The sequence below is a fragment of the Lactuca saligna genome, chromosome 5 (genome assembly GCF_052625555.1).
Source record: "Lactuca saligna cultivar CGN05327 chromosome 5, ASM5262555v1, whole genome shotgun sequence".
Lineage (NCBI taxonomy): Eukaryota > Viridiplantae > Streptophyta > Magnoliopsida > Asterales > Asteraceae > Lactuca > Lactuca saligna.
The window spans coordinates 318,429,102-318,501,190 of NC_136421.1; the positions used below are offsets into that span (position 1 = coordinate 318,429,102).

The 72,089-nt window shown below is 35.6% G+C and overlaps 3 protein-coding genes, 1 non-coding gene and 1 pseudogene across 6 annotated transcripts; 1 reads left to right on the forward strand and 4 right to left on the reverse strand.

Annotated features, from left to right (window-relative positions):
- Positions 1 to 3,895: 3,895 nt before the first annotated feature.
- On the reverse strand, positions 3,896 to 4,001 carry LOC144999207 (small nucleolar RNA R71). The gene has a single exon (XR_013660726.1). It is a non-coding gene; the product is annotated as a small nucleolar RNA R71 (small nucleolar RNA).
- A 12,811-nt stretch (positions 4,002 to 16,812) lies between these two features.
- Positions 16,813 to 20,177, reverse strand: LOC145048751 (serine/arginine-rich-splicing factor SR34-like). Of its 2 annotated transcripts, XM_078997340.1 has the most exons (14): positions 20,043 to 20,177; positions 19,610 to 19,698; positions 19,283 to 19,348; positions 19,107 to 19,181; positions 18,927 to 19,038; positions 18,795 to 18,841; positions 18,669 to 18,726; positions 18,547 to 18,596; positions 18,407 to 18,463; positions 18,183 to 18,268; positions 17,973 to 18,074; positions 17,346 to 17,379; positions 17,106 to 17,209; positions 16,813 to 17,032 (listed from the first exon to the last, which is right to left on the reverse strand). In XM_078997340.1, exons 2-14 carry the CDS (start codon positions 19,691 to 19,693, stop codon positions 17,029 to 17,031), a joined length of 879 nt encoding a protein of 292 aa, XP_078853466.1. In that variant the 5' UTR covers positions 19,694 to 19,698; positions 20,043 to 20,177; the 3' UTR covers positions 16,813 to 17,028. The 2 variants fall into 2 exon arrangements, with proteins under 2 accessions (XP_078853466.1, XP_078853467.1); XM_078997341.1 differs by lacking the exons at positions 16,813 to 17,032; positions 17,106 to 17,209; positions 17,346 to 17,379 and adding an exon at positions 17,449 to 17,667.
- Positions 20,178 to 39,783: 19,606 nt separating this feature from the next.
- LOC145048752 (caffeoylshikimate esterase-like) lies at positions 39,784 to 42,450 on the reverse strand. 2 transcript variants are annotated; one of them, XM_078997343.1, is made up of 8 exons: positions 42,210 to 42,450; positions 42,043 to 42,133; positions 41,927 to 41,959; positions 40,898 to 41,044; positions 40,583 to 40,713; positions 40,363 to 40,500; positions 40,180 to 40,278; positions 39,784 to 40,130 (listed from the first exon to the last, which is right to left on the reverse strand). In XM_078997343.1, the coding sequence occupies exons 1-8, from the start codon at positions 42,228 to 42,230 to the stop codon at positions 40,029 to 40,031; spliced, it is 762 nt and encodes a 253-aa protein (XP_078853469.1). In that variant the 5' UTR covers positions 42,231 to 42,450; the 3' UTR covers positions 39,784 to 40,028. The 2 variants fall into 2 exon arrangements, with proteins under 2 accessions (XP_078853469.1, XP_078853468.1); XM_078997342.1 differs by having other exon boundaries at positions 39,784 to 40,108; positions 42,210 to 42,448.
- Positions 42,451 to 44,466: 2,016 nt separating this feature from the next.
- On the reverse strand, positions 44,467 to 45,992 carry ATOEP16-4 (Mitochondrial import inner membrane translocase subunit Tim17/Tim22/Tim23 family protein). The gene is made up of 6 exons (XM_078997344.1): positions 45,807 to 45,992; positions 45,667 to 45,718; positions 45,414 to 45,445; positions 45,117 to 45,150; positions 44,963 to 45,030; positions 44,467 to 44,883 (listed from the first exon to the last, which is right to left on the reverse strand). The coding sequence occupies exons 1-6, from the start codon at positions 45,876 to 45,878 to the stop codon at positions 44,746 to 44,748; spliced, it is 396 nt and encodes a 131-aa protein (XP_078853470.1). The 5' UTR covers positions 45,879 to 45,992; the 3' UTR covers positions 44,467 to 44,745.
- Positions 45,993 to 51,545: 5,553 nt separating this feature from the next.
- LOC145047115 (large ribosomal subunit protein eL22z pseudogene) lies at positions 51,546 to 52,857 on the forward strand (annotated as a pseudogene).
- Positions 52,858 to 72,089: the final 19,232 nt, after the last annotated feature.

The following is a 72,089-nucleotide window of genomic DNA, read 5'->3' on the forward strand; positions in this document are numbered from 1 at the left end:
TATTGTCTCAAAATATCGGGTTGTCACAATATGGTTATGTATTTATGTGTTTTTGCAAAACTCACTAAGTGTGTGCTTACAATTTTGTTAGGTATTTCAGGTACTTCTGGTTCTAAGGGCAAGGGACTGGCTTGATGGTGTAGCACTCCCCAGTATTTTTGCAGTTAGTGTTTGAATACTCTGATCTTTTAAACAATGTAGTTATGTAATGGGATTTTTGGAAACAAATGTGGTTGATATTATTAATTATTTAAATTTTCCTATGAATTTTGGGCTATTACAAGTTGGTATCAAGCCTTGGTTTGAGGGATTCGGGCACACTCTTAGGTGTGTTAGAACTGAAGTAAGTGTTCCCAATGTACTAGCCATGTTATAGTGGTAGTTGAAATTGATGTTGAATTGATTAATTGCCATGTGTATGCTTTACAAGTTATATATGTCTAGGATTGCATAACCCTGGAATGATGAATTATGCCTCATTCTTGTTCCTTGTTTGGTTGTGGTTTAGGGTAGAAGCCTATTTGACAGTCTATGTGGTTTTATTTGTATATAACTTGCACACATAGGGCAACCTGCTATGATTGGTTTAAGTTTCAAGTTCGGTAGGAATTGGGAAATCCTAGAATAGTCTAGGATCTGAGTTGGTGTTGTGTTTTGTGGGTCATGATGTGTGGTCGGGTGAGTTAAGGGTATCCGGTATAGCTTTGGGGAAGGTACAGGTATGTGTGGAAATTAGTATTTGGCCTGTACTATTGAAATCATAGGACATGTACCCAAAACAATGTCAGGCCTGGAAGCTCTAAGGAGTCCAATGATGTGGAATCCCTTTTGAATTCCTTATCTTTTTTTTTTATCATGTGGGATTTTTTTTTTCAGTTGAAGATGGTGATGATCACGCAGGGTTCGGGTTTAGGATCAGGATCAGGTTCAGGCTCTAGTGTAGACCCATTGATGAGAGGTTGCACAATCTTATCGCGACCGAGGTTACCCGTGACATACTTGACGCTACCCCGGTGATCTTTGGTACCGTCAAGGAGGGCATCATGGAGATAATGGAGGAGCGGCTCATGTCTTTCCGAGTCGAGATTACTACAAGCCAATTTTGGGGCCCGAGCTTCCTCATTCAGGGAGTTTAAGGTATGTGCAACGCCTGAGTTCTTTGGTGTCAGGGATCACATCACTAGTCGATGTTGGGTGGCATACATGGAGAATGCTCAGCGCACAAGCTTTTGCCCCAAAGCGGCACAGGTGGGATTTGCATCTTGTATGATGAGGGATTGAGCACGAGACTGGTGGGAGGAAGTTACCTGCAATGTGGGATCAGCGGGTGTGGATGAGATGACTTGGGAGGAGTTTGTGAGGAGGTTTGATAAGGAGTTTGTACCGTCCATCGAGGTGCAACATTTGGTGAGAGAGTTTCAGGATCTACAGCTGACTATAGAGACTGTGGCAGAGATCACTGACAAGTTTCGGGAGAGAGCATTGTTGGTTCCGTAGTACGATGCGGGTGATGAGAAGAAGAAGACGAGGTGTCATTCCATGTTGAGGGATGATATCCGGGAGTTTGTGAGCTTTTTGGGGTGCAAGACCCTAAATGACATGGTGGAGAAGGCTCGGGAACGGGAAATTGAGTTGGAGCTTGTTATTTCCATATTTATACACATTTTAGGCAATATTTTAATACATTTTGATTAATATTTTGCTTATTTGCAAAAATAAATGGAACTTATGAGACTAAATTGTATTTTGCAACCAAAATGAGCAATCTTGAAGAATAAGGACCAAAAGCGACAAGAAGTGAAACTTTGGAGGATTGAAGAATTAAAGAAAAGAAAATCCCAGCAAAAAGCTAAATTCACAACGTGGATATCACTTCCACGACGTGGAGTGCAAAAATCACAAAAACTATATATATATCATTGGTATTTACGAATTTAGGGAGGTGTTGGAGATTTGGAGGTTTTAGAATATGATTTCTGAAGTCTAACAAGTAAGATAAGTCAAGTTTTAGCACTCATGGAAGAAGAAGAAGGAGATGAAGATCATAACTTCCACTTTTAATTTGATACAATTGACTACGTTTTTAATCAATGAATTTGTGTGTTTGAATTCAGCCATGAGTAGATGAATGTAACTGCTTCTGTTTAGCTAGATGAAACTTCAACTCATGGTTTGGTTTATTAGTTATGGATCTTACTAGTTGGTTAAATGCTTGTGTTTGATTGTTAATACCTAGCATGCGAATATTTGATACTTAAATTGATTGAATTCATGTTCTGTGTAGCTTAGTAAATATTAAATTGCATGAACTTGACGTAATTTAGTGACCACTAGATTACTAAAGCTAATATCGAACCAATCTTAGATAAGTAATTAAAGTTATTAAATTTGGTTGTGCTGGAGAACATATATTGTGACTATAATTGTGTTTGTTTAATCAATCTTACATAGCTCCATTCAATATTTATAAGTGAGTGTGTGTTAAATTATGTGTGACCATGCATACTTCTACATGAATTAGTTAAACATTAGTATATTTGGACTTAAATTGCTAATAATATAATAATTGGTGACCAACATGAATTATCCATAATTAGTAGCTAACCATTGAGGAGAAGTGGATTCAAACTAAACATAAGTGTTTTTAGTAATTGATTGAGTTTGATAATTAGGAGATTAAGTTTGTCTGAACTTATAAAATCATATAAAAACCAAATTACTTTTACTTGTTTTAGGTTAACTTTTTGTGGGTAAATTAGTCAACTGAATCTGTTCTCTGAAATCGATACGCGACTGTTTGTGCGATACTATTTGCAAAAAGGTACACTGCCTTTAGTCAAATAGCTAGTTAGATGGTAGGTAAAATTAGGTGTAGTAATATTTCGACCACATCAAGTTTTTGGCGCCATTTTCGAGGAACGGCTATTTAGCTTAAATTTTATTTACTTTAAGTTACTAGATCCTTTTTGTGGCATAAAACTTGCAAAAGGTTAAATTTAAAGTTTTTTTTTTACTAAAGTCACGACGTGGGCCTTAAGCTCACGATGTGAATTTGGTTATTTCACGTTTGTTCGCGTTTTTCATATTTGTTTAAATTTTTTGCGATAACACAACGTGGTAGCCCTTGTCACGTCGTGGTAAACAGTCAATAGGCATTTTTAAGTAGTTTTTGTTTGTTTTTACATTTTTATTTTTGTTTTTGTTGCAGTAGTTCATGACCCGTGGATCCAACACACCTTTGATACCACCACTTGAAGATCCAGAGTTAGCCATTCACAAAAAGACGGATCAAAACATAGGAGAAACCAACCCACCAAAGAAGTCACATTTCAAAGACCTTAAATTAGTTTTCGAAAAGAAGAAGGGGAAGAACGTGGGGGAATCAAGCAATTTTGCGAAGAACGAAAGCAAGTTAGAAAGCTTTAAGCAAAATCCGAATCTTCACGAATCCGATTCCCAAACAGGAACCGATAAAGAAGGAAGTGAAAATGAAGACGAGCCGAAAAACGAGATGGAAAACATTGCGGATATGTCTATGGAGACATATAAGAAGAGAATCTGTGAGGACACCAGTATCGGTCGAGTGCAACCTGCAATTCCAGCTGCAGCAACATTCGAGCTGAAGGGACACATTCTGTCCGCGCTTAAGGAAGTTCCATTTTCCGGGAAAGATCATGAGGATGCTTACAAACACCTTGATGAAGTCAATGACATTGCTGATTACTTCAACATCCCAAATGTCCCACGTACTACAGTTTTACTTAGAATGCTACCCGTCACTTTTAAAGGAGCTGCTAAAGATTGGTTGCAGACACTTCCACTCGGTGCAGTTACTACTTGGGCGCAATTGCATGAGAAATTTTTAGAACACTTTTTCCCACCTTCAAAAGTTGCTAAACTCAAGAAATCCATAGCAAATTTCAAGCAACAACCGGGTGAGTCATTTTACGAAACATGGGAACGCTACAAGGGATTGATAAGAAATTGCCCCAAAATGATTTAAATGAGCAACAAGAAGTATCAACCTTTTATGATAGGGTTAATGTCATGATAAGGCAACTCCTTGATTCTCAAGGACCGCAAACTAAGAAAAATCCAGCATAAATCAAGGAATTATTTGAAGAGTTTTCCATGCATTCGCGTAAATATCACAATCCTAGACATGATTGAGCGAAAGAAATTGGGGGTGGCACTTCTGAAGATATGGTTGTCGTTCTAGCTATGCTAAACACTATGGACCAAAGGATGACAAATATGGACCGATCCATCCATGCGATTCAAGTTGGTTGTGAAAGATGAAATGGTCCTAATTTAACCAAATATTGCCACTTGGATGAGAATGGGAATAAGAAGGTTCAAGTTTGTTACGAGGGTGGTGGTGAACACGGGTGGAGGATTTGTGTGACATCCCCAAAATCTCGGCCAGAAAAGACCGATTTTCATTTATGCTTTTAAAATAATTTCAGAGTAAATCCTTTTGATTTGAAAGAGTTGCGGAATTTGTTCCCAAAAACAAAACGTTATAAAACAATGTTTACCAAAGCATTTCATAAAAGAAATGTATTTTCATTATATAATCAAAACTCGGGATGTCATGTTCCGATATAGACCATAAAGCATAAACGATAACATTACAAGTCATTCAACAAATATATACATATACAGACTTGTAAACAAAACAACTTGATGGTTCCTCCATCTTATGCCCTTGCGCCACTTCCTGTAATACAAATAAAATTGAGTGGGTCAGGCTTGGGAGCCTGGTGAGCATATAGGGTTTTCAACTCACAATAAATAATTAAATTAATTATTATCAACCAACAATAACCCAGTTACCCATTCCTGTTATTCTCACTTTATGTCCCTAAAATAACTAACACAAGGGACCTAATCTAAGAATATTTTCATCGGGGTGACAACACATGCTGCGGGGGTTCCTCAGCAATATAAGTTAAATAAGGCAACCATGAGGGGGATGGAATACAGCGAATGAACACCCAAGTTCATTAACACCTATAGGTTATGAGCCTGCTAGCGTTCCACTGGACTATCTAGAAAAGTCTGTGGTCATCATCTAAATTCCACTAGATGACTGGATCAAAACAACATCGAGGCCTCTCATCTGTTTATTACACACCAACTATCTACCCATGTTCTACCCAACATATTAGTAGATAAAACATACATTTTTATACATAGTTTCAAAACTTGTATAGCATGCTAAATCAATACATTTCCACATAACAGATGAGGCACACACACATAACACGTATTTCATATAGAAATAATCAGATCTGTAAGATAGAAGAAAGTGAATATACATTCACACACATAACAACAAAATATACACATAACATGTATCTCGTATAAAATACTTCATAATTATGCGTTAGAAGAAAGTAACAACACATTCACACATATAAACAACAATATACTTAATACACTCAAATCATACTTGTATTATTATCGTGTTTATGAAAGGTAGTATACACTCACTTGATCAGAAGATGATCGGACAGCACTACGACTTGCAAAAGTAGTAATCCTCAGAAGATCTGGAAGATCTCTACAAAAATCGAACTTCTCGCGGGCAGAGCTTCGGCTCGGAAACCGCACTTCTCGGGATCTTCGGGATCTCGGGACTTGCTTCGGGACTCGGGAATATTACCGGGGCTTCGAGGTATTTCTGGAACGCAGATCAAGGCAAAATGGGAGAGAGAATGGAGAAAAATAGCAAAGAAGCCGGTTGCCCTCGCATCCTATTTATAGGAGGCTGGGAGCCTCAATTACGCGGGGCGTACGCCTGTACGCGGGGCGGACGGGCGTCCGAAATAATCATTGCATGCGTCATCCGAAGTGTCGACACTCTTCGTTGTACGCGGGGCGTACTCGAGTACGCGAGGCGTACTCCGGATAAGCCCGGTGACTCGCCTTCGGATAAGGCCGGATTTAATAATTAAATTTAATTATTAATTATTTAATAAACTTCGGAAATTCATATCTTCTTCATATGAACTCCGTTTTCGACGTTCTTTATATCCACGCGAAGGTGAGACTACGCTCTACAACTTTCGTTTAGACTCCGTCGGCTAATTTTGACTTTATTTTTATTATTTATTTTTAATAGGCCGGGACAGAAAATTTCGTTATAAATTCATAACTTCTTCGTTTGACGTCCGTTCTCGCCTAACTTTTTATCGCTTTGATACTAACAACGAGATCTTTGATTATAGTTTAGATCACTAAGGCTAAATATCGCTCTAACGTAAATTTCACTTTTTACGTCATTCAGCGTTGCCGGTTCTGTCGCGAAAATTCAACAGGTCATAACTTCCTCGTTATAACTCGGATTTCGGCATTCTTTATATCTTTGGAAACCTTGTTTCAACTACTACAACATTATCTAAAGATATCAAGTTTATTTTACACTTAAATTTTGACGCTTATTTTTATTCTTAATTAATCAAACCACATAATTAAGAAATTAAGCACAAAACACATAATACTCAAATAATACACTTCTATTATTTCAAAACGGGTTACAAAGGTTAACCTAGACTATTACATTGCTAAAAATGGCAAGCCCAGAAACACAGGCGTTACAATTTGTGATACCCGCGGAAGATGTTGAGCAACTCGTTGGTCAAAAAGAAGAGCAATCGCATCCAAGGGGAAGGAGGAACGCTCGGGGGCATGGCGATAGAGGACATCCAGTTCATCAGAATGCACCAATGGGAGCTGCTACTTTTGTCAAGGATACTATGGTTGGTTATTTTGATCAAATGACCTTGAGCACGAATTGGATTGGAGGGACAATGGAGAACATGATACGACACTTCAATGTTACACAACCACCATATTTTGGAGATCACAATTCGGTTTGTCAGACATGGAGTGAGTATAGGACAAGACAAGGGGACGGAGCAGGAACAAGTGGAACGCAAGGAGACGAGGATGATTATTAGTTCTATCTTTTAGTTTTTTTTTGCTTTTTAAGTTTGGCTTGTTTTTATTTTCTTTGTTTTGAACTTGTAAACCAAATATTGGATGGTTGTTTTCTTCTTTCCATTATTATTTGTTTTGTTACAACTTTTGTGTATTTTCGTGAGCTGGATGATGAGAGATTAGAGATAGGAGCGTTCAGGTGAAGTTGTGTCGTTTAGAGTCAAGATTTGAGACCCAAAATTGTTAATAAGTGTGGGGTTGCTTTCATAAGTCACTTAAGAGATAGAGAGAGTCAAAGAATTCATAAAATTTTGGAAGAGTCAAAAAGCATTCATATGTTTAGTTGCACTGGTTTTGCATCGAAGAATTAACATGCAATTATGTTTAGTGATGCTCAGTTTACACAACGTGGACTATAACTCCACGTCATGACCTTAGAACCCATCGTGATTTCAAACATGAGTTTCAATCAAAACCACGTCGTGGGCATGAACACCACGACGTGGTTTGAAAAATTGGATATTCTCCTTCTCAACCATGAAATGTCGTGTATGCTTTCCCACATTGATCAATTATGCTTTGAAGATTTTATACACTACATTGGTTGAAGATGCAAGTCTCGGATTCACATTTTGTTGGTGCATTCACATATCTCTAAGGATCCAAGTTCCAACCTCCATATTTGAAGATGTCCATATTCAAGATGTTCGAAGTTATCCACACGTGAAGAAATTGACCTCACCGCTATTATCCCAGGGGAGTCTATTTATTTTTCTCCCTTTTCGTGTTTTTAATTTACTGTATGCATACAATGAGGACATTGTATGTAATAAGTGTGGAGTATGGGGTCGAAAAAGTAAATTGCTAGAAATCTTTTAAAATTTAAAATTTAAAAATTTAGAAATAGATTTGAAATGGTAATCTAAAAATTAAATCTAGTAATAGTTTAAAACTTAATTTACCAGTGTTATATGGGATGATCCAATGCGAGCTCAAATATTTAATTGTGCCAACATATGTTATAGTATATTTGTGGTTTCTCAAGTCTTAGTGAAAAACAATGAGATATGAAAGTTAATTTTGTAGTTTATATAACATAATATGTTTTGCAGCCTGTACTTGAAATCTATCCAGAAGAGCTTAAGTAGTCATTGCACTTAGACTAATGCCTCTAACCAATAAATGTTGAAGTTAATCTCCCTTGCTTAAGCATGTAGGAATCGAGCGAAAAAAGTGAGATATTATTAAAAAAAGAGAGAGAAATTACCAAAAAGTTGTTGTAAGATTTTTGGAGCAATCAAAGTATTAAGATCAAAAGATCAAAAATTATGAAGAATTAAAAGTTGAAGATACCAAAAATCAAACAAAAAGGTGTGATTCAAAGGAATCAAAGATCAAATATATCAAAGAAGTGAATAATTCCAAGAGCTCCATGGTGGTATTAAAAGTTGTAATTTTTATAGATTATTTATGCTTGGGCAACTTAACAAAAATAATTTGAGGTTAAGAAAGATTTCTGAGGATTGACTCAGAGGGTTACAGAAATGAGTGTCGTATAAACTAATGGGTGAATGTTCATAAGGATTGTGAGTATTTAGGATTGGGAAGTTATTAGAAATTTTAGACACAAATATGCGCATTGTGGTCTTGGTATAATGGTTGAGTTCAAAATGGATTGTCTTATGTGATATTGGCAATGAGAGTTTAACTTAAAAATTAATTAGTTTTGCTTGAGGGCAAGAAAAAGATAAGTGTGGGGTATTTGATATTGCCAGATTTATACACATCTTTAGGTAATATTTTAATATATTTTGATTAATATGTTGGTTATTTGCAAAGATAAATGGTACTTATGATATTGAATTGTATTTTGTAACCATAATGAGCAATCTTGAAGAATAAGGATCAAAAGCGAAAAGAAGCGGAACTTTGGAGGATTTAAGAATTAAAGAAAAGAAAATCCCAGCAAAAGGCTAAATTCACGACATAGATATCACTTCCATGTGACATCCTCATTTTCACGGCCAAAAAAGACCGATTTGTTTATGCTTTATTTTGAAAATCAGAGTAACCTTTTAAAGAAAAGTGTTGCAGAATTTGTTCCCAGGAAAACATGATAAATACTTTATCAAATCATTCATGAGTAAATGTATTTTATTCATTTTAAAACATTGGGATGTCATTGCCAATACAGAAACATAAGCATAAACAGAACTTACATTCATTTACACTAGTGATCTACATCTCTTTAATCTCTCGGTGTAGTGTAGCTTTATATCGACACCCGTGATACAAATAAATTGAGTGGCTTGGGTTGGGAAACCTGGTGAATAGATTGGGTTTTCAACCCTCAATAATTATGTTCCATCATCAAACAATCAACCCAATTACTCATTCACATTATCTTCTTTACTCTTAAGGGTCTACCCTAAGAAACATCTATCATGCATTCGTTCATTCTGAAGTCCATTGCTTCCAGGGTTTATATGACAGGCACTAAGTCCATAGCTGTCAATGTTCGTTCGTAAAGCACTGATTCCATAGCTGCTAAAGTTCATTCATCGAGTACTAAATCCATAACTACCAGTAGGGATGAGATTTAGAACCGAAAAAACCGGACTGGAACCGTTAGAACCAGAATATGTTAAACCGGTCCGGGTCCTGGGTTTAAAGAAAGGCTCTATCCCGGTTTCGGGTCTGAGTAAACTGGGTTTAAGACTCGGAACCGTGTTAGGAACCGGAACCAGTGTTAGGGGTTGGAACCGGTTTCTTTGTAAAGTTTAAAACATGCATATCTCATTCGTTTGAAGTTGGATTGGCATGAGATTTTTGCATAGTGTTGTTTATATTTTGTAAATGATTTTAGAGTACACTTTTGTCATTTTTGGGTTTATATTCATTAACTTATAGTCTCTCAAAGTAGAGATATCAAAGCTGGAAGTTTTATGTTTTCATTTTTTTTGTATTTTGTGATAGTTTTAAAATATGCATATCTCATTCGTTTCCAGTCGGATTGACATGATGTTTTTTCCAAAGTGTAGTTTACAGTTTGTACATGATTTTAGACTATAAGTTTGTCATTTTGGGTTTATATTCATTGACTTATAGTCTCTCAAAGTCGGGATATCAAAATTGGAAATTTTATGTTTTTCAGCTTTTGTTGTATTATGTGATAGTTTTAAAACACGCATATCTAATTCATTTGAAGTCGGAATAGCATGCGGTTTTTTCCAAAGTGTAGTACAGAGTTTGTACATTATTTTAGACTATAATTTTGTAATTTTTGGTTTCATATTCTTTGATTTATAGTCTCCCAAAGTCGGGATATCAAAGTTGGGATTTTTTTCAGCTTTATTTTTATATTTTGTGAAATTTTAAAACATGCATATCTAATTCGTTTGAAGTCGAATTATCAGGAGGTTTTTTGCAACGTGTAGTTTAGAGTTTGTACATGACTTTAGACTATAATGTTGTCATTTTTTATTTAATATTCAATGACTCACAGTCCCCCGAAGTTGGGATATCAAAGTTGAAAATTTTCAAAGTTCAACCACTAAATAATTACCAAAAAATTCCGGTTTTCCCAGGTTTTTCGGTTCTAGACCCAATTTATCCGGTTTCATCCGACCCACTTTGATATTTTCGAGTTTTCCGGTTCTAAACCCACTTTACCCGGAACCGAACCGAAACCAATTCCTATATACCGGTTCAGTTTCCGGTTCTACAAAATATTATTAACCGGTTCTCAGGTTTTCCGGGTCCGGTTCTATCGGCCCGGGTTTGGACCAACTCTCATCCCTAGCTACCAGTGTTTATCTAATAGGTACTAAGTGCATAGCTATCAACGTTTATCTAATAGGTATTAAATCCATAGCTACCAACGTTTATCCAATAGGCACTAACTCCATAGTTGCCGATGTTATTTATTAGGCACTAAGCCTATAGATGGCAATGTTCACTTATATCATCTTTCATCTCTCATCATTCATCTACCGGCCATGTTTTATCCAAAATATTTGTAGATATAAAATACATATACGGTTTAAATTATTTAAAACATGTATAAAATCATTCATCCAGCATAGATAGCAAGTATAGAGTCTATATGCACACATATATAGCACGTAATTTATATAAAATACTTCATATCTATGTGTAAGATGAAAGTAACTACACTCACTTGTTAAAGTGATGATTCCAAACTCGGGCAGTGCTTTGCTTCTAACGATTCTATTTTCCTTCAACGAAACCTAGCATTATTATCGCTAAGTTTTAGTCTAATCTTTATTACGACAAATTATTAGTCTAGATTCATCATTAACTCAAAGTCTACTTCATGATCTATTAAGTAAGGAACAACCATGTAGGATGATATCGGAGGTAGGGTCTGTTTGGTATACGACGTATACTATTTGGAAATCACACTTTAAACACATCACTAAATCACAGTTCACAGCCTAGACATCATCCCCGTAAGTAGATCAATCAGTATAATGACTTGGAATCACTGATAAATCTTGTTTATAAGTTCATAAGAACGATAATGAACTTAAACATAAGTTATACTTAAAGTAGGGTAAGCATAACTCACTTATATTGGAGTTTAGCGAAGAACCGGGCTCTGCGCGGGCAGAACTTCTAAGCCGAAAGCTCTTCTTCTCGGGGCCTTTTGGCTCTCCAGGACTCACTACTAACTCCTAAGAAAGGATAGAGAAAAGCCTTGAGGCTATGGGGGTATTTGGGAGAGAAGTTGAGAAAATGTGTGAAGAAAATGAGGAAAAACGCCTCTATTTATAAGCTATCAGCATCGGATACACTAAACGTACTCAAGAATTACGCTGAGCGTAATGGGTTTATAAGGGTTATGCTAAGCATATACAAAATTACATTGGGCGTAATGTGCCACATGTCGCGATCTCATGCAAAGCCGTAGGGAAGAAGGTACGACTCAGATTGCGCCACATGTCACTCACTGTTACTCTAAAAACTAATTATCTTCTAAAATCCATAACTTTTGCATATGAGCTCTATATTTGAGGTTCTTTATATCCACGCATAGGTAGAACCGTAATCAACAACTTTCTCTTAGAATCCGTTGGCTAATCTTGAATTTATTTTTAAAGTTATATTTTTAACAGACCGGGACAGGAAAAGTCAGTTAAAAATTCATAACTTCTTCATCCGACGTCCATTTGCGTCTGTCTTTTTACCATTGAGATACTATTAACGAGACATTCGATTCTCGTTTAGATTATGTTGGCTAAAAATCGGTCGATCTAATATTCGAATTTCGGGTTGTATATTGCTATGCGAAATCTTAGAAAAATCATAACTTTCTCATACGAAGTCAGATTTTGACGTTCTTTTTATGCACACTCTCAGTTTAACATATACTACAACTTTCATTTAGATATTTAAGGCTAAAAAGTAGTTTATCAAAAAATCACTTTTTACGACTCCCGGTGCGATGTCGGTTTTGTCGTAAAACTTCGACAGGTCATAACTTCTTCGTTATAACTTGGATTTCGGCATTCTTTATATGTACGAAACCTTTGTGACATATACTATAACTTGGTTAAGATTATTTATTCTAAATAATCTTCTATCAAAAAGTCATTTTCGATGCTCATTGTCTTAAATTGACTAGCCCGAATCTACGGGGGTTACAATTATCTCCCCCTTAGGATGATTACGTCTCGGAATCATCAACAAAATAGGGATTGTATAATGACTCCATATGTTATCTCTTAATTCTAGGTAATAATCGTAACTTCTATGTTCCTTCGAATGAATATCTATCTCTTGGACTTCTTATTACATATGGTACTCGGTCTTGCACCCGCTCTCTATCTCATGTTGGACTTTCAATCGTGACCTTTAAGTCACAATCTCGATCCTTATTGGAGACTCCTTCTTCTTCTTAACAAACTTAAGATAACTTCTTTCCTTCGATTACCATAATAGACCAATGGCTCATGTTCTAATGGTCTCTCATCGTATGATGCAACGCTTAGACTTTATGTCTTTTAGAATCAAATTCCAGACTTGAAAACAACTTCCTTCATGCTCTAATGTGATATAATGGAATTCTAACATGTAGCACTTCTAGCTACAAGCTCTTACAACGATCATGATACTTCTATTGATCATTTCGATTATCTTTCACTTCAACTGTCTGACTTTAGTCAGGTGATACATCAAACTTGGTTCTCTGAACCAGGTAACATACTTATCTTAGTCGGACTCAATTTCACAAGATCACTAGGTTTGGAATAACAATCATCTTCTTAGTCATTACCGAAACAATGGTAACGACATATACGAACAAAACGGAATCAATTACTAGCTTCTTGATAACCTTGTGACTTTACTTGATCCAAGTGCGAGTCTTGTGCGTTTGGTAGTATAGGCATCTACTACCTTTCACACCTACTCATACTCGTCCCAAGTACTATCTCACAATTCTCCAAGTCATTATCACAAAATTAATTTTAACATATACAAATGTGTCCAAACAATCATATAATTTTCCCTAGACTCTACTAGGACTTCTTCCATGCGTATCTTCAATCATCAATTATGCTTCAACTTGGTTTGTGATGGAAATGTCAGACGATGGGATAACTTTATGGATTATACCAAAAATCTTTCTCTCTGCTAATCGAAAGTATACTTCTCCCGTACTAGACGTATTATTTATTAAACGCATTCTAAAGGCAAGATATCACTCTTACAATATCTTCCGATAGGTACCATTCAGTATCGTAAGCCTTCTCATTTCCTACATTTACTTAATTCACTATGAGTCTTCATCATGATGTTCTGCACACCAAATCAGTCGTTTGATGTATTCAGACGAGAATATAGATAGTGCATCGAGTCGTTGACATTCATGGTGCAAATAAATACATACAACTTCGAGAGGACTTTGCGGATTATATCTTCCATGGTAACAATAACAATAACGAATAGCGTTTAGTGTTTTTTTTTTAAATGTTTTTTTAACGAAAAGCGTTGTATTTTTTATTTTTTTATTATTATTATTATTATTTGAATTTGGATGTTATGTGTTATTTTTTTCTATGTTATTTTTAAATTTTAGAAGTTGTTTTTATTCTTTGTTATTCATAATTTTTAAACATTATGTTTTATTTATTATGTTATATTTAAAATATATTTCTTTAAATTAAAAAAATCGAAAAAAAAAATTATAAAGTGGAAAAAAGTTGGTGTTATAGCAAGATGTAACATGATGACCATTTTCCCACTTTGTGTTATAATATCATTAGTGATGTAGCATGTGAGGTGGTACCAAAATGATGTTATGACTAATTGTTCACACTCAATGCTCTTATTATCTGCTACAAATCTATATCACGTTATCTTTTTCGTTGGTACCTCTTCACACCCCCATTGCATATGAATTTTTCTTATAAAATGTATTTGTACAACCCAATATTATTCAAATTTCAACAACTATCGTTCTATACCTTTATATCATTATAATAGGCTTGCATATGAATTTTTCATTGGGACCCCTTCACACCCGATTGCATATGAAAATGATACAAAGTGATATAAGGACCTTTAGAACATCAAAATAATCGAAAACAATAAAAAAAACCATGAAAACCACACATACAAATTTGAACGTTTGAGTCATTTGAACGATAGTGCATCACTATTATTCTTGTGAATAAACGAATAAGATTTGGAAATGTTCATTACATTTCCAAATCCCAAATCCAAACTCAACAGTTCATTACATAGTTTATTGTCAAGACATACATCAGTCCGAGATGCAGCATTTTGAACAATATGATCACTTTTTACAATACCTAAAACATTAGTCATAAAGAGATATATCACCCTTCCGATATTCTCGAATATCACCCTTTCTGATAATGGTCATTTTTATGAATATCCCAAAAAGAGATCAATTTTAAGATATAAATATTCATATCATACTACACCATCCGCAAAGATTAATAGATTTATCGTGACCAACACAAATTTTGTTAATTAATTTCAATCGTTAGTTGATAAACCATTTTGAAATTTGGATAACCAACCAGCACTTAGGGTGCGTTTAGTAGAAGAAAAATGAGACGTTTTCTGGAAAAAAAATTCAAGAAAAATGAGAATTTTGAAAACGCGTTTAACTCGTCTATTTTTCTAAATTTTTCACAGAAAATAAAATTTTTCTGTTTTTTAAAATTACAAAAAAGTCGGAAATTTTTGAAAAACCGATAATCATTTTTTTCTATATTTTTCTAATTCCAAAATTTTTCTAAAATATGAACGCATACCCACTCTCACCCCATCTACCTCTATCTACTCTCACCTTAATACTCACAACCCACCACACCCCTACCTACCTACACTCACTCGCAAACTCACCCCCACCCCCACAAACATACATACACACACCAACCCCCACAAACACACTCACAAACACACACACACACACAAACTCACGCCATGACCACCACCGTCGCCATCATCGACACCACCACTGCCGACCACCGTCTCCATACCCACCCTAACACCGCTACCGTTTTCTAAAAATAAAAACCGATAGAAAAATACACATCTAAACATGTTTTCTAATTCTTTAAAACTGAAAATGAAAAATGAATAAATTGTAAATAAACGTGTTTTTTAAATTTTCCAATGAAAACCGAAAACGGAAAAGAAAAACTAAAAAGAAAAAACAGAAAATAAAACTTTTTTTCCGTAGCAAAACGCAACCTTAGATTTTGATAATAATTCCATTATGGGTTGTTTGGGATTGCGTTTGAAAAATGTTTGTTTGCTTATTGGCTTTTTGAAAATAAATTTAAAAAAATGTTTGACAAACTCAAAAATACTTTTTAAAATAACTTTTTCATAAACTTCAATAAACACTTTTTAATAAACATGTAAACTTGGTTTTTTGAAACTACTTATGATTTTTCATCCAAAATAACTTCAAAAAAACAATTTTTAAACCAAACACTTTTTAACTTATTAACTTTTTCACTATAAAACCTTATCCAAACACTTTTTTAAAAACTTCTTTTACCACCACTATAAGTAAATAAACATTTTAGATCTCGTTCAAAAAGCATTCCCAAACACCTTCTATGATTAAGAGGGTGTTTGGCTTAGCTTTTGTGAGGCAAAAATCCTTTTTGTAAAAGAACTTTTTGTAAAAGTTGTTTTTTAAAATGTGTTTAACTTTTACATGTAAAATAACTAAAAATGATTAAAAATGATATGGTTTAACTTTTAGATGGGGTTATAAATGTAATTTAATGTTTTAGCTGGTGATTTTGTGACTTTTCAAAAAACTGGAATTTACACTATAGCAAAAGTTGATTAAAAAGTCATTTTCATTTTACCCAAACATCTTTTTAGACTTTTTGCAAAAGATAAAGTTAAAAATCGATTTAAAAGCCAATACAAACACCCCCTAATTACTTGAACCAAATAATGAATCTCGTACAACATTTACAGGCCGTATGACATAGCACACAAAGTAAAATAAATTGGAACTCGATTCTTCCAACCTAAAAAAAACAACACTAGACTGCTTAATTGATCTTTGAAATCCATCCAAAAGAATTTCAAGCACTTTACTTTTAACAAGATGAGACAGACAGGTGTGGAATAGAAAAATTATAGAATCAGATTTTTCCAATTCATGGACGTCAATAAGATCATTGGCTAGCATTGTAGCCAAGCCTACCATGCTTCTTTGCTTCTTTGCGTGCAAGTATAAGCGAAAATGACAAAATTCATCATTCGTAATTGTGCCTTGCAATCAGGGTCAGACATCCTTGCCAAGTAGGCAATCAATCCTAAATTAAAATTTGATGAAATAGCTTAAGCGAATCAATATGGCTTTATATTGGGATCCGAATAAAATTAATCAACAATACACATTGGAGTACAACAAAGTTGAGCAAATTTGTGAAGCAAATATAAATAGTCCAATATTGAGCTTGGCTCCCCATATCCTTTTTTATCACAAGAAATGTTAAATATATGTGAATTTAGAGTAGAGTTGTTTGGGCAAGCAACCATTTTTCTGCTACTCCATCACCTGCCAAAAAAATCCTGCAAATTTAAAAACCTAATTGTGTAAATGAACAAGGGAAGGCATCTATCACCTATACCTTGATAAACTCTTGCTCCTGCTCCTGCTTCTGCTTCTGCTTGGACTCTTACTCCTGCTCTTGCCTTTTGGACTTTTACTGGTAGCAGCAGCAGGCTTTGGGCGCTAGTACAAAAACACACGACATAACACAACACACACAATAATAAATATATCAAGGTGGGTAATACATATAGATATTAGGTATCTAGAAGAAGCAGAACATTATAGATTAGATGCACTCAACCAAGCAATGACTTACAGACGGTGGGGGGGATCTGGATCTTGAAGGAGATCTGCAAAAGTTCCAGAAACAAGCGAGTTTAATAATATCCATCCATCCAACCAAATGTATGTTCCTCTTATCCAATAGTAGTAGCCTTCTCATTCATGAATCATGCCAATATGTTTAAACAAATTATCTCGTGTATATTTTTGGAGATCCATCCAACAACTTTTTAAATCATGACTGCAATGCAATAGCCCCCACTCCCATATTCAAAATCCAGCCTTTTCATTGCAATCCATATCCATCAATCCTAACATGCAATCCCCTGACAAGCTGTATATATCCATATCCATATCTAAAAAGGCAGAATCAAGAATCAATGCTAGTTGACACAAAATCATAAACCAGCCCCCACCCCCAGGTATTGACTCTCGTTTTAAACCCTATCTTATATACAAGTACAACTCTCATTCTTACTGCATATATTATATATTATATATATTAAATATTAAATATTAAAATTAAAAGAAACATCCATCTACAGACTTGTCCAAGTCCAGGACATGAAACGATATGAGTAAGGGTAATATACAAGAGGCAAGTAAGGAGTTGGTATGATATTTAGATATATTAGGAATTGAGCAGAAAAAACAGTTATACCTTGCTGATGGGCGCGGGGGTTCTGATCCAGAACGGGAACGAGGAGAGGCGGACCCCGAACGGGATTTTGAGCGCCGAGATGGTTTTGCTTTTGGGGACTTGCTGTTTACAAGGAAACCAAACCCAATTTATTATTATCACTTACGGCTTCTTATTGAATTTAACTTTTTTTTTTTTTTAAAAAAAAAAAAGGTTGTTCTGACTTCTGACCTTCTGCTCCTGCTGCGGCTACGGCTATAGCTCTTGCTACGGCTGCGACTACGGCTCCTAGACCGACTGGAATCATACTCCTTCACCTGAATGCATGTATAAAAGTAATTAGTAAAGCACATGCCACAAAAAACACAAACACACACACATATATATATATATATATATATATATATATATATATATATATATCCTATTGGCATGTTAATAGTTTTAAATCATACACGTATCACTCCACGTGAGAAAGCATTTCGAAACTCTGAGTCATCCAATTTGCGTATCTGTCACAAAAACAAAATAATATTAGATAACACCACAACCACGGGTTTGTAACACCAACAGAATTAATAAATCAATTATTTACGGCATATTTCATGTCATCGTAGTTTGTGTAGTCCACAATCCCTGTGGTACCTGCAATTTACAATAGTCAGACTTATCATATATCCTAGGCACATACTTTGCATTATTGCGTATTAATCTTACCACCACCCTCCTTGAAAACTTGGGAGAAACAAACATCCCCAGCTCGACGCATGTGATCCTGGAACGGAAGGAAAGCAACGAGACTCAAGTTTATTAGTTTAGAAATCAACCATAAATGTTACGTACCTTAAGGTCTTGCCATGATGCCGAAGAGGGTAACCCAGTCACCAAAACTGCAATATAAAAAAAAAAACATATTTATTTATTTGAGTTTGAGAACCAACCAATTAACAAACATGCTAAGAATAGAGCTGAAACCTCTATAATCGGATCGTCTAGAAACTCCACCATGGCCGCCCCGACCACTGCTATGGCTATTATGACGATCTGTAGAAGATGAGTTTCCACGTCCACCATGGGCAAGTTCCACCTATTATTATTATTATTAAAACATTATTTTCTTACTTTGGTATGTGTATGTGTGGGACCATCACCTACCCTTAATCTGTGACCATCAAAATCATACCCATCACGACCCCTGATTGCATCTTCAGCATCTCGGGACTCTTCAAACTATTAAAAAAAAAACACCAACACCATTCACCATACTATTATACATATAATATATACTAATAAAGCAAAAGAAAAGTGGCTGTAAACCTTTTGAAGCTCACCTCAACAAAAGCATAACCCGGAGGCCTCGGTGGGACTTTCAAATCAATGCGGGCTATTCGACCATACTGCACTTTCAAAACCAATATACTAATCATTCTCTATCATTTGCTTCATCCATAAAATCCATGAATATTATTCTCTACGCATTTTAATGTGCTGATGAACAAATTAAATTTCCTCCTCAAGAAACAGAGCACAAATTTCAGTTTCCATTATCACTTTATCAGAGTTCAATAAACAAACTGAATCACTAAACCATGGGGTACCGCTGATTATTCAAAGAAATGGGCAAACGAAAACAGCATAATAGTGACAAAGTTCTTCACCTTGTAAAACAAATCTTCCACTTCCCGTTCGCGAATATCCCCAGGAAGATTCCCAACATAGAGCGTTCTGCTTGAGCGACTCATCTTTTCTGGTAAGAAAATTATTATAGAAAAACCAAAAACCCATCAAAATGATTCCAAATTAACAACACTCGAACAACCATCAACAGCTACAAAACTCAAAAAAAAGAAAAAAAAAAAAAAAAACGACGATTATATTAAATAAAACAGAATCATGATGCTAGGTAAATTCAAAAGATTGAAACTTCATCAGATGTTGATGAACCATTTGGAAATAAATTCAAAAGATTGAAACTTTATCCGATGTAATCGAAGCTTGAAGGTGGATAGAGACGTACTACTAGTATGTGCGCATGGGAAATCGTAAAAGTTAACCGTATAAAGGACGATGTAAAAATATGGAGCGGCTTACCTTAGTAAATGTGGTAGATCCGGCCGCCAGCGTCGTTAGGGTTCAGACTTCAGAGAACGATGAGTGAGTAGAGTTGTTAAAAACCAAAACAAGTGCTATGATTTCCTGTGTTTTGCGTACGGTGGAACTCAATTTGAACCCAAATCTAGCGGCGGAACTTGCAGTTCGGGTAAAGCATATATGAAGCCGGCCCAGAAACAGTCTTCTGGGCTTTAACTTTATTTACGTAAATCCTAAACATTCATCAGGCCCATAGTCTATAACTTTCGTTTATTCACATGATTTTTTTTTTTTGAAACGGTAATATATTTAGATATAAATTAAAATCCACGCATACAAAATGAGACAATAATAGAAATAATTATAAGGTCTAAGATAGATTATAGAATTATAAGGCACCAGACCAAATGGAAAACACATCAGATTGTAAGGTTACATAACTAAATATTAGTTATTGATATCTTTTTATTTCGGTTGTAGCTCCAAATGTCAATAGTAACTTTGTAAATTTGTATTTCAATCCATTTCAATTTTCATTCCACATATTTTCCCATCAGGAGTAGTATATTGATTGATTGATAAAACGAGCTACCAATAGATAATGTGGTGCCACTAAGCTTCTAAGATATTATGGGGGTAAAATCGTCTAAAAGCTTGCAGCGGACAATTAACTTCTTTTTTTATTATCCACCATTTTAGATTTTTTTGGACCATCAACTTCATCCAAATCGCAGTCAAAATGTAATGTAGAGCACGCCAAACCATCCATTTTTAGGACAAAGGTAGATTCGTCCATAATACCCTCATCTACAAGAACGTCTATTTTTTCATTTTACTAGCCCTATTGTCTTTTAGCCGGCAAAAATTTCAGCTTATGTCTGTAATAAAAGCACCATCAATGACATCTTTGAGCGGCTTCGATCAGCGACAATTGTGGTATCTTTAAGCGACTTCAATCTCCTATATTCTTCATCACCTGTAGAGTAAAGATGTAACACCAGAAAAAAGAAAAACGCACACCAAGAGTTTTTTATGACATCCCCCCTCCCCACAACCCAATTTCCACACGAAAGGAAACACCACGAAAATAACCTAATTACAGCCAATTCCTAACATATGTCTACCCTATAAAAGAGACTCACACCAAATGCACGCCGACTGTAATTAGACACATCACCAAAGACCCCAAATTCACCCATAAAGAAACCAATGACCCCACCCCAAACGCACGCTGACTGTAATTTTTTTTCCTCATCTTTTGCATTCAGCTTACGGATCATAACACCATTTCGCCCATCTAAATTTGTTATGCTTGATTCTAGAGTTGATCCACAAATGGCTCGGTACTTGTACTTCATTTGCTAGAATTTTATATGAATTGATTGTGTTCGAGTGGATTTTGTCATTTCAGAATTTCCAAACCACCCAAATGTATATCAACACAACTGCTTCCTAAATTTGATCGAGGTTATCACTACCTAATGCTAAATTCCTACACTAATGCATTTCATTCAGTGAACCAAAAGATAATGGGAACATATACCACCATTTTTGCACACCACACCAAACTTCTTGTGAGTTTGAGCATTCGGTTAATAGATGTGATTGTGATTCCGCAACAATGTTACATAATGGGCACGTAGTCAAAGATCTGATACCAATGTTGTTTAGATTTAATCTGGTAAGTAGCCTTCTATGTCAAACTCACCATGCTAGGATATTCACTTTTCCGGGGACCAGGTTATCCCACTGCCAAGCACCAACCAGTGTTTTTGGAAATAGTCTTTCGTCAATGAATATCCTAAGAGAGGCCATCGTATACATCCTTGAGGGTTCAAGTCTCCAGGTCATGTTGTTGTCCTGTCAGACTGATGACTTTGAAAAGAGATTGTGGAGATCCAAGTATCCTTGGACAAGTAGTTGTGTAGATTCACGATGCTACCCCAACAATACCCTTTCCTCTTGGCTTTGAGAAGGGCATTGAACCCCTCCTCCCCGATCATTCCCATAAATTGAATTTTATGACATCTTTCCAAAGTTCATGTTTATGGGATATGAAACGCCACCACCATTTTCCTAGTAATGCTAAGTTGTGAGCCTTCAAGCTACCGATGTCAAGCCCCCCATCTTTTTTTTGGAAAGAATTTATCCCATGTGATCCATAACATCCTTCTTTTCTCAGAGGAGCCACCCCATAAGAAGCAACACCTTAGTTGTTCTAGTGTTTTCAGTACCTTAACCGGGGTTTTGTAGAGAAAAAAATGAGTGAGCCTAGGCTCCCCAAAACCGATTTACATAATGTTAAGCATCCCCTAAACGACAAATTTGTGGTTTTCCATTTTGATAATTTTGTTTGGAATGCGGTTATAAGAGGATTCCAATGAACCAATCTAGAGATACTTGCACCCACCGCATTCCTAGATATATGAAGGGGAGGTTACCGATTTAGCAATTAACTATTCTTAATAGTCAGTCTAGTTCCACCTCGCTAACTCCGAGGTCGAATAGTTTGCTTTTGGCCATGTTGACTTTCATACTTGAGGATAGTTCAAAACATCTCCAAAATTCTAACCAAGTTTTTTGCGTTTTGTATCGACCAAGAGCCAAGGAAGATCGCGTCATCGGCATATTGAAGATGTGATATGATAGGGTTGTTATCTGGCAGTTGAACTCCATGGAAGATGCCCTGCACTTTTACTTCTTCCAGCGCTATGTTGAGACCCTCGACCGCCAGGATAAACAAAAATGGAGACAGAAGATCACCCTGTCATACTCCCCTCATAAGTGAGAATTATTTGGAAACTGGTCCATTGATGATTACAGAAGCATGAGATGAAGAGAGACATCCCAAGATCCAGTTGCGCCATTTCTGACCAAAATTCATTTGAGCCATTACCGAATCGAGATGATTTCAATTGAGGCAATCGAATGCCTTCTCGAAATCAACCTTGAATAGGAACACCTTTGATTTGTTCTCCCGAAGCCAATATATGACTTCATTCATAATCAATGGGCCATCTAGAATGTTACGATCTTTAATGAAAGCCATTTGCGTATGACTAATGAGATGAGGAATGCAGACTTTTAACCTTTCTGCCAGGACCTTGGCTATAATCTTATATATACATCCAATTAGACTGATCGGGCGGTATTCACTGAGGGAAATCGGGTTAGAGGTTTTTGGAACTAAGATAATGAATGAGGAGTTTCACCCCCGATCAATTACTCCTGTAGTTTCAAAATCTTTAATTGCTAGGTATATGTTGTTTTCCATTAAATCCCAATGTTTTTTTTTGTGAATGCAAAGGTGAAGCTGTCAGGTCCAGGTCCTGTCGTTGCCGCATAGTCGCACAAATGATTTGATTTCCGTAGCCGATATTGGTTCTTCTAAGTTTTGATTTTGGATGGGGTTGAGTTTGTTGAATTTTTGGCTGAGGAATTGGGGTCTGTTGCTCATTTGTTTAGTGAATTTTTTGGAGAAGTATTCAAACGCTTCTTTTTTGATTAAATATGGCTTAGATGTCCACAATCCATTGATGTTGATCCTAGATAGTTTTTGAGATCGATAATTTTTGTTGATTAAACTGTGGTAAAATCCAGAGTTTTCATCTCCCTCTAACGCCCATTTGCATTGAGATTTCTGCTTTAGGTCAAGTATACGTTTAGCCTCAAGATCCATCAGTTCCTTATGTAGATTCTTTCGATATTATATATTCAATTCATCTAGAGAATTTGATTATGCATTAGTATCGATTGAATCTATTTCATTTGTTAAGTCATCCACTCTTTTTTGTTCCGTCTCATTTTTGGATTTCCTCCATTCTTTAATTTTTTTCTTTGGTATTTTTAATTTTCCAGCCACCGCATGCAGAGGGGACAAGGAAACAAAAATTCCTGAAGATGTGTTACATACCCATCATTGTTTAACAACACCTTCCAGCTCATCCTCTAGTAGCCACGAATTGAAGAATCTGAATGGAGGTGCAACGAAGTCACTTACGGATGATGAGAGGATTAATGGGTAATGATCAGAATGTAGTATTGGTAAAGTCGTCATTGTCAGGTGCTTCCAGTCAGTAGAATAATTATGTGAGATTAGAAAGCGGTCAAGTTTGCTATGCTTGGAGCAGTTTGAACTCATATACGTGAACTTTCGGCCACCGATAGGCAGATCGATTAAACATGCGGAAGCAATGAATTTGTTGAAGTAGTATGCAGTGGAAGGCCAAAATATAGATCCAATTCTCTCGTCAGCTGACCTAACTACGTTGAAGTCTCCAAACACCACCCATCGTATGTTATCGTCTGAACCTATGACGTTTTCAAGATTTGACCATAGCGTTTTCCTTTGAGTTGGATCATTTTAAATGTAAACGTTTATAAACCCATAGGTTACATTTGAAGTAATCCAAGCTCCTTTAATTGCTAAGAAGTTTAGACCTTTTATAGTTACAGAGCACTTAAAGGCTGATAGGTCCCATAAAAAGGCTATTCCTCCTGAAAGTCTGAGCGGGTCGGCTGTTTCGCACAAGAAAGATGATGATCCCTAAATTGCTTTATCTACTTTTCCCCTAAATTCTGAAGTTTTTATTTCTTGAATTCCAGATAGCGATATATGATTTTTACTCCTAAGGGTTTTGATCCATTCTCGTTTTAACTCACAACTGACACCTCTGCTGTTAATGGTGAGAATCTTCATTGATTAACTATGATGACCCTCCTCTTCATGATGATATTCCTGATTTCCTCTTGAAATCCGTTGAATTGAAATCGAATCCTCTCTTAAATGGCTATCATATGTGATATCTCCCCATTTTTATCCAAAGAAGCTTCTAATCTATTCGAGTACATTGTCTGATTGTTTAGGGATTTTGATTCATCGCGTGATTGAGTGGTTTTTGATCTTACTGGAGACGAGTTGACGTCAATATGTTTTCCATTATTGACTTGTAATGTCGGCTGGGGCGTATTGTGATGGTGGGGTTGGGGATTGGATAGGTTGTATTGGGCTTCAAAGTTGTAGGGCCGGGCTTGTATGAGTTGGTTTTTTGCTTGTAACTTAGTTGGGGATAGATGACGTGAATCAATACTAGATTGGGACCCACTTCTTGTTTTTTGTAACGCTCGTGTTCTTGGACTAAGCGTTAGTGTAGTGATGTAATAGTCAAGTCAACCATTGTAACCTATTTTGAAGTAATAAAGAGGAATTACGTGAATATTATGTGAAATATATGATTTTATGTGCTTAAATACTTGTTTATAATGATATAATAAATAAGGATAAAAATAAGCATCAAAATTTAAGTCTTAGACAAACCCGATATCTATACATGAAGTGGTAGTGGTAGTGACAAGGATTTCGTACATATAAAGAACGCCGAAATCCGAGTTATAACAAAGAAGTTATCTCATGTTGAAGTTTCACGATAAAACCGACAAGACACTACGTGACGTAAAACATGAATTTTTGATAAAATACTTTTTAGCCTTAGCTATCTAAACAAGAGTCGTAGTATACGTTAAACTAAGAGTGTGCATAAAAGGAACGTCCAAATCTGACTTCGTATGAGGAAGTTACGATTTTTATAAGATTCAGCATAAAAGTACATAACCCAGAATTTGAATTTTAGATCGGTCGATTTTTAGTCAAAATAATCTAAACAATAAATGAAGATATCGTTAATAGGAGTTCAACGATAAGAAGACAGTAAAAAACGGAGCTCATATGCGAAAGATATGGACGAAACTTAGTCTATACTCTTCAAGCGCGGCGAATTCGATATAGTTTTTTAAATCTGAGATAGAATGAAAATTACCCAACATGATCTAAATAAAAGTTATAGTACTCGTAAATACCAATGCGTGGATATAAAGAACGTCGATAATAGAGCTCGTATGTTAAAGATATGGACAAAACTTTGTCCCTACTCTTCGAGACGCGATAAATTCGATACGATTTTGCAAATCGGAGATAGAATGAGAATTAGCCAACGAGGTCTAAATGAAAGTTGTAGTACTCGTAAATACCAACATGTTGATATAAAGAACATAGAAAACGGAGCTCGTACACGGAAGATACAGACTAAACTTAGAGTCCACTCTACGATAAGCCTTTATTTCTCTCTCTAGCTAACTTCTCTATAGACTCCCAAAACCCTTATAAATCCCTATTAACCACAAGTTGCTAGAGAAAAGACCTGGAGCGCCCGAAGGCTCCGAGAAAAAGAGCTTTTCGGCTCAAAAGCTCTACTCCAGCGAAACCCGATTTTTAGCAAAACCCGTTGTAAGTGAGATACGCCTAACCGACTTAAAATATAGCTTATATTCAAATATAATATCATTATTATGAACATATAAATAAGATTTATCAGTGATTCAAAGTCGTTACACTGATTGATCTACCTACGGGGTTGATGTCTAGGTTGTGATTTAGTTAGGTGTTTAAAGTGAGATTTCCAAACAGTATACTTCGTATACCAAACGGACCCTACCTCCGATATGCTCCTACCTGGTTGTTCTTTACTTGATAGATCATGAAATAGACTCTGAGTTAATGACGAATCTAGACTAATGATTAGTCGCAATAAATATTATACTAAAATCTAGTGATAATAATACTAGGTTTCGTCGAAGGAAATCATATTGTTAAGAAGCGAAGCGCTGGTCGAATATCGAGTCGTCACTTTAACAAGTGAGCGCATAGTTAATTTCATCTTACACATAGATATGAAGTATTTTATATACATTACGTGCTATGTGTGCATATTATCTGAATACTTGTTGTCTATGATGGATGAATGATTTTATACATGTTTTAAATGATTTAAATTGTATATGTATTTTATATCTACAAAATGTGTTCGGTAAAACATGGGTAAATGTAATAGTTGGGTGTGATGAAATAAAATGATGATAGGCCTCGATGTTAACGATGTTTCCAGTCATCTAGCGGAGTATAGATGACGACCACATACTTTTCTAGACAGTCCAGTGGAACGCTAGCAGGCTCGCAACATGTAGGTGTTTGTGAACGATGTGTTCAACAGTGTACTCCATCTTCCTCATGGTTGCATTTAGGACATTTATTGTTGAGGAACCCCCTTAGTAGTAGTGTCCATCTTGATGATGATTGATGTGTGCAAACTCAACTAGTTTTAAACCTACTTTTAATTATCAAATAACACACAAAAGGCAGTGAACCTATCAATTGTGGTATAGCTAAATAAGTAGGGTATCGAACACAGGGAACGACAAATTAAATTAAAAACTAATTTTATCTAAGTTAATTAAGAAATAGGGGTTTTTCTCTAGTTTTACAAGACTAGAAACTTACTAACTATTACTAATTTGAGACTAGAAAATAACGACTTAACTAGATTCAATAATTGGAAAGGAACTTCTGTTTAGTTCAACTTGGTTAACTCTATGGTTGATTTCAAGGTAATAGTGCAATGAATTAATTCTTTCGTTGGTTACTGATTCAAGTGATTAGATTTGTGTTCACTACCCTAATCCTTAGCAAATAAACTAACTCAAACAGTGGCCAATTGTCTAATTTAATTATATTCACTAGATTAATTATTCGGGTTAAGTTAGACTTGAAATAGTTAACTAATTTATTATTTTAATTAACTTCTTGTTTGATGGTCATCTTACAAGCTTGCACATGAATTTACTCAATTTTCTTATTAATTCTAGTTTCATATTCATTAATCCTAGACATATAGTATAGTGATCACATAGCATATGAGGTCAATAATCAATAGATGTTCATGCTAATCAATTATCTTCCTATTAACATAAAATTAATTATTATTCACACACAAGGTTCTTTAGCAAGCTAAATTAACAAAAATTCACCAACTTGGAATTAATCCTACCAATCAATCAAACCATATTGTCAACTTTGTATTCCCAAACAGAAGTCTAAAGGTTTTAGCTCATAATTAAAGTAAATACCAGCAAACAAACAAAGTCAAGTTGCTTAATCATAATGATAAAACAAAAGAATAAGTGGAATGATGAAATTTTGCCTTAATTACTCTCCGGAATCGAATTCTAGCTTCCTTCGTTGTCTTTTAGGGTTTTTCGGCTTCTCAATCGTAGCAACGTACTTTTGAATCGTCCCAGAACTCCTCCTAATCGATCTGTGGAATTATCTTTAAATAAACGAATCGACTCGTCGAGTCAAGTGGTGACTCGTCGAGTCCCTCTCACATTCCCCGTATTGCGATAACTATCTGGAATCCCGAGTCATTATCTTCTCGATTCTTCGATTGGACTCGCCGAGTAGTCAATCTGACTTGCCGAGTAGGTGCCATTTTTAGTGTTTTTCTTCTTTATTCCATTCTCGAGCTCCTAACCGCTTCTCCTGCTTCCTTTTGCTTCCGAACTTCATTTTTGGACTTAAAATGCAATTTAAACACTTTTAAGTACCTTTTGTCCATAATATGCGATAATTTAGCTAATAAATGAATAAAAATCTATACTTAATACAAATTAAATATGCACATATCAATGATCCTTAGGCTAGGTCCCTTATAATAGGTGTTTAGGGACGTAAAGTGAGGATAACGGAAATGGGTAATCGGGTTACTGTTGGTTGATGAAATTAATAAACTTAATTATTGTGGGTTGAAAACCCTATGTGCTCACCAGGCTCCCAAGCCAGACCCACTCAGTTTCTTGTATTACAGGTAGTGGCACTCGAGCATAGATGTAATGTTTGGATGAGGGATTACAGACTATAGGTTTGTAAATATGAATAAATTTTGTAAGGCCTATATTGTACTGTTTATGCTTTTGATATGTATCGAACATGACATCCCGAGGTTTTTAATGAAATATATTTATTCGGAAATGCTTTGATAAATCTTTATCATATTTAATTTTGGGAACAAATTCCACAACAATTTTCTTTAAAATGTTACTCTGATTTTTAAACAAGCATAAACAAAATCGGTCTTTTATGGCTGTGAAAATGGGGATGTCATATTTTTCCATTAATTATATTGTTCGATAATCTAGGTGATTCGCCAAGTGATTGATTATGAGTAGCCGACCTCGGAGTCTGTTGTCCCTGTGTTTTACGAGAATATTTAATGTATGGAAGAGACTTTTCCACTACCGTTTCTGGCATCGATTCCCCTTCTGCCGAATAGGCATGGAGTTCCGGAGGAGCTGTTAGTAGGGGTATGTTGTCGATATCTCCCTTTGTGTCGACTTCATATTCACCGAAGTTATTTACATCGTCGCCGATCGATCCAAAATTGTTGTCGTTGATGTTCCATTGTATGATAGGGTGGAAATCGAAGTCGTTTCTTGCCAAAACTTAACTTAGTCTGGTAGATTTGAAAACATCCTTCACAATTGTGATATGATAAGGAAGATTATCAATTGTTATGGTGATGTTCGTATTGATGAGTCCTTGATGAGCAGTAAGGATGCCTACTCTTCCAAATGCCTTGTTCAGGCAGTCTGTTTGGCATTCATTCGGGATCACCACATTTCCCCAATTCCTTGCTATTGCTGAAAATGCCTCTTCGCACCATGCATGTTAAGGCACCCCAGAGATCATGATGGAAGCAATTCTCTCGTTGAAATTTTCTTCTAGCCTCCAGTGATATAGGCTTTTGAACCATGATCTCCATATATGCTCACCTTCTGTCAACATTTTATTCTTCTCTGATTCGCTTTCAAATTCAACAAGCATCTTAAGACCCCCCCAAATATCTCATAACAATGTTTGGGCATCCTTCGACATCGTTGAAGGCTTTTATGTTCATTAAGGCTTGAAAATTTTCGGTTTCACTAACGAGTGCTCTCTTCAACAATTCCTGGGTTTCAAGAGTGGATGACATTTTGACCTTTAGTGTTGAGTTTCGAGACGCTTCTAGTTGCTGTGTGGGAGACAGTGGGGGTGGGTTAAAAGGGGTTCCTTGAACAGCTTCTGCATAGGTCTTGTGAGGAGGATTTTGTTTATGATGGTCGTTTTTTCTAGGGTATATATATATATATATATATATATACATGCTGGTACGATCTTGAATGATGGTGGTTGTATGTTTCTTGTTTGTCGGCCTCATTAGGGTAGGATCCTTGTGGGTAGCCATGAGGTTGCTGACAGGGTGGTGTTTTTTTGCGTTGGAATCTTGCGAGGTTTATGCGAAGATTGTGTTGCCCAATCCAGATGTCGTTGGGTTTTCGTTCAAATCTTACGACGTCGTTCACTTTGATGAATCTTACGTATCCAAATCTTTTGTTCCTGATGTACTTCTTATTTGTTATGTATACATCTACCACTAGACCATTATTGGGTTTTGAGCATTCTAACACTTACTAAGTGTACATGCAACCCTAATAACCTTGGATCTATGTTTGTCTAATTATCATGCAAAGTTGATTTCCAAGGCTATGATCCTATGTAGCATACATCTGGAACAATTCTAAAATAAATAATAGCTAGAATTACATACCTTGTTGTTGAAAGTGTTCCTTGAAACCTTGTAAGCCTAGCACCTCAAGTGTGATGCTTCAAATGCTTCACACAACACCAAATGCAAAGTATAAACTTGAGAGAATACTCTAACACACTCAAAATCGGCCAAGCCCACTTGTTTCTCTTGTGTAGCCGATTTTGGGGAGAGACACAGTCCTTATATAGTGTGTTGCATTAGGTAAAACCCTAATGTAACATGACTCTTCATTTCTCAATCCATGGGTTGACTCCATGGAGCATCCATGGAGCACCTTATGGGTGGAACCCAACTTGATAATCCATGGAGCCTTTTAGCCCACTGTATAAGATATGGAAGATTCATATAATCTACCCATATATTTAATTAGTTATTCTTTTGATCACTTAATTAATTCTAAATTAATTCTTGATCAAAACTAATTAAATAATATTATTAATATATTAGAACTTATAATATATTAATAAACCATATGTGTTATTTCTCTCATTTAGTTTATCCAATTGCATGGTGTCATGCAACCCAAATTGACCATGCTGGGTCGGGTCAAGTATTTACCAAAAATAGTTATGGACTTAGACACCTTATCCAATAGTCTCCCACTTGGATAAGTCTAATAACTATAACTGCAATACTTCAGGAACCGACCGGCAATCGTAGCTCTTTCAAGGTCTCTCGGAACTGAGAAGATGTTGATACGCCATTTAAGATAAGTGATCATATAATCCTCTGTTTTAGATATCAGCAGGACAAATAAATGGAACAATGTCTTACTTATTGTCCAGCAGTTTGTTTCCCGATTTTCGATTTGTTTAACAAAGAACTTAATTGAACACATTAACTTAGTTCTGAACGGGCCCGGTACATAGGTCAAAACAAAATCATCGAGGGATCCAGATATCAGCTTCTAATCCAAGAAGGAACAGATAAACTTCGACTCATATGTTTGTTCTACCACTCTTTGAATTAGACACCAAAGCACATTTTATAACATCGAGTTACCAATGCGTTTTCGTACAATCAATGCATAACCAACTCGTAAGTAACAAATCATATCTCTAGGTTTGAAGACTTATATGATATTACCGCCTCACGATCACTCGAGATAAATTCCATGAAGTGATTCCAGTGAGCCTGGGTTGTGTCCAATGCTTAGAACTTATGAGCACTCATGATTGTTGTAGCCATGTCCAACACCTTAGACCTTTGAAACCAATCATGACAGTCTTGATTCATACCTACTTCCGACATATGACCGACTGTGGAGGTTTGAATAATATGATATACCAATCATAATTATTCTGTAAGTCAAAACATGCAAAAGAAATTATAGTAAACGATTGACAAAAGATAGTAACACTTTACTCATAAATAAACACAACTTTTATTCATCATCAAATGTCAATTACACTTTACAAATTTCATAATTTATCTAACTACTAAAACTTATATCATCCTTCAGCCCTATGCTCCGAGCATGCTGGAGATGCTTAACCCTACTCAGTCCCTTCGTGAGGGGATCTATTGGGTTCTCATCCGATGATACCCTCTTTGCCATGAGGATACCTTCTTCTATGTGATGTCTGATAAAATGATATTTTCTGTCGATGTGTCTGGATCTCCTGTGATCCCTTGGTTCCTTGGCTAAGGCAACCGCACTTTCACTATCACAGAAAATTTCCATGGGCTCCTTTATAGTTGGTACAACTCCAAGGTCTCCAATGAAGTTCTTTAGTCATATTGCCTCCTATTCTGCCTCGCTCACTGCTATATACTCTGATTCACAAGTGGAATCAGTCACTTTCTCCTGCTTGGAACTCTTCTAAGTAATTGCTCCTCCGTTTAAGGTAAAGACCCAGCCCGAATGAGTGCGGGAATTATCCCTGTCAGTCTAGAAGCTAGCATCACTATACCCTACAACTCTCAAGTCATCACTCCCACCGAGGGTAAGGACCCAGTCCTTAGTCCTCCGTAGATACTTGAGGATATTCTTTACCGCAGTCCAGTGTGCCTTGCCAGGATTCCCCTGATACTTGCTAACCATGCTCAAGGAAAGAGCTACATTAGGTCGAGTACACGTCATAGCATACATGATCGAGCCTACTGCTGACGCATAAGGTACTTGACTCATTTCTGCTATCTCAGCCTCGGTACTTGGGCTTTGTGTCTTACTCAATCTGGCGTTACTCTGGATGGGTAACTCTCCTTTCTTGGAGTTCTGCATGCTGAATCTCTTAAACACCTTGTCCAAGTATGTACCTTGACTAAGTCCAATTAGTCTTTTACCCCGGTTTCTCAAAATCCTTATCCCTAGAATATAGGCAACTTCTCCTAGGTCCTTCATAAAGAAACACTTCCCAAGCCAGGACTTAACTTCCTGCAGAGTTGGGATGTTATTTCCTATGAGTAGTATGTCATCCACATACAATACTAAAAAGCTAACTATACTCCCACTAGCCTTGACATATGTCACACCCCCAAACCAAGGATGGCGGAAACGTCTGGGGGTGGAGGACTTCATGTAGAGTATCATAACAATGAGTATAATAGTGCTCAAAGTAAATATAACCAACACAAATATAATTGAAAACGTTACATCAAAGCACGTGTTTACATGATTCACATAAATTACATTATAATACAAAATGAACTGTTTGACGATTTATCGTCCCATCCTCAAAACGTTGTTGATTTCCTGTTTTCACTGAATTCCTGAGAATACAAGTAGTTTTGAAAAGTTTTCAACACAAAGGTTGGTGAGTTCATAAGAGATTTCGTTGTAAAAGTAAATCGTTTTTCTTGTAAAAGCGTTAGAATATGTATCCAGAAAATCCGATATTTTCTTTAAAATCTGCGTAATGTAGTCTTATGACTGAAGACCAAAATGTATAAGTAACCTTTCTTATTAATAGAAAATGTTATGCACTTAAATGGACATGGACGCGTTTGAATTAAATGAAATTTCTGTATGTTCTCATGTTCGTTAATACTTTATATATATGTAGTCCTAAATTAGAGGACCGAGAAATAACAAGTATTGACCATACTTAAAAGTATAAATGTGGTTTCAAATGATATGTGGTCGTAACTACCAAAACCAAAAGTGTACAGTAATATCTGTACTCATAGAGATAAAAAGTGATTTTAAATCGACATAAAACTCATTTAGGTTTTTAAAAATAAAATCCCGTAAACTTATGGATTGTTATATCCCTATGTGAGTCGCTATAATCATACTATGACTATGTGAACCTGCCACGACGTTCTCAGGTGTCGCGAAAAATAAAATGACATTTGTCACCCGTAGACCTGCAGGTCCAACTGTAGCTAGCAGCAAGGTGTGGGGTGTCAAACCCAATATAGATCTATATACAAGTATCACGTTCTCACTCAAGGAGATTCTGATTATAACTACCAGGAATTATATCCTGCACTCGGACGTACGGGGAGAGAGAGAGAGAGAGAGTCTCACAATATAGGTTAACAAGTTTACGTGAAATGTGTGTGAATATAAATATTTCTTGTATGAATGTACCCTTCTTATACGAGTGTGTTGAGTGATGTATCATAAACTATACCTATTATAGTTTATCTAAAATGTATGTAATATGTATGAACTCTTTTATGGATATGTATTAGTGTTATGAATTTATCAAACTATACTTTTTATAGTTTAATATACGTGTTCTAAAATAAATGAATAATATTTATTATGAATGACTTAGTTTCAGTTCATGGGGATAAACTAACAAAGAAACACATTCAATAATTAGAACTTATGATTATACACTTTGCTCAACATATTACAAAGTGTTATGATATTTACATGCTGTTGGCTAAATTTAGCAATTCTGCCCTGTTTTGGAAAAATCATAGAAAAATCATACGAAGTCGAAAACTAGATCCGTAAATTCTGAGAGTTCACAAAATGTGTCTAGTTTACTCATAATTTTTATCACGATTTTTAATGACCCGCAACTTGGGTGAAAAAGTCCATAATCACAGACTGGTCCGGATTGTTGTTTGAAATGATAGGCAGTTTGTAAAAATCACCATAAATTGTAGAAAAATCGTATGGAGATGTGCAAGTAGTCATTTTAAAGCTAAAAACTTGAACTATTTGCACCTTGTACAGTTTTGAAAAAAAAATGTTTAAGATGCCCAAAACAGTCCGTGAATGGAGTTGAACTTTTCTGATGAAGGCTGTTAGAAAAATTTAGTTATGTTCTTAGTGTTTTAACTTGTATTCCCCCCCCCCCCCCTGAAAACTTGAGAAAACATAAAAATGTAGGGGTATGAACTCACCTTGAGTGATTTCAGTAGATAAGTGTTGAAGAAGAGAAGTGTTCAACCCAAGAACACTTGAAGAATCACTTGAAGATTCGAAGCTCTAACGCTAATTAATATGATGGAGTTTGTGTAAGATATTCATGATTTGAGTAGAATGAAGTGAAATAATCATAAGGAGGATGAATCATACTTACTAAGAGTGGAAGAACACTTGAAAGTCAGCCTTGAATCTCGAAATTGAAGTGGGAAAAGTTTGAGAGAAAGTGGTGTTTGATACTTAGTGAAATGAGGGCAAATGAGAGAAAATGAGGAGAGAGGATGTTTGTTCCAGCTCTAAAAACGTGGGAATGAGTGTAAATTGAGTGTAAGGGACATTGAAGTGACTTAGGTAAGGTGGGGAGGTGTGGTTAGTCAAAGAGTGGGTGTGGGGTGGTTGCTTGTGACATTGGATAAGACAAAGTCAACACTCCACCTTTAATAATTCACCCATTTGATTTTTATTATTTATATAATGATTTTCATCAAAATATGTTTAAATTATGAATATTTAGAGTTTATTATGTTAAAATATAATTTCTGGAGAAAATCCCGCTTTAAAATCACGAAAAAACGGGCTTAAAATGTTAAAAATATCAAAAATGGGCTAAAAGTGACAAATTTCCGAATTCTGGCCGAGGTTCGGTCTTCTGATGCTGAACCGAGAGAGAGGGAGGCAGAAACCGAGAGGGAAGAAGAGAGAGGGAAGGAACCGAGAGGAGGGAGGAGAACAGAGGGGCGCGAAGTAGAAACCGAGAGTAGGGAAGAGACAGAGAGGCGGGCAGAGACCGAGAGTAGGGAAGAGACAGAGAGGCGGGTAGAGACAGAGCGAGAAAAGAAGCAGAACGAGAAGCGAACAGAGGAAGCGAACAGAGAGTGAGAAGCGACAGAGACTGAGGCTCGGTCCTCGCGTGCATTAGCCAACAGAGGCTCGGTCCTCGCGTCTTAGCCAACAGAGGCTCGGTCCTCGTGTCTTAGCCAACAGAGGCTCGGTCCTCGCGTCTTAGCCAACAGAGGCTCGGCCTTAAGGAGCTTCGGCTCCTTAAGAAGGGTTTCGGTTCCTAAGGTCCCGTTTTCTCGTTTTTACCCCGTTTTAAGCCGTTTTTGACCCGGTTAAGGGTCGGAATGACCCGAATGATTCCAAAAAGTTACGGGAAACTTTTGAGAGAGATTTGGGAGAGATTTCTCACACTTGGAGAGATTTGGGAGAGATTTGATATTCTTGGAGAGATTTCTCATATACAGAGATATTTGCGAGAGTTTTCACATACTTGGAGAGATTTGGGAGAGATTTGACATTCTTGGAGAGATTTCTCATACAGAGAGATATTAGAGAGAGATTTCACATACTTGGAGAGATTTGACATTCTTGGAGAGATTTCTCATACAGAGAGATATTAGAGAGAGATTTCACATACTTGGAGAGATTTGGGAGAGATTTGATATTCTTGGAGAGATTTCTCATACAGAGAGATATTTGAGAGAGATTTCACATACTTAGAGGGATTTGGGAGAGATTTGACATTCTTGGAGAGATTTCTCATACAGAGAGATATTTGAGAGAGATTTCACATACTTAGAGGGATTTGGGAGAAATTCGACATTCTTGGAGAGATTTCTAATACAGAGAGATATTTGAGAGAGATTTCACATACTTAGAGGGATTTGGGAGAGATTTGACATAGAGAGAGAGATAGAGTGAAAACGATTGAGAGAGGATCCATGTGTGACAATTGTGAGTGTCCGGCATCGCAATGCATGGTTCGTAAACCCTGTTAAGCCTTGTTTAAGGATCTTACACACTCCCGATAAGTATGCATCATTGTTTTATCGGTTTGGCTCGCCACGTACTACAGTTTTAGGTTAAGGAGATCTAGATGTTCGCACTTTTTGCTTTATGATTTCTCATTAGAATAGAAGTTATGTAGAAGTTTCATAGTGTAAATTCTAGTACTCACAGGCAAATTGAGTCAAACGGTTTGACTTGTTGTCTTTGACTTGACCGAAATTTGACGGTTGTCACATCATAAACACAAGATTCATCTTCACTCCTAGAAAAGTCAAATTCCTTGACCTTTTCATCAAAGCAAAGATTCCATCTGCGAGGTGCTTGCTTTAATCCATAAATGGATTTCTCAAGCTTACATACTCTATTAGGGTACTTGTTACTGACAAAACCTTCTGGCTGACTCATGTAAACATCTTCAGTCAACTTTCCATTAAGGAAAGCGGTTTTGACATCCATTTGCCAAATTTCATAGTCATGAAATGCAGCTATGGCTAACATCACCCTAATAGAGTTAATCTTCGCTACTGGAGAAAAGGTCTCATAATAATCCACTCCAGGAATTTGAGAGAAGCCCTTTGCAACCAGTCGAGCCTTATAAGTGTGTACATTATCATCCATGTCGGTCTTCTTCTTGAAGATCCATTTACACCCTACAGTCTTACGACCTGGTACATTCTCAACCAAGTTCCTAACTTGATTTTCATACATGGATTGTATCTCGCTAGCCATAGCTTCTTTCCATTTCGCAGACTCGGGCATGCCATGGCTTCCGCGTAGCTGTTAGGTTCATCCAGACCTACTAGTGTCTCATCACTAATAAGTGTCTCACCTTCCGCAGTAATATGGAAACCATAGTAATGCTCAGGTGTATTCCTAACTCTCGTGGAACGCCTCAGAGGTACAGACTCGTCAATTGGCTCAACAGGAGTTTCCTCCTCAAGTTGAGGGATAGGGTTTGAAGTTCCTTCACCGCTTGACTCTTGAAGTTCTTCAAGGTTAATTTGCCTCCCACTGTCTCCGTGGCTTATAAATTCTCTCTCTCGAAAGACTCCTCTTCTTGCTACAAAGACCACATTATCACTAGGTTTGTAGAAGAGGTAACCAAAGGATCGTTGTAGGTAGCCGATGAAAATACACCTCTCGCTTAGGGGTTCTAGCTTATCATGAGACTCGCGCCTCACAAAATCCTCGCAACCCCAAATCTTGATGTGGTCTAGTTTAGGAACTTTACCAGTCCACATCCCGTGAGGATTTTTGGCAACTTTCTTTGTAGGGACTAGATTAAGAATATGGGTGGCAGTCTCTAAGGCATACCCCCAGAATGAGATTGGTAGCGAAGCTCGACTCATCATGGAACGAACCATATCCAACGAGGTTCGATTACGCCTCTCAGCCACACCATTCAACTGCGATGTCCTGAGAGGTGTCAATTGTGAGACAATCCCACATTCCCTAAGATAGTCGAGGAACTCTGAACTAAGATACTCACCACCTCGATCGGATCGAAGCATCTTAATGTTCCTGCCCAATTGATTCTCGACTTCTTGTTTAAATTCCTTAAACCTTTCGAAAGTCTCTGACTTATGATTGATTAAGTAGACATATCCATATCTACTGTAATCATCAGTAAAAGTCAAATAATAACGATTAGCATCCCTTGTTGCATGTTTGAATGGTCCACACACATCCATGTGTACAAGGTCCAACAAACCTTCACCCCTCTCACAAGAACCTGTGAAGGGTGGCTTTGTCATTTTTCCAAGTAAGCATGATTCGCAACTATCATCAGACTTTAGGTCAAATGACTCCATGTAGCACCTGGTTCCTGGTACGTACTCCTTGATATTTATTTTCTTAATATATATATATATATATATATATATATATATATATATATATATATATATATATATATATATACCGGTTTCGGTAGTTACCCAGCAGGTAGCGGTTCCGAAAAAATGAGAATTGGAACCGGAACCGCCTAAGGCGGTTCCATAACTTTAGGAATTAGAACCGCTTAAAGCAGTTCCAATTCCAGAACCAGCAGTTCCAAGGCGGTTCCGGTTCCAAAAGCGGGTATCCGATTCCGATGCTCATCCCTAGATTGTTGACTCCTACTCGCACATTAAATATGAGGTAATATCTCTCCTTTCATGACTTGGTAACTTGCGGTTCAAATTTCAATCAAGACTTGAAGTGGTTAAATATGGACAAATATAATATAATAATTGTGGGCCCGGGCTAGCCTAACTATGAGATGGGACTGGACTACAATATATATATATATATATATATATATATATATATATATATATATATATATATATATATTCTATTTTATAGATCTTGACTAATAATAAGTACTCCCTCCGTCCCAAATTAATATTTCATGTTTTCTTTTTGGCTTGTCGCAAAATAATTATCCTATTCTAAAAATAAATATCACTTTTACCAACATACTCTTTATTATTAGTAAAACTACAATGTAATTAAATGCAACCATAGAATTAAATGCAACTAAATGATATAATTATCATTTCATTTAATAAAATTAATGATAATTAATATTTTCTTAATCTGTGTGTTTTTTTATTTGTGAACAATAATTTTGGGATAGATGGAATAATAATCATCATGGCAATTGTTTCATGCATCTAGTGACTACAAAGGATCTGAGTTAACCCCAAATATTTTCGCTCAACTTTCAATTTCCAATGTTGTGAAGTTAAGTGTTTAACCAATCAAGCAGCTGAAGTTATTTCATACGAAACAAAAACTAAGAATGACTATATAGTTTACAAGAACAATTGCTGTAAAGTTTTTACAACCTTATTTGGAACAAAATTGAAAGTTGTAATGAAGAGTTAGTTATTAATGACAAGCAGTTGGATGGTGCTAAGTAATACTAATGGTAATGGGCAATTGGGCATACAAGGATAGAATTTTGAACAATGGTATAGAATAACTTAAGATGTTTTTTTTTTTCCTGATCTTACTTATTATTTAGGCATGCACATGAATACAAATACCGATATGGTTTGGAGATCCATTTATTTTAAAGATAGAGGGAATTAAAGGGATGGTGATGGTTATTGCTTTTTAATTTAGTAGCTTCAGTTCTGATGAGTACTTTCCTATATATGGATGGTTGTATGATGTAAATAATATTTTTATAATTGATATCATGATATGATATGCAAGTAAGTCTGAATTTTGTTTTACATGGCGGAGTGATGGTGCAGCAGGTGTCTAGCATGGGATGATGATGATCGAGCATCGAGCCAAGAGATGATGTCAGCAAAGACAATATTGATATTTTGGTCGGTCTCACCAGCGGTCAAGGCATGACACATACCAGGGTATATCTTTATGCTCTTGTCTTTACTGCTTGCTTCATTGTACAAAGCCTTGCTTACTTCTGGATCCGTCACACTGTCTGCTTCTCCATGCAACACAAGGAATGGGAGCCTCACCTGCCATTTCCAAAATTAAACACTGATCAACACAAGAAGACTACTACTACTACTACTAGTCTACTACCTACCTGGTTCAAGCTCTGTTCAAGCGCCATGCTTGTTCTAAGCAATTCAAGAGCTGTTTTAAGCCTCGGCTTCTGTTGATATATCAGCTTGTTCCCGCGTATCTAATATTCCATTCACACATTAATTAATTTCACATTCTACACTCATGAAATATAAAATATGTATAGTGTAATTAATGGACTCACCTTCTCTCTCTTAACAGGGTCCTTGAAAGCAGAATCGATGACATCCGTTGTAGGAACAATCTTCCATCTGGGGATCACATCTTCTACTTTTGTTAGTATGCTTATCACCACCCGGTGGGGCTTCACCTTCTCAGATATCTAGGTATGTATATGAAATACCAATTAACTAGTTAATAAAATCAATATTCTAAATTAATTTCTAATTAATAGATCCTACTACCTTACACATGGGAGCCACTAGAACAGCACCATCCCAGAAATGGGCTTCTTTTCTGTGTGCAACAAGGGCAACTGCACCACCCATTGATTCTCCATATAAGAATCTTTTCTTCTTCCTGTATTCTTCCTTTTCTGAGAATTTAACAAAATTAACGCCTGTCATTTTATTTTTGCCAAACACATACCGCATATATATAATACATGATTTGTGGTCCATAACATGTTATATATTCAATTAATGAGGCTGGTGGTGATTTGTTTACAGTGAAGAGAAGAAAAAGATGATGATTTATGAAAATGAATGAGCTGACCTGACCTGATATGGAGTTGAAGTAGGTGCAACAGTCGGCGACAAGGTCATCAAACTTGTTGATGTAACAACGTGCACCCATGGATCGCCCATGACCTTCATAATCTATCCCGAACACCGCATATCCATGACTTGCTAGCTTCGTCCCACATCCTACATACACACCTCCAATTACTATTTCTCTATTCTATTTTACAACTTTCATAATCATATCTAACTTTTCAACCGTAAAAATCAGTATCCATGTCAAATAATAATACTCTACTCTAAAAGCTCCAAACTGGATTCAATTAATTGCTTGTTAATTATATGCCAAAACTATATATTCCAACTCATACTAACACGACCATTAAGCTATGAATTGTGGATTGTCCAAGACCAGGGAAAGTACTCAACACACTCTCCTCACTTTTCCCTACATCCATGGCCTAAGGTCAAACATTTAACTTTATATAATTTTCCGAATTAAATGTGCAGTCCACATGAGCATATAAAGTCACAAACAACTTATTCTTCCTCACAAATTCTTTAAAACAATGTAATTAGATTTGTTAGCAAGATATTTCTCATAAACAAAAAGGGAGAAGTGTAGGTTCTATCAGTTTATTAGTTATGGATGTCGATTCATGATTTAGGAAAACGTTTTTAAAACAGCAAAACAATGGAAAGAACACCCGCATCTACCCTTGAATATATTCCTTAATGAGAAAGCTACAAAAGACTGGTCTCTATCATCCTCTCTGTGGAAAAAATTGATTCTATGTACCCATATACAATATTTTTGTAGTTTAATCTATCTACAAAGTACAAACACAGAATTGTTATTGTCAGTTAAAATATGGAATCAATGGATTATCAAAGCCGGGAGCGGAGCGATTATGATGGCAGGCAGGCAGACATGGTCAAAACTGAAGAATAGTATAGTGATATAGAAAATGTCACGAGAAACTGAAATGCAAAGGAATTGAACACACATAAAGTGGATTAAAAGAGAAAGAAGAAGAAAAAAAGAAAGCGGCATGAAGTGTTAAGAACCTTTCATGAAGTCACCACATTCCATGCCATAACCTACACAAAAATGAATCATTATTTAGCTAATAAATCGGAAAATCAGAATGTTTGAAGAATGTTGTGTTTTTGTGAGTTTTGACCATGGCAGAGGAAGACGAGAGCTTTTGGAGAAGAAACAGGCAGCCATCTGCAAGTGAAAAGGTTCACTCCTCTTGAATTCCTTATGTACTCCTGAAAGTTAATTAAGTTGATTAAAAAAAAAAAAAGATTGGATTTTTATGCCAGATTTGCTAAAGTGAAAAACAACCTCTTGATACTTGACCTCCATTAATGTTGCTAGCAAGGATGAATTGGAAAGCCAAAGGAGAGAAAAGAGGAAAGAGAGGTTATGGTTATGGAGAAAAAGAGTGACGTTTGCTTCTTCTTGTTTTCTCTGCGCTACACCAGACCCATGCCCTGTCACCGTGTGTTTCCATCATTTTATTTTAGCAGCCATCACGATGACGTGGAGAATGTTTGTTATCTCTCCTGCCCGTTATATATTTTTCCTTTACATATAGATATAGAGATATACACTGGATTTAATTTTGTTTATATTTCATAATAGATTACAACACAAGAAGACCTAGCTAGAGTTTATCCAAAAACAAAACAAAACAAAATGTTGATAAGACTTGTAATAATAGTTTATAATGCATGTGTAAATATATTAAAAGGGGTAGAAATTACAAATATTGCATTTTCTAAGAAAACAACATAAAATAAACTTCTTTTTTCAAACAAAGGGGATGACAATCGAAACGTATCAAAAGTAAAGTAAATGGGACGTTTTTTTTATTTTTATTTTCACGTTTGTTACAAAACCTTTTTAATCGTTTTGAACATCAAATTACAATAATAATTAATTATATCATGGAATATGATAGTTTTAGAACCATTTTGTATTAATTTGTTTCCTTGAAGAAAAAAAATATATATATATTGAAATAAAGTTAAAGAGATGAGGCGGTGGTGGTGGTGGGCATCCGTTACAACTTAGACATGCGTGAATACGGACAATCTCTCTCTCTCTCTCTCTCTCTCTCTCATCTATGATGATTTATGATTGATGAGATAAGATGGCATGTGCGCATAACATGATCATCATATATAGATTGATCATAGAGAATGAGAAGAAGATCAAATCTTAGGCCCAACTCTTTTGGTTTGGCGAAATCACAATCACAAAGGTTTTTCAAAACACAACTTCACTGATCTTTCTCATCCTAGCCAGGCAGCTATTTCAAAACACAAATACGCAATATGCAGTGCAGGTTATGCCTCATGGATAGCTTTAGCATTTGAAATTTTTTGGAAGACAATAAGGCAAAGGTGATAGAATTTGGTGCTGATAAACTTAACACAATCATATGACTAAGAGAGCTTGTAAAACGTAAATAATAAATAAAAATGTAACCGTGACATTGGAACCCATTTTTACCAATGGTCTTGGAACAGGTGAACATCAGATACCAAACCAAAAGTTGAACATATACATATGCCATGTCTGCTTCTTTACAATAATCTAGATGTAAATGAATTTAAGCTCTAGTCTTGGTTACAACAATATAAATGAATCTATGTTTAGAATTTAGAAAGGTTATTTGAGCGTTTGGTCCCCAACTTATTTTTTTAACTCGGAAAGTTCCTACTGTTTGTATTTGTTACATGCTTGGTCCCTATCTTACCTAAAAAACTATTTTACCCTTGATTTTTTAAAATATTTAAATAAACACAGCCCAATCCTAATCCCCCTCATCATACCTTATCTATCTCACCATTTTTTCCTATTTAAATAAAAGTCTTTTTAGGTAAGACAGAGATCAATCGCGTAACAAAAACAAACAGTACGGAACCAAACGCGTAACAAAAACAAATAGTAGGGACTTTCCGAGTTAAAAAAATAAATTAGGGACCAAGCGCGCAAATTACCCCAAACCATAGAAACCATTCGTGTAATTTACTCTAATTTCTATTTTATTTTTTTTAAGATGTAAACCGAGGGCTAGGATGCTGAAGACATTGTAACAGAGCCAGAGCATGGCCTCTCTTCTGATAGCAGGCTGAACCAGAAGGCTGGATATGTTGACCAGAATGCTGATCTAAAACTCAAAAATTCATTACCTTTTTACAATATTTTTTGGGTTTGTTGCATCTTCAAAAGTTTTCTAAGTCTCTTCTGGAAAGAAGGGAAAAAAATGTCAACCCTTTAAAAAGATTACGTTTGATTCTTGTCAAATATAACGAATTGATTCAATTTGTTCCCTTCCAAAATAATAATAATAAATAATAAATAAATGGGTAGGAGCTGCTGTGTTGGGGAAACAATACGGACAATTGATTAAGAGATAAGAATGAGGGCATGGTACCCAAAATGAAATGTGCACATAAGATAACACAAACTATAACATGATTATATGATTATAGACCAAAACAAACCCAAGGGGAGGGTTTCAACTTTCACCTGCTTCATGTACAGTTAGGCATGCCTAATTGTAATTAAGCAAGCTGAGCATAGAATCATATAAACTAAATAAATATTTTTGTTGTTGATTAAAAAAAATATGGGGTTTAACCAGGGAGATAACATAACACAATATGTTCCAATCCACAGTTTCATATAGTTTGAGTTAAACCTCCTCCTCCTCCTCCTCCTCCTCAGTCCTGCCTAATCTAAAGTTGGAATCATGCTATAGCCTATAAATATAATAACATCTACTCTTTTGATTGGTGAGCACCATATGTTATAATAATCAGCAGGTTGTTGGTGTTGTTGAAGTTGAAGAAGGAAGAAGATTGATTGTTCAGATTGGTGGTGTTGATTGGTCAGCAATGGCACAAAATCCAGAAAGGAAAGCAGTCATGACAGCCACCTGCTTCCAGTTTCGGGTTCCAGCACCAATGGCTGCCCCTGCAAACCCACCTGCAACCAGAGCATTCACCTGTTCCAACTTCCAATAAATCAACAACCCACATATCTTGCAATTTGCAAACAAGATAATAGGAATGAGAGTGAATTACCCAATCGTTTTTCTTGCGGTATCTTCGAATCCCACACCGTGTAAATGAAAATATTCCAGCAAACAGTCCTAATAACGGACCACAATTACTCATAAACTTAACACAATCATCATTAAACAACTTTTAAGCTTTTGCTTTAAAAATATGAGATTACCACATTGGAACCCGTATTTACCAACCGTCTTGGCCTGCAAGTGTACATCAGATACCAAACCATTAAATACAACTAACTTAGTTAACCCATTTCTGCTTCTTTAATCACAATAAGCTGTGCTGCAGTATTGATGCCTGCCTGCATTTCTCCCTCATGTCAATCCGATTACTTTACCAGCATTGCTTATCATTACCAAAATAATTAAGGAAACAGTTCATGTCATTTTTTCAACTCTTCAAATCCAAATCCAGAGATCAAATGCTACTAAAATAAGAAAGAATGAGGGAAGAAACCTACCACGAAAGAAGCGCGGGGAATGCCTGTCAGACCTAGATCATGTTCACACAACAAACAATTCAGAAACTGATTTTTTTTTTTTTTTTTTTTACTAATCAGATAGCTTCACTCTCTTTTTACAACAAATCCTCAATCGATGGGTCAATTTAGCATCAAAACATATCAAATATTTGTATATATGATTGAGTAAAAAATCAAGGTGCAACTGATAACACAAATCAATAGCTGCAAATACGTCATAAGGTAGGTTTACCTATTTGTTTCGCATCGTAGGAACCAGCACATGAACCCCAGATCAATCCGCCCTACCATTTTAAGATTTTAATTTTATTTCCAAGTGTTTCAGCTCTTAACGTATTATATCACTTAAAAACGCGTTTTGAGAGTACTTACAGTTCCGACGCTAATGATGGACTCGACGGCGATCGAAGAGCAGGGAACGTCGTTGTACCACTCTGTGTCCATCTTCTCCTTTTTTTCTCTCTCCTTCGGAGAATACCGCTTTTGGGCCCAAGTTCTCACACGGTAGAATGTCGCTTTCAAAAATTGCAATTGAAACCATCCTATTATTGCCTAATTGTATTTCGTTCACCTTCTTCGACTTTACGAGGTGTTTGGGTTTGTCTAAATTATCTTTCTCAAAAATAAATAATAAATGGTTGTTTTGGATTTCTTTTTTAAATGATTTATTGAGTTAGTAGCTTCTTGTCACCCTTACAAGTTAAAAAAAAAAAAAAAAACGTTTGTCACTTACAAAAAAAATAAGGAAAAAAAACCCATTTTTATCGCCTTTAAAACCATCTGTAACCCAATTTTATTATTTTACACTAATATAAAAGTATGACATCTAAAAATAATACAAATAGTGTTTTATTCATTAACTTTGTTAAATTCTATCGGTTTTGTTTGAAGATTTTTTATCTGTTAATGTCCAAAGTTTGGCAAGTTTTTTTTTTCTTTCCATTTTTGTCTTTGTTACAAATCTTTTATGTATTTATTTTAAGTATGTTTTATAAATTTGCAAGAAAACTCTTAAGTTTACTAATCTTTTATGTTTATACCATAAACATGTTTTTTAAATTTAACATAAAAGTCTTTGATTTTGTCAAATTTTAAGTAACAAAGACAAAAATGAAAAATGCATGTAATCATTATTCCAAGGATTAAATCAACCTCCTCAACTACCTTCATGTAAAATTTAGATGCCAACAACTTCTTGGTTTCATCTTGATTTTAGTTGGTAACAAAAATCAACATATCATCTATATATAAACAAATGATAACACTCGAACCAATAACATCAAATATATTATAAATATATTTGTCACATCAGTTTAAAGCAAAAACATTTGTAAACATAACTTCATCAAACTTTCAATGTCATTTGATAGGTGATTGTTTCGGTCTACAAGTTTACACGTTATGTCGTCACCCAACGTAACAAAACATTCATGTTGTTTTATGTAAACTTTTGCATCAAGATCACCATTTAAAATTTTCGTTTTAACATCAATTTGATGAATAATTAAATTACAAATAGCCCCTAAGCTAAGCAACAATCTAATTGTTGGAATTCAAGCTACTGGATTATATGTATAAAAAAAATTCAATTCGGCTATTGCATAAATCCTTGAATGACCAAAAGACATCTAAACTTATCAATTGACCCGTTAAATTTCGTTTTCTTTTTGAAACTCCATTTACAACAAAGTGGTATAAAACCCGAAGTTAAATATGATAACACCTAAGTGTTATTATGTAACGCCCCATTCCCGGTAGGTATTGAGTTGTTAAGTTTTCATTTGGTAAAGCTACTCGACGAGTAGTAGCCCTAACTCATCGAGTAGATGTAACATCCCAAAAATCATGACCAAAATTTTCTTTTTAAAACATTAATAAAACCATAAGTACCCAATCATACCAACCATAATTAAAGATATACATACATATATATATATATATATATATATATATATATATATATATATATATATATATATATAGTATCGTTTCAAAACATGTTCTAATTATCAGAGTGAAAACATCCCAGGTTAAAACTTCTTGGTGTGTGCCATGCGATCATCCCGAGCTCTTCCCTTCGCTACCGGAAGTACCTAAAACCAAAACTGAAAATCGTAAGCACGAAGTTTAATGAGTTCCCCATACTACTACATACTAGACATATGGTTACATACTGTCCCCCCGCCTGCTGCATCGAGACTTGCCCGACATCGGACTTGCTCCGGCGTCGGGCCCCGCCCGGCATCAAGCCCCGCTCGGTATATAGATCGGTTTCTCTTAGGCCTATCCTGTTTCTGGGCCTCGCCCACCATACACATACAATCATATAAACATGTTAACAGATAAACAAACACACCCTACTGTATTCCTGTCATATGGCCTCACCAAACTTGGGGCTCACCCCTAACCTGCTACTGATGAGTTATGGAACCCCATCCATACTCTTGCTGATAGTGAGATATGGGCCCCCGCCCACACTTACTTCTCCCCTATCTCGTGCCTCGCCCCTACTCTGCTACTAAAGAGATATGGAACCCCATCCATACTCAGCTAGTGATGAGATGCGGGACCTCGGCCGCACTCACCTCCCTACCAGACACATACAAGTATCACAAACACAACAAGTATAACTACACATACACTACTGCCTCGGGTACCACCTGGCATCGAACCGTAGCTCGTAAACATACATATAAACCTTCCTCGGGCCTTGCCCTGCATCAGATATAAATCCGATATTCACTAATATACATAAATGGGTCGACATTGGTGTCTTAGACCTGTTCCTACTGGAGAAAACTCACCTCGCAAAGCTGACTGTAGAATCCTACGAATAACCCCTCGCTATTAGCTGGTAGATCCTCGAACTGCTGACCCCTCGACTCCCGGAGCTATCAATACCAAAATATCACTTAGTCTAATTCAATAACCCTTCATAGGGTAGAATGACCATTCTACCCCTAAGCTAACTTGGTCCATACCTATGGCCCAAAACTAAGGCCTAATACTAGGTAAGCTTCCTAAGCACACTAGTGGCCCACTAATGGCCAATTTGCTAAATCTGGCACAATCCCTCTAATAGGCCTTACCCTAAGCCCAAACATTTCCTTGGCCTATATTATCTGACTTCTGATGGCCCAATAAGGTGCAAGAACCCAAAGCATGGCCTAAACCGAGGCCCAAAGATGCAAAGCCCAAACTGACACATTACCCAGGGCTTACATTCCTATACACTAAGTGTACAAGCCATTGGTGTGTACGTTGGGCGTACCTACATGTACACTCAGCGTACTCCCCCTATTAAGTCACTTTCTCATTAAGTGCTTAATACTCTACTCAAGAAGCTACTAACACAGATCCAAGTCATTTTTCACATCTTAATCCTACGAATTCACACTCGCAGACCTGCCCTGCCTGAACCCCCATGACTGGATAGTGCTATACAACATGTTGCTAAGAGAAAAGGAGAAGTACAAACCTATGATGATCCATCTCCAACTTATGATCAAGTCTTACATTCAGGAGGTTGGAACGATGGATGTGGATATTGTCGCAGTTTTGAGGACGAAGCCAAGTGCTGTTCCTAATGAAGCTTCGAATAACTTCGAGAAGCTCAAACCAAGAAAAATTTACAAGGAATGATGGTTTGTTGTGTACATGTCTAGAGATCGTCCAGGAGCAGAATGTCAAAAGCTATATTTTCATCTTAAAGACAAACACTTGTATACTACTACTTGTCTAGAGATTATTTTGGAGCTGGTTATGAAGTTCAAGGGCAACCACAAGGATGACTTAAAATGTTTCTCTGATATGATCACATGGTATATCCAGGTTCGCAAGTTGCTGCTAAGCTTCATTCCAAAGATCCACGAAGTGCATAAGTGAATCAATAACTAAAGGGCTATGATCTCAATTAACGTAAAAAGGGAGATCGTTGAAGATAAAGTGTTGCGTCATTAGGCCTGTCTTGTTTAGTCCATTTTCTACAAACGAGTTGGGTTTGTCCACTCGCATTTACTGTTAGGGTTATAGTATATAAGATCCATGTGTGCTACGTATTTTAGTTAAGTTTTTTATATTATCTTTGTAACCCTATTTTGCGCCTCTATGAAAGCAATTCTTTGTCGAGTTCTTCTGAGGCGTGACTGTTATTCAACACTAGTTTGATCATATCGTGTTCTTGTTTACCTATTTTAATCTGTTCGATATTTAAGGATTTCATCCTAACACTTCTGTTTATTCATAGCATCGTATGCTTATTTAACTATTAGTTGCAAAACCATAAAGTACGTTGTTGTTTCTTGCAATGTAACTTTTGCTTTTCCAATTAACGTTAAAAAGTTAAAAACATTATCAATATAAAATAATAACTTCAGTCTGTCACGAAGCACATAACACCCATGTTAAATAAAGACATACTCTAAATGCAATCTTCAAAATATAAATATATTTTTTCTTGAACTACATGGGAATTAGGCAATAGCCTTAAAGGGTGTTTGAGATTTTATTTTGATCTTTAAAAAGATTTTTAGACAAAATGACTTATTGGCTTATAATGATAGGAAAATGAGTTTTTTTTTTTTTTTTTTTTTTTTTTTTTTTTAAGTGTTTGGATTGGTATTTTTATGGTGGAAAAAAATCAACAAGTCAATAGTTTTTTTTTTTTTTTTTTTTATTTTTTTTTATTTTTATTCTCTTAAGGGTATTTTAAGTTAATATTGACTTTTACAACTAAAAAATTCATGAAAAATTTAGAAAGACTATAAATTCTAAGGTCATATATTATACATACCACTAACCACTATAGTGGTGGGTGTCACATTATCACCACATTTCTTACCACTAACCATGAGATACATACCACTAAACACACCACTTCACCTTATTTTTTAATTAAATTTAAATAAAAAAATACATAAAAATCATACAACTTTTTTTTTTTCAAATATTAGTTTTTCATTAATTTAAAATACCAAATTACATTAAATAAAACTACATTAACTAAAATAAATAAATAAATAAAAATAACATTAAAAATAAAAATTACATTAATTAAAAAAAACAACATTAAGAATTAAAAACCTAAAAATACCAAACTTTTAATTTGTGTATTAAGCAAGGTTATTCCATTTTGGGGAATTCTTCAACTTTTGCCAAGCTTTGACATGTCCAACAATGTTTATGTCTTGGGTTTTCATATTACTCTATGGCCACATTAACCGGATCGATATCAGCTTCGTGTACATTGTTTATAACAAAATTGTAAATTCCACTGAACTCAGAATATTTAACCCTCATATTGCCACTTCGAGCGTATTTCATCAACATTTTCGAATTACACAACCGATTAAACTATGAAAACACTTTCAATATTTCTCTAAAAAGAACCAGAAGTTTGAACAACGCCTTCTTCCGAAACCGTCGCCCATGCTTGTGCTAATTTTTCTTCTTCCTTTTTCTGACCATTTTGGGAGGCATGGTTTTTAAAGGATAAAACAACAAAAAGATATGATGACTAAAGGGAGAAGAAAGTGTGTGAAAATTAAGAAACAAATTGATTGGCATGAAACGAATTGATTGGCCGTTTGAAATCATTGTTCGAAGTACGAAGGGCCACAACCACGAACCATCGGGATGGTGTGCACGGTCGTAGTTCGTGGCCACCTAGACCATAACCTCGTTCGTGGGCACCATACCACATGGTCTAACTTCTTAAAATCTTTTATTGAAGGGTTAAAGAGAATTTGTTTTAAAAAATATTTTTTCCAAAAGTTTTCTTTTTGAATAATTGAATTTTCAAAACCAAATAAATGAATAAATTATTTCGAAATGAAATCCAAAACACCTCTGTTGGTTGAGTGAGCCCAATCTAGAAGTCGGAGCCTGGGGAAATTAAAACCCTAAAAGGTTATCACTCCAGGCGTTTTCCATAACCAGTTCCTGCTTCGCAGATCGCATTCTTGGAACCGATAGGTATGTACCTAAATCATCTATGATAATCTGCGTGTGTTCTGTGCATGTAGCTGTCTTCGATTACACAAAAAGACCACTTTTGTTTTCTGATTACTGCTTGTTGCTTGTCCTCAGTTGTTGAGATACAGAAAAGCAAAGATGAGTCGAGGAGCAGTAGCGAAGAGGGGAAAGAAGAAGATTGCGACATTCGTTATTGATTGCGGGAAGCCTGTTGAGGACAAGATTATGGAAATTGCGTCATTAGAGAAATTCCTTCAGGAGAGAATTAAAGTCGGCGGCAAGGCTGGTAACCTTGGAGACTCCGTTACCATTTCCCGTGAAAAGAACAAGATCTTCGTCACTTCCGACAGCAACTTCTCGAAAAGGCAATAAACTTCCTCCAAAACTCCTCTTATATCATTCCATTTGAATAATCTATATTCTTCCCATGCGAGTTAAAATTTATATCCCACTTATTGCTTAAAATCAATTAGATTCTCAGACCTAAAATATTAAAAATTGAAATAGTTTCTTACATTGTATGCGTCTTCATATTGTACACAAATTGAGCTATAAGAAGTTTGGCACAAAAATGTCATATAATCTTATGTGGTAGCTTGTATTGTATTTATTTATACTGGTTTGCACGAAAGCCTTTGATACACTTGCATGATAAAGTTTGATTTAGGTTTCTCATATTTGTGAATATCATAATCTTTAGTTACTGGAACATTGTATCAAGGTTGATTGGATTAAGTCTAACTTGGTTATAACTATTTAAACGGTTCCTTGCTTAAAGGCATTTTGTGTGAAATATGAGAACTTGCACATTCACTTTTGAATGCTGGGTAAATTTGATGGTAATACAAAATTAGAATCATCTACATTTGTTGCTAATTGCATTATGTTTGGTTGTTTTAAAAAAAAATCTTATGACATGAACTCATATAATGCTTCTACCAGATTAATTGTTGTATTAAAAAATAGCTTAAAGGATTTAGTTGATTCCTAAAAGGTTTATTGATCCAAAACTGGAAGTAAACGGATATAGCCATTCCATTTGATTGGTTCGAGGAATGATTATACTACAGTTGTATAATCTAATTCTGGTCCACACATAATCTGGAGAGAATGATTGCACTTTTGTGTTGTTGTTTTGGTTTAAGAGTTAATGGTTATAAAATATAAATAATGAGTTTTTGTAAATAGTAGTTTTTTTTTTGTTATATATACGTTGGTTGGTTTTTTGAGCAGGTGTATGAAGTACCTGACAAAGAAGTACTTGAAGAAGCACAATGTGAGGGATTGGCTTCGTGTGATTGCTTCAAACAAAGACCGCAATGTTTACGAGTTACACTACTTCAACATTGCTGAAAACGAGGGTGAGAGGAAGATTGATTTTCTTCGTTCTTTCTTATCTCATGCTTTTCAAGTTACCCTATTTATTTTAAGAAAGATTTTACATTACTAAGTTTTCTTCTTTTTATGTTTATATTTTTTGAGTTGCAATGAGTGACGATGCAATTTTTTTTTGTAAGGTACTTTATTCCTAACTGTGAAGGGGAGAAAAACACAATCAATTATTATATATGTATATACATAAAAATCCTTATATTATTTTTATGTTTAGAAAAACTTTTATATTAATATTTAACAATTTTAAAAGAGTAAATTACTGAAATCGTCCCTATGGTTTGGTAAAAATTACATGATTTTTGATTAAATATTGCTTTAAAATAACACAAACATACAAACATATATACACTATTTAATAAATATTATCTATATAAATTCCATAACATATGATCGATAACATAAATCTAATCTAATTTATATGAAAATTTGAACCACAACATACAATGATTATCTTAAAAGAATAGTTAAACCAAGAAAAAAAAGGAATTAATATGTAACAAACTTACAAATTAAAAACTTTAATATAATAGCATGGCCTGAAAAAATGGTCAAAAGCCTTCAAACCAACACAAAAACCTTTAAATTTGTTACTTTGTGAATTTAAATATGATTGGTATTTATATGTCTCCGTATAGAGAATATTATTTTTATAGTAGACTCTCCATTAATTGTTTATTAAACATATTATATAAGTTATAAAGTTTTTCTTGACTTGTGATTAATTACTTTGATGGTGAAAAGATATAGGATTTCAAATGAATGAGATACTTGAGAATTGAAAATTCAGGAGATTTCAAATACTTGAAGTGATAGAAAAAATACCTCTTTTATAAGTATAGTATGATATAGATATAAAAATGATTGATTTTTCCCTACTTAACTATTTGTTTTTTATTTTTAACCCAATTAACATCAATGTTGTATTAAAAAACAAAAATGGAAGCAACATCAGATTTTTAGTTGTCAATTTCTCTTAAAACCCGTATTTTGGTCTTTTTAAAAAGAGTAAATTACTGAAATCATCCCTATGGTTTGGTAAAAATTACATGTTTGGTCCCTAACTTTTTTTTTTGCATTCGGATCGTCCCTATGGTTTGATTTTGTTGCGTTTTTCGTCCCTATGGTTTGGTCAAAATTACACGTTTGGTCTTTAACTTTATGTATATAAGGGATGAAAAACGCAACAAAATCAAACCACAGGGACTAAAAATGCAACAAAATCTAACTATAAGGACAATCCGAGTGCAAAAAGTTAGGGACCAAACGTGTAATTTTGACCAAACCATAGAGACGATTTCAGTAATTTACTCTTTTTAAAAAGACCAAAATACGGGTTTTAAGAGAAATTGACAACTAAAAATCTGATGTTGCTTCCATTTTTGTTTTTTAATACAATATTGATGTTAATTGGGTTAAAAATAAAAAACAAATAGTTAAGTAGGGAAACATCAATCATTTGTATATCTATATCATACTATACTTATAAAAGAGGTATTTTTTCTATCACTTCAAGTATTTGAAATCTCCTGAATTTTCAATTCTCAAGTATCTCATTCATTTGAAATCCCATATCTTTTCACCATCAAAGTAATTAATCACAAGTCAAGAAAAGCTTTATAACTTATATAATATGTTTAATAAACAATTAATGGAGAGTCTACTATAAAAATAACATTCTCTATACGGAGACATATAAATACCAATCATATTTAAATTCACAAAGTAATAAATTTAAATGTTTTTGTGTTGGTTTGAAGGCTTTTGACCATTTTTTCAGGCCATGCTATTATATTAAAGTTTTTAATTTGTAAGTTTGTTACATATTAATTCATTTTTTTTCTTGGTTTAACTATTCTTTTAAGATAATTATTGTATGTTGTGGTTCAAATTTTCATATAAATTAGATTAGATTTATGTTATCGATCATATGTTATGGAATTTATATAGATAATATTTATTAAATATTGTATATATGTTTGTATGTTTGTGTTATTTTAAAGCAATAATTAATCAAAAATCATGGTTATGTCATATTATTCATATTATCCATACAAGTTTCTTTTACAATACAAATTGTTTATCTTATCACTTTATATTTTAGTATATGTTTAACATTTTAAGTATAATAATAAATTCTTTTTAAATTTTCTTTTTTCACTTATTAATGATAGTAAGTGGTTTTAAAATTAACAAATAATAATTATAAATAATAAAATCAAATTATAAAAATCATGGTATGTCATATTATTCATGAAAATCTTTTTTGAAATACAAATTGTCCATCTTATTGGTTTATTATTTAATGTATGTTTCACATTTTAATAGCAATATTAAGTGTTTCTTAAAAGTATTTTTTAACTTATTAGTAATAATAAGTGGTTTAAAACTAAAGAACAATAATTTTAAATGATAATAACATCAATTTATAAATTATTTAACGTTAACAACAAATAAATTGTATTTTAAATGAACATCATTATTGAAATTAAAAAAATGGATAATTAAAATTATAAATTAATCAATCATAACAATTGTTAAAAATAATATTAAATAGATAATTATATTTAATTTTATTAACGAGGAAGGTGTGTTGATGTCAATGAATAATATTGTTCAAAATATTATGTCAAAGTTAATGTCAATAACATAACCATTTTAAACATATGTTTTTCAACATTTTAACAATATAGTTTTAACCTACGCTGTGCAACACGCAGGAATTCATCTAATCATCATTATATACTGTAACGCCCGTAGATCCGGGCTAGTCAATTTAGAGATGATAAGCATCAAAAATGACTTTTTGATGGAAGACTATTTAGAAGGATTAATCTTAACCAAGTCGTAGTATATGTCACAAGGTTTCCGTGCATATAGAGAACGCCAAAATCCGAGTTATAACGAAGAAGTTATGACATGTCGAAGTTTCGCGACAGAACCGGCACGACCTAGCGCGGCGTAAATAGTGAACTTAAGGTAGATAGATATCTATCCTTAGTGATCTAAACAAGAGTTGAAGATTTATTTAATAGTAGTTCAATGATAAAAAGATAGACGAAAACGGAGTTCAGATGAAGGAGTTATGAATTTCGAACGGAGTTTTCCTGTGCCGGCCTACTATAGATAATATATAAGTAATATACTTATAATATATTAAAAATAAAGTCAAAATTAGCCAATGGATTCTAAAGGAGAGTTGTAGAGCATAATCTCACCTTCACGTCGATATAAAGAACGTCGAAAACGGAGTTCGTATGCGAAAGTTATGAATTTCTGAAGTTCGGGGCGCGAAACCCCAAAACTGTCAGAGACCACGACGTGGCAAATCTCCTGACAGCTCCGGGAGTCCCCCAGATGCAACTTGGGATGACGCATGCAGTGACGATCAAGCCCACGACGTGGAAAAAGGATCCCACGACGTGGCAAGGGCCAAATTTGCCCTATATAATGCTTATTTCATACATGTTGCTGATAGCATTTCCGCCGAAAAAATGGCTGGAAACTATATTCGGGAGGTGATGGCTCAGCATGGGGTGCCATATTCGGATCGTGATGTTCACTTCACCTCCAGGTTCATGAGGAAATCTCATGAGTTAGGTACTCAACTATCTTTCAGTACAACATACCACCCCCAGACCTATAGATAGAGTGATCGGACGATTCAAACACTTGAAGATATGCACAGGGTGTGTGTGCTAGATTTTAGCTGGAGTTGGGATATATATCTTCCACTGATCGAGATCTCCTACAACAATAGTTACCATGCTTGTATCGATCGACCACCATTCGAGATGCTTTACGGGAGGAGATGTCAGACCCTAGTTTGTTAGGGCGAGCTCGGGCATCGAGTTATGGGGAGTATCGAGGTATTACTCAAGACTACTGAGATGATACAGTAGGTGCATGGTTGGGTGCAAACCATGTAGAGTCGCTGGAAGAGTTATGCTGACAGGCGACGATTAGGCCTCGAGTTATAAGTAGGAGATTTTTTGCTTGTGAAGGTTTCACCTTGGAAATGTGTCATCCAATTTTAGAGTAAGGGAAAATTAGGCCCCCGGTATATTGGACTTCATTATTATCGCCCATGCATGCAAGGTTGCATACTGGCTGGATTTGCCTAATGAGCTCAGTCAGATCCACAACATTTTCCATGTCTCTTAGTTACAGAAGTATTTAGGCGATGAGTCTGCAGTGATCCCCTTAGATGAAATTTAGGTGGATGAGTGTCTGAACTATGTGGAAAGACCGATAGATATCCTTGATAGGAAGACGAAGACCTTGCGCAACAAGGTGGTGGGCTTAGTTAAGGTGCAATGGCAGCACCAGAAGGATTCAGAGTGGATGTGGGAGCATGAGGTGGAGGTGAGAGAGCATTACCCCGAGTTGTTTGTAGCGGCGGAATTCGAGGATGAAGTTTGATTCAAGTGGGGGAGAGTTGTAACATCGATTTCTCAGGTACTTTTCGTTTTTGGCTTAAAGTATTTAATTCTTGCAAAAATGGTCATACGCGGTGCATGGGTGGATTACTACGTAGGGCGTAGTAAGGTGAATAGATGTGGGCATTTAAAACCTTACGTAGGGCGTACCCTTGTGTACGTAATGTGTATGTACGCTGACTAAAAACCCTAATTTTTTGGGTTTTGACCCTATTTAAAGACCTTAACCCCTTGATGCCTCTCTAACCTCAGCCTCCACTCTCCCAATCATTCATTTTCAAAACCCTAGCCCTTGGTGTGATCCTTGAAGCATTTTGAGTAACCTTTTGTGTATTTTGGTGAAGAAGGATGCCTTTGAAGGAACACTTGGAAGTTCAGAGCTTATAAATTCTAAATATTGTTGATCCTGTTGTTAGATCTAGCTAGTTGTGAGTTTTTATGAGTTTTTGTCCCTTAATCTTGGATCTAGGGAGTTTGAGCAAATCCAGACCTCATGAGGAGTGTCTTTTACCACTTCTGAGCTTAGTGGGCCATTAAAATGGGATCTTGATCATTCCTATTCATCCATGCTTGATATTTTTAGCTTTTGGGTCATGATAGGACTTAGGGTTTGTTCTAGCTATTTTGGTATGTACTTGACCCGATTATGAGCATGGTCCTTTTGGGTTGCCTTCACCATAGAAATATGTAGGATTAATTAAGGAGAGAAAGGTTTAATTATGATTTATTAATATATTATAAGAATAATATCTTAAAGGAGAAATCATATTGTTTAACTAATAATAGTCAAGAATTAATTAAAAATTAATTTTATGGCTAAAAGAGATTAATTAAACTTAAGGGACTTATTGTGTAATTATAAGATAATTACATAGATGGGCTTATGGACTCCATAAAAGGAGGAGTGGACGAATTCTATGGGGAAACCCATTAGAAATCGTCCAAGGCTTCTAAAGAAGGATTCCATGGGCTGCTTAGGGCTTAAGCAGTCAAATTAGGGTTTCCTAGCTTGATAACCCTAATAGCCTAAGTATATATAAGGAGCCCTTAGGCACCAAAAACGTGGCTAACACTTGGATTAGGGTTTCCAGCCGTTTTTGGTGTCTCCCCTCTCTTTCTTCTTCATTCTTGTTACTTAGTGGTGTTTGTGACTCCATTAGAGGTGCAACACTTGAGGCACTAAGCTTTCTGAATCCAAGGATCGATTGTTATTGCTATATAACAATCAAAGGTTAGATCTAAACCCTATTTTATGTTAATATGATTAATTGTATGTTAGATCTAGGGTTTATGGCTTTGGATAATCAATTGCATGTTCATTAGACAAACTAGATCCAAAGATATTAGGGTTTGCATGTACACCATAGGAATGATGTATTGCTCGAAACCCATCAGTGGTATCAAAGCCTAGGCTGTTTGTTAGTGAATTTGATGCTTATTTGAATGAAAAATCACTTTTTTTGATTTTTTGGGGCTGGACTCACTGAGTCCATGACTGAACTCGCCGAGTCCACTGGGTACTCGACGAGTCAGTGGGTTTGACAGCTATATTTCGCGATTTTCTTGCCTTTTTTGCTGTAGGATAATTACCAAAATGTTTTTTATTGATAAAAATTGGATTTTTATGATATTGGGTGATTATCCTCGCTAAAATAAAAGATATCTTCATATTAATTGAATAATTACTTCCTTATATGATTAAATTAAATTACTTGAATTATTTGGTGAATTATCATGCAAGAAATTGGACTAGGTCAAAATTAGATAACCACCAATTAGTTGTTAATTTCCTTATTTGAATTTCTGATCTAAAATGTTTTGATGAAGTTTGAAAAAGTTTCAAATTACTCCCTTTAGGTTTTATAGTTTAAATTTGAACTTAAAAGTTTTGTTTTTAAAATTTAAATAAGTTAAACCCTAATGTTTTGAAAAGTTTCAAAACTTGCCCTCAAGTTTTGGATTTTAAAATTAATTAAAAGTCTTAATTTGAAATTTTAAATTCTAAAATCCAATTAATTTGAAAAGTTCAATTTACACCCTTATGGTTTTATTAATTAATTAAAGTGCATAATTAAAAGAGATTTAATAAACCCATAAAGTTTTGGTTTACATTTAAATAAATTAAAAGTATAATATGCTAAATTAGACCACCTAGTATTTTAAAAGTGTAAAATACACCCTATACTATATATAACATTAAAAGTCTAATATTATATATATGTATGAGTAAACAGTCAGTCTTACCGTTAGTAGGTCTCATTCACGAAGCTGGTCTATAAGGGTGTTTAAGGAAATTGCCTATAAAATGGCGATTGAATGGGTATCCACTCTTACCCACCGCACTCTTGACTAGTGGAGGGTCGTTAGCCGAACGGGTAGGATAGGACAAAACCTTCAATTATAAGTATAATGAAGTACAAAGTAACTACATGTTTTTCCAAATTCCCAAATCATAGTTACTTTAGGCAAAATGTGAAATTGTATGCTAATCCATGGAATGACACTTTGTACCCTTGCCGAGACATTAATGGAGTGTGTGTGGTTAACTGACACACTAATTTGGGTTTGGAATTGGTAGCGAAGGGTGGATCGATATTTATCATAGATCAATGGAGCGTGTGTGGCTAACCGGCACATTGATTAGGTGATAGTACCATTAGGTGCACCACGTAGATTCGTATGGTTATTCACACATTGTTTGTGATCCTTGGCATCCCAGTCACAAACTTGAAGGGCATAATTGAGATTAAACATGCCATTGAAAAGTTCAATGAATCTCAAAAGATCTAGGAGTTTCAATTCATTTAAAACTTAAACTTCCTTTCGTTTTTCATGGTGGAAATTGGTGAATCGTCATTTACCTACCTTCAAATATTCTATAACTAGATTACGGCATCCCTCTTCTAGGTTGTAGAGTATTGTGTTGGATCCTATCCTTAATAATTCATTTGGGTGTTTTATTAAGGACTCAATCAACTTAGATTGATTTTTCTCCCATTTTGTAGATGTCAAACAACTATGGTTTTCCTAAATCCCTTGGAACAAGTTTTCCAAACAAAGATGATATTCCACGATATGATCGAGGAACAAGAAATCATGCTTCACTTCCTCCACCTCCTCCAATTGTTCTCCCTGACCTACAAGATCAAAGGCTTGAAAAGTTCAAGCTCACTCAAGCCCTTTTGGCAAGTAAACATGAAGATGGGAAACCTGTGTGTGCACACGTCTTAGATATGAAGTCACACATTGATGGGTTAAGGATGTTGGGTGTCGATATCTCAAAGATGTTGGTTGTTGACTGGGTTCTTCAGTCACTTCCTGATTCGTATAGTGAGTTCGTAAGAAAGTACTATACAATGGTTCACGGCGTGACCCTCATTGATTTGACCTATTTTCTTATTGTTGTTGAATCATCGATGATTTGGCTCAATGGTCAAGCAAACTTGATTGGTCGATCAAACTCCCATACTTCATTGGACACTGGAAACATTGAAAGTCCAGAAAGGACTGAACATGAGATTGTCCCATGTAATATGCCAAGGGAGTCCATTTGCTTTTATTGCCAAGAGAAGGGGCATTGGAGACGAAGCTACCCTGTTAACCTGAGAGATCTAAGAGCTAGAAGAGTCAATACGTATGGCTCTACTTCAGGTAAAATCCATTAACTAACTCTATAAGTTCCTATTTTTGATTCTTAATACATGATGTGATAAGATTACATTTTGATGTTTTGCAGGATCGAAGAAAAGAAAGGAAGCTTAAGGAAGAAGCGTGCTGAATCTGATCACAAAGAAATGGATTTTAATCGCATGGATTCAAAGATCGGATTTTTGAGCTGCTACTTTAGAGTTAGGATAAATTGCTAAGAAATATGTAATAGCATAGTTTTCAGTTGAATTGCATTGTAAGGACAAGTTTTTCCACAATAAATTTTGATTTTATCTTATTTATCTATCCTTGCAATGGCATGTATGAAAAATTGATGTTTGAAGGTTTCTATTATTAGCAATATTGGATTTAATTCTTAATTATGGAAATATCAAAAATTTGCCAAATAGGGAGAGTTTCTCATCGCCCCAGTTTCAATTGGACAGAAACTTGGAATCATACAACTTGGTTGTGTGATGAATGAGAAACTTTATAATTGGAAATTCAAGACTAATTCATTGACAAAGAGTCAAGTGAAGGACTAGGAGATCGAGGTCACAATGTTGTGCATCAATCAAGTCCACCACAAGAGTGATAAAGATATTCGTCATGATTTACTAAAGTTTAGTAAATATGATTATACTTATAAGATTAAGTGTAACTCTGAGTTAATTGAAAATGTTTCAATGAATGGCAGAACGAATAAGAAGAATCAAGAAAGCATAAATATAAAATTTTCTCTGTTCTAAGAAGAAGGGAGAGTAACTTTTATTGTGTTTTATGATAAGCCTTAATGATTAAGAATCATGTCTCAATTGATCCTCTAAGTGAATCTTAGTACAATTACATGTCTAAGAAGAGGAATCAAGAATTGTAGAAATGGTTAAATCAATAAGTCAATCATACTTCGTTCCAATATCAAGTCTTAGAGTCAAGATTGTGACTTGAGTGAAAAGTCTTAAGTTGGTTTGTAACACTTATCAAAATGTAGAATAAGAAAGTTTGTTATTCTTGTACATTTGTAATTGGTAAGTTGTGATGTCTTGGATAAGACAAAGACCAACTAGGACCAATTATGTGAAGTGTTTTGTCTTGATAAGAACTACACTAACTCTTGAATATTTGTATTGTCTAGGAACGTTTCTTGACAAGAGAATCATATATGTCAAGAGGTCAGTGGGAGTTTTAATGATCTTGAAAAAGGTTTCAAGAACAAATCAAGAATAAACCTTATCGATCATCACTAGTACACGACTTGAGGTTTACAACCTATCGTGTTGACATTATTTTGTTTGTGTGCCATTCCAATTGAGTTAATTATATATGTGAGTTCTATGATTTCTCATTTGAATGCATAAAGACAAAGTGCCTTGATCGATGGAAAGTACATTAATATGTAAGGATAAGTTACTAAAGTACTTAGAAGACATGGTGGGCACTCGTGTTACCATAAGGCTATAAATCAAGAAAGTTCAATCCATATGAGTTTGGATTTGTCGCAAACTTGGTTTTGGAATATTCACATGGATAGGAACTCATACACCATAAAATCTAAGTGTCATAATATTCCCTCCTTCATGAAAATGACTGTGAGGAAATACTTTCACTAAAAGAGATTTTAAGAAGATAACAATTGTGAAAATTGTATTCTCAAATTCGATTATGGTTACGACATCCCTTTCCATAGTTCGAATTGTGAGATTTGGCAATTAGTCTAACATTTGGGACTTATTGATATAAGTTTTGAATTGTTTAGACACACATACGAGCTATCTAAGGCAAAGGTGTATAAATTTAAGAAGCTTAGATAAAGGCGTATTGAAGCATCTGGTATTAGAAATATGAACTTCAGAAATTCAATATGCATTATTTTCTGGAAGTTCAGCTATTTTCTGAATACATGTCAAAGCTAGTAGGAGCATAAGTGTTATGCTTATATGATAATAATCATCATGATAGTCGGAGTATAAGTGTTATGTTTGTATGATTATTATGGCAAATGTTTCAAGTTAGCAATATTAATTATAGAAAAAATAAAGATTGAATTTGCAAAGTCGCATGGCTTGAAAAGTTGTTTTTGCTATAATTAAGGGAGAGAATATTATACTTCGTTTCAAAGTATAACGCTTAGATTGAGAAATTTTAATAGATTTAGTCAAAGGATACATAGTGTGTTCTTAAATTTTGATTATGGTTACGGCATCCCTCTTCATAGTTCGAATTGTGAGAACGTGACATGTAAAATATTATGGCAGAAGATTGATAAAGTATCATATCTTTATGTAAGACTTTATGCATCGTGTCCCATACGCTTCGGGTATAGGATCGATTGCAAATGTTATAATATTTGACCACTCTAAAATTTTCCAAATGTCTAGCGCATTAAGAGGGAAAAAGGACTAGAATCGGTTTTGACTAAAATAATTAAACAACTATCAAAGGACGATCCAAGTTCGTTGAGGATTGGTCACTTGTGAGTAGTTGGAAGTATGTATTGGATGGACCATATCGACATTATTATGAATAGATAAGATTCTATTGAGAATGTGTTGTCATATGGCAAATATGGAAATGTTTCCATATTGGGAGTTGGATATTGAGAGTCTATGTATAGATTAGAAAATTTTATGCAAGAAGGATGTTCAAAGGATTGTACTTTGAATGTGAGACTTCAGGTATATGGAATTGTCTTGTAACAATTTCTGATAGTGTACTTTGTAATTTCATTGGCCAAGTCTTGGTGACTTTGGTGCTATGATTTTGTGAAAGGATCATTACATAAAATGTTAGAATCTAGCATATTCTAGTAGTGGCAAGAACCTTGTGTTCTAACACTAATGATAAGGATTAGGAATTGTGAAATGAGCATCATTGGAAAAGTTTTTCAATTGATCTATTTCACAAAGGACCATAGGAAACATAGTGTGCATGCTTTGTGCATGGGATAGCTATTGTTGTTATTTGAGTAATAAGTTAATTTTCTGAAATAGTAAACGATGAATAATGAGTAATCAATATGGTGTTTAAACAAAAGTGTTTTATTTACTCCCGCAAGTTTAGGGCCATATAGGATTAAGTATTATTATTGTGTTTCAGTTTACATGTTTTGACTTCCAGAATACTGGGTTATTCGAACCTCCACCGTCAGTCGTACGTTGGAAGTAGGTATGAAGGAAGACCGTCATGAGGAGTCTGTAGATTCTCTAAAGAGTTCAGACATAGCACAAGTTTGCTGCAGAGTTCATGAGTACTTTAATAAGATTAGAGTATTGAATTAAACCCACACTCACAAGAATCACTTCATGGATTTCATCACGAGTGATTGTGAGTCGATAATATTGTATATTCTTGAAACCGAGACGAGTGAGTTGTTATTTGCTGGTCGGTTGCACATTGACGATAAGTAAACGCACCAGTAAATTGGTGTTATAAAACTTATTGTTGTGTGTGATTCAATGAGTGAGTACAAGCGAGCATTTGAGCCAAATTTTATCCATTCCTTTTACCCAAAGTAGGATAAAAATGATATATGTGGGCCTCTCGATGATTTAGTGATGACACCTAAGGTCTTGGCCAAGCCGGGACTAAGTTTATGTGTTCAATTGTGGTCTGTTGTCAGTCGTCATAAATCAGAAGTCGGAAAATAGTATTGAGAGAATGATCAATATTCATGTCTTGTGTCTATACGATATCTAGAGAATGGAGGAATATATGATCCCTTATCTAAAGGACATGCATATCTGATAAGATCAGAGTTGACAACGGCTTATGAAAGCTACGATTGTTGATCAGGTTCTGAAGTCGTACGGAAAATAGTTATTAGACTTATCCAAGTGGGAGACTGTTGGATTAGTGTCTAAGTCCATAACTATTTTGGTATGTACTTGACCCGATTATGAGCATGGTCCTTTTGGGTTGCCTTCACCATAGCAATATGTAGGATGAATTAAGGAGAGAAAGGTTTAATTATGATTTATTAATATATTATAAGAATAATATCTTAAAGGAGAAATCATATTGTTTAACTAATAATAGTCAAGAATTAATTAAAAACTAATTTTGTGGCTAAAAGAGATTAATTAAACTTAAGGGACTTATTGTGTAATTATAAGATAATTACATAGATGGGCTTATGGACTCCATAGAAGGAGGAGTGGACGAATTCTACGGGGAAACCCATTAGAAATCGTCCAAGGCTTCTAAAGAAGGATTCCATGGGCTGCTTAGGGCTTAAGCAGTCAAATTAGGGTTTCCTAGCTTGATAACCCTAATAGCCTAAGTATATAAGGAGCCCTTAGGCACCAAAAACGTGGCTAACACTTGGATTAGGGTTTCCAGCCGTTTTTGGTGTCTCCCCTCTCTTTCTTCTTCATTCTTGTTGCTTAGTGGTGTTTGTGACTCCATTAGAGGTGCAACACTTGAGGCACTAAGCTTTCTGAATCCAAGGATCGATTGTTATTGCTATATAACAATCAAAGGTTAGATCTAAACCCTATTTTATGTTAATATGATTAATTGTATGTTAGATCTAGGGTTTATGGATTTAGATAATCAATTGCATGTTCATTAGACAAACTAGATCCAAATCTATTAGGGTTTATATGTACACCATAGGAATGATGTATTGCTTGAAACCCATCAATTATGTGGTATGTGTTGATCTGTTAGATCGGTATCTTGATGGATACAATGGTATTATGTGTTGTGTGGTATGATCTGGTAGATCAGTTGTTGTCTACAGACTGTTATGTGATTATTTGTTATATATACATGCACATATTTGTTTGACGATTGAGGTTTATCTACTTTTTTGCGGAGGCTAATAGACCTGGGCATTCCAACCTGTTGGTTGTGGTTTGTGAGTATTCCATCCCGAGGATGATTTGGACTCATAGTATGTGGGTATTTCAACCTGTTGGTTGTGGGCTTGGGGTATTCCATCCCAAGGATGATTGGACCTATAGTATGTTGGCATTCTAACCTGTTGGTTGTGCTCCTAGGGTATTCCAACCTGATGGTTGACTAGACCCATAGTATGTTGTTTGTGATTCTATGTGTATAGATGTGAGTATGGGTATTTTGGGGGAACTCACTAAGCTTTCAGGCTTACAGTTTCAGTTTATGGTTTCAAGTACATCGGGGGATAGCGGTAAGGCTAAGATCATACAACTGCTTATCATTTGTTATGATTGCTAGGAAAACTCTGATATAAACTATTTTGGAAACAAAGTTGTAATGATTATTGATTTAAAGTGTTTTTTGAAAAGTTAAAATTTGGCTTGAATTCTTGGGTGTTACAAGTTGGTATCAGAGCCTTGATTTGAGTGAACTGGAGGAACATTCGTGTGAATCCAGTCTCAAATCGAGGAAAGGTTTTCAAAATGATTTTCAAACTAAGTAAAGGAGGATGCAGGGTGTACGATCAGTGAGAGCCAGTAAGTAGACCCCAAAATACCATACAGTTATTTGATATTGTGATATGTTAGAACAACATGTTAGTACGAGGCTATGGATCTTTAGGAATTGCATGATAGAATTGCCTGATTATATGATGCCTGATAGCCTAGGGATTTCCTCATATGAAATTGACATCATTACTGTAGTTTCTTAGTGTATGCATCACGGTTATACATATTTAAGATCTTATAGCCTGAGAATGTTTGATTTAGCCTTATGTTACATTCTTGTATGATAGGAAGCTTATGGTAGGATTGGATATTCGAAAGTCTATGGGGTCCAGCGTTATGTATGGCTAGCATACACTAGTGCTACAGGGGTGGTGGAAGTTTCATGGATGGGTGGGTTGTGTGAGACTGGTAGGTCAGTTGTGAGACGGTTAGCCTTTCTCTAGGAATAAGGATTGAGCATTCTCTATGTTTCTGTATCTTGTTAAGGTGTTGTGGTGATACTTAAGACAAATATGGGTAGGTGTGGAAGTGTGACATCCCCAAAATCTCGGCCAGAAAAGACCGATTTCATTTATGCTTTTTAAAATAATTTTCAGAGTAAATCCTTTTAATTTTAAAAGAGATGCGGAATTTGTTCCCAAAAACAAAACATGATAAAATAGATATTTATCAAAACATTTCATAAAGAAATATGATTTCATTTCACAATCAAAAGTCGGGATGTCATGTTCCGATACAGATCATAAAGCATAAACGATAGCATTACAAGTCATTCAACAAATATATACATATACAGACTTGTAAACAAAACAACTTGATGTTCACCCATCTTAAGCTCTTGCGCCACTTCCTGTAAAATAAATCAACTGAGTGGGTCAGGCTTGGGAGCCTGGTGAGCATATAGGGTTTTCAACCCACAATAATTATATTTAATTTCAACAATCAACAATAAACCCGATTACCCATTCCCGTTATCCTCACCTTACGTTCCTAAAAATAACGTCTATTATAAGGAACTTATTTTAGGATTTTTCATCGGGACGGATATTACTGCAGAGGGGCTTCCTCAACAATAAGTATCCTAAAGGCAACCATGTGGGGGATAGAGTACACCGGTGAACACGTCGTTCACAACACCTACAGGTAATGAGCCTGCTAGTGTTCCACAGGACAGTCTAGAATAGTCCGTGGTCGTCATCCATACTCTGCTGAATGACTAGAATAACACCAATAACACCGAGGCCTCTCATCTGTTTATTACACACCAATTATCTACCCATGTTCTACCCCACATATTAGTAGATAAAAATATACGTTTTTATACATAGTTTAAAAACCTGTATAACATGCTTTAAGCAATACATATTCCACATAACAGATGAGGCATACACACATAACACGTATTTCATAGAGAATACATCAGATCTATATGATAGAAGAGAGTGAATATACACTCACACGTATAACAACCAAATATAAACACATAACACGTATTTTATAGGAAATACTTCATACTATTGCGTTGGAATGAAAATAACTACACACTCACTTGATCAGAAGATGATCGGGCAGCACTACGGCTTGCAGAAGAGGTGTTTCTCCGTAGATCTGGAAGATCTTCACAAAACCGGGCTCCTCGTGAGCAGCGTTTCGGCTCGGGAATAACGCTCTTCGGGATCCTCGGGGCTTCGGATCTTGCTTCGGGGCTTGGGAATGATACCTGGGCTTTGGGATATGATTGGCACGCAAATCGAGGAAAAACATAGAGAGAGGGAAGAGTTTGAACAAGAGAAAATGGCTGAATTCGAGTTCTATTTATAAGCTGAGGGTCTGGGATTACGCGAGGCGTAATCTAAAATTACGCAGGGAGTAATTGACTCGTCGAACTTCTAAATTGCGTAACTTTCGCATACGAACTCCGTTTTCGACGTTCTTTATATCCACGCGAAGGTCAGACCATACTCTACAACTTTCATTTAGACTCCATTGGCTAATTTTGACTTTTATTTTTATTATTTATTTTTAGAAGGCCGGGACAGAAAAACTTCGTTATAAATTCATAACTTCTTCGTCTGACGTCCGTTCTCGCCTAACTTGTCATCGTTTCGCTACTAACAACGAGATCTTCGATTCTCATTTAGATTGTTTCGGCTAAAAACCGCTCGATCTCAAATCGAGTATTCGGGCTGCATACTGCCACATCGAAACTTCAGAAAATCATAACTTCCTCATACGAAGTCAGATTTGGGCGTTCCTTTTATGCACGCTCTCGGTTTAACGAAATCTACGACTTTCGTTTAGATAAATAAGGCTAAATATCGCTCTATCTTAAATTCATATTTTACGTCACTCGGCATCGTGCCGGTTCTGTCTCGAAACTTCGACAGGTCATAGCTTCTTCGTTATAACTCGGATTTTGGCATTCCTTATATCTCCGGAATCCTTGTTTCAACCACTACAACTTTATGCAAAGATGTCGGGCTTATCTCACACTTTAATTTTGATGCTTATTTTATTCTTAATTCATTAAATTATAAAAATTAAGAAAATACACACATAAATCACATAATTCAAATAATTCACAAATAATACATTCTTATTATTTCAAGTTGAGTTACAAGGTTAACCTAGACTACTACATTGCTAAAAATTGCAAGCCTAGAAACACGGGCGTTACAATTCTCTCCACCTTAGAATGATTCCGTCCCCGGAATCACATACCAGCAAACAAATTCGGATAGCGACTCATCATGTCACTCTCCGTCTCCCAGGTGAGATTCGGCCCATTCGCGTGTTTTCATCGGACAAGCACTAACTCAACCATCTTACGTCGCAACTTCATAGTCTTTCGGTCAACAATTTCCTCCGGTTCCTCAATCAACCTTTTGTTCTCATCGATCCTCAACTCTGAAAGTGGAATTATGTCGGGAACTTCTCCCGTGAACTTCCTCAAATAACAGACATGGAAAGTGTTATGAATTCCATTCAGTTCTTCTGGTAGTTCAAGCTTGTAAGCTTGGTTCCCAATCCTCTGAAGAACTTTAAACGGTCCAATAAACCTTGGACTTAACTTTCCCCTTTTTCCAAATCTTATAAGTCCCTTCCACGGCGAGACTTTAAGCAAAACCAAATCTCCAACTTCAAAAGTAATCGGTCTTCGCTTTTTGTCAGCATAACTCTTTTGACGATCCTAAGCTGCTAACATTCTCTCCCTAATTATTTTCAACTTTTCAGCAGTTTGATGGACTATCTCCGGCCCCATAAACTGCTTTTCCCCAGCCTCAGGCCAACAAGACGGCGTACAACACTTCTGTCCATACAAAGCTTGATAAGGTGCCATCTTTATGCTCGAGTGAAAACTATTATTATAGGAAAATTCTACCAAAGGTAAATGTTCATCCCAATTACCTAGGAATTCCAAGGTACACGCTCTCAACATATCTTCAAGTGTTTGTATTGTCCGTTCGCTCTGACCACCAGTCTGCGGATGGTAAGCTGTACTTAAACACAACTTGGTACCCAATTCCTCTTGTAGACTTTTCCAAAATCTTGAGGTGAAACGACTATCACGATCCGACACAATTGTTAGCGGAACACCGTGAAGTCTCACAATTTCCTTCACATAAGAATTCGCAAGCTTTTCCATAGACCATTTCTCCCTGGCTGCTATGAAATGCGCACTCTTAGTGAATCGATCGACGACCACCCAAATCATGTCGTGACCATTCTTTGTTCTGGGCAGTTTGGTGACAAAATCCATAGTAATGTCTTCCCACTTACCCATAGGCACAGGCAATGGTTCTAAACTCCCATACGGTTTCTAATGTTGTGTCTTGACTCTCGCACAAGTCACACACTCCGCCACATACTTCGCAATGTCAAGCTTCATCGTTGGCCACCAGTAGTAGGGTTTCAGGTCCCTATACATTTTAGTGCTACCGGGATGAATCGAGTACGTGGTCTTGTGAGCTTCTTCCACCAGAAGATCTCTGACTCCTCCTGTCTTAGGTATCCAAATCCGATCTTGGAACACCTTCAGTCCGTGACTGTTTACACCGAACACCAACGTTTTGCCCAAACGTTCCTCCTTTCGGTCATTCTTCTCAGAAGCTTCGCTTTGAGCTTTCTTTATACTTTCCAAAATAGTCGAGACAACTTCAATTCCCAACGCTCTTGGCCTTCTCCTTTCAAAATTGACTTTTCGACTGAGAGCATCAGCGACAACATTGGCTTTACCGGGGTGGTAAAGTATCTCACAGTCGTAGTCTTTAAGTAATTCCAGCCATCGTCGTTGCCTCATATTCAATTCTTTCTGATTAAAGAGATATTGGAGACTCTTATGATCAGTGAAAAGTTTGCACTTCGTGCCATAGAGGTAATGCCTCCATATTTTCAGAGCGAAAACTACCGCTGCCAACTCCAAATCATGAGTCGGGTAGTTCTTTTCATGCTCCTTCAGCTGTCGAGATGCATATGCTATAACCTTTTCTCTTTGGGTCAAAACACAACCTAATCCAACCCCAGACGCATCGCTATAAACAGCGAAGTCTTCAACTCCATCAGGTAGAGAAAGTATCGGTGCCTCGCATAGTTTCTTCTTTAGCTTCACGAATGCTTCTTTATGCTTATCATTCCAAGCATAAGTAGCTCCTTTGTGGGTCAAAGCTGTTAATGGACTAGCGATCGAAGAAAATCCTTGGATAAATCTTCGGTAATATCCGGCTAATCCTAAAAATCTTCGGATCTCCGTGGGACTTTTTGGTTGTTCCCACTTCATTATAGCTTCAATCTTTGTTGGATCAACCATTATACCTTCTTGGTTGACCACGTGACCCAAGAATTGGACTTCTCGAATCCAAAAATCACATTTAGAGAACTTTTCATACAGTTTCTCCTTCTTCAAGACTTCTAACACTTCTCGTAAGTGTCTGCCATGCTCCTCTTGGCTTTTTGAATAAATCAAAATGTCATCTATGAACACTATCACGGATTTATCAAGGAACGGATTACAAACCCTATTCATTAAATCCATGAATGCTGCTGGAGCATTGGTTAGTCCAAACGACATAACCAAAAATTCATAGTGTCCATATCGCGTTCTGAATGTGGTCTTCTCTATATCCTGCTCCCTCACTTTCAGCTGATGATATCCTGACCTCAAGTTGATCTTTGAGAAATAACTTGAACCTTGTAGTTGATCGAATAGGTCATCAATCCTTGGCAACGGATATCTATTCTTTATTGTTGCCTTATTCAGCTCTCGGTAATCAATGCACATCCTCATGCTTCCATCTTTCTTCTTTACGAATAACACCGGAGCTGTTGGATAAGGTGTCTAATGTAACGCCCGTGTTTCTAGGCTTGCCATTTTTAGCAATGTAATAGTCTAGGTTAACCTTGTAACTCAACTTGAAATAATGAGAATGTATTATTTGTGAATTATTTGAATTATGTGATTTATGTGTGTATTTTCTTAATTTTTATAATTTAATAAATTAAGAATAAAATAAGCGTCAAAATTTAAGTGTGAGATAAGCCCGACATCTTTGCATAAAGTTGTAGTGGTCGAAACAAGGATTCCGGAGATATAAGGAATGCCAAAATCCGAGTTATAACGAAGAAGTTATGACCTGTCGAAGTTTCGAGACAGAACCGGTACGACGCTGAGTGACGTAAAATATGAATTTAAGATAGAGCGATATTTAGCCTTAGCGATCTAAACGAAAGTCGTAGATTTCGTTAAACCGAGAGCATGCATAAAAGGAACGCCCAAATCTGACTTCGTATGAGGAAGT

What these genes read in the sequence shown, in the direction of transcription:
- LOC145048751 (XM_078997340.1), bottom strand. Translation starts at nt 19,693, where the DNA reads ATGAGTCGCTCAAGCAGAACGCTCTATGTTGGGAATCTTCCTGGGGAT. An exon ending in TGGAAGATTTGTTTTACAAG is followed by an intron (nt 19,349 to 19,609) that starts GTGAAGAACTTT and finishes TTGAAAGTGCAG; the next exon opens with TATGGTCGAATAGCCCGCAT. An exon ending in CATCATGGCAAGACCTTAAG is followed by an intron (nt 18,727 to 18,794) that starts GTACGTAACATT and finishes CTTCCGTTCCAG; the next exon opens with GATCACATGCGTCGAGCTGG.
- LOC145048752 (XM_078997342.1), bottom strand. Translation starts at nt 42,230, where the DNA reads ATGGAGGTCAAGTATCAAGAG. An exon ending in TGGAGGTCAAGTATCAAGAG is followed by an intron (nt 42,134 to 42,209) that starts GTTGTTTTTCAC and finishes ATTAACTTTCAG; the next exon opens with GAGTACATAAGGAATTCAAG. An exon ending in TAGTGGCTCCCATGTGTAAG is followed by an intron (nt 40,501 to 40,582) that starts GTAGTAGGATCT and finishes ATACATACCTAG; the next exon opens with ATATCTGAGAAGGTGAAGCC.
- ATOEP16-4 (XM_078997344.1), bottom strand. Translation starts at nt 45,878, where the DNA reads ATGGACACAGAGTGGTACAACGACGTTCCCTGCTCTTCGATCGCCGTC. An exon ending in CTACGATGCGAAACAAATAG is followed by an intron (nt 45,446 to 45,666) that starts GTAAACCTACCT and finishes AACATGATCTAG; the next exon opens with GTCTGACAGGCATTCCCCGC. An exon ending in TAAATACGGGTTCCAATGTG is followed by an intron (nt 45,031 to 45,116) that starts GTAATCTCATAT and finishes GTCCGTTATTAG; the next exon opens with GACTGTTTGCTGGAATATTT.